The sequence below is a fragment of the Vigna angularis genome, chromosome 11 (assembly GCF_016808095.1).
Source record: "Vigna angularis cultivar LongXiaoDou No.4 chromosome 11, ASM1680809v1, whole genome shotgun sequence".
NCBI lineage: Eukaryota > Viridiplantae > Streptophyta > Magnoliopsida > Fabales > Fabaceae > Vigna > Vigna angularis.
The window spans coordinates 23,931,953-24,004,041 of record NC_068980.1 but is presented as its reverse complement, the minus strand read 5'-3'; the positions used below and the strand labels follow the sequence as shown (position 1 = coordinate 24,004,041).

Here is a 72,089-nt window from a genome sequence, read left to right as displayed (position 1 = left end):
GCAAATACTCCAAGAACTGCCACCAACAATACAATCATTCTCACCTACTCAACGGAAGTATAAAATACAGTTTAAGAATTAACCACTGATATTTGTCCTCAATCACATAAAATAAATAATCTTCCAAATTCCAACAGTATCAGAGAGCTAACCTTCTTTGATTTCTCAGCATACATCAGGAAGAGAATTATATACACAAACTGAAAGACTGCTCCAATTGAGTTAACAGTTGTAACCAACAAATTATCAGCAGATATCAGAGGTGTGCCATACCACATGCAGATCAAGCAGTTCAAGAGCGAATAAATATATGGCAACCCTGAGAACATCTCCGTCGACCCATTTCTGATAATTCTCCTAAATGTGGGTCTGCGTATTAAAAACAGCACAAGAGTTACACAATGAACAGAAATAAACAAAAAATTCTTCTGAATTCAACAGTTCTTCAAAATCCATGATGAAACTTACATGGGAGACACAAACAACCCAAAAGCAAACACATTCCCTGCAAATAAGCAAGTTAATATAGTGCAAATGTGATGATCAACAACTAAAATTGCTCTGCTTTTAATATAGCAATCATAAAAGCACCTGCAACCCCCGCTGCATCCTTGGCAACTGTACAAATGGAAAAAACAGCAAACAGAGACATTGATGGATCCTGAATCACCAACTCCAGATAGGCACAACAGAGTTAACTAAATGAAATCAAACCCTCAATTAAGCAAATTATACGATACACTTTCTATCTGTAACAAATTTTGAGGCATAGACTTGAGGTCGTCCCCTTTCTCTCACAAAGGTACCTCCTTTGTCTCTCTCTTCAAAATCAAATTTATGATTAACGCTAACCTCATATGTATCTATCTCTCTCTCTATATATATATATTTATATATTATATTTATATGTGGTTGAAGCAAATGACTTCACATATAAAATAAAATAAAATAAAATAAAATAAAGTAACTTTAAAGCCACGAAAAAGAAACCAATTTGCATTTGAGATTTGAGTTCGTCCACATGTTGTTAGAAATTTGACAGCAGCTTTTAGGCTTTAGTGAAAGTGTGCTGTGTTTGGAATAAGGATGAGCTGTTAAGGATTAGAACGGCGATGAAAATATAATAACACCAATGTTTTCTCTTTCTAGTTTTTATAATTATTTTCATTTCACTTTAGCCTTTTTTTCTATATTTAAAATTTATAAACTGATTTTCATAAATCTTAATAATAAAGCACGTGGTTTTTTATATATGTATAAATAAGATCAACCATTTTCTAGATAAAATATTTACTGGTTTTTTTGAGGGGCACGTCAGAAACACTACTAAATTAAATGATGTTACGTTGTAAACAATTAAAAAATGTTTTTAATAATTTTAATATTTATCGTGGTTGAGTAGGATTGTTATTCTTAATTCTTATGGGTATGTTCTACGAATATTCTTTGTTTATATCAATATTGTGGGGAATATACCAAACCAATAACTGTATATTGTTATTTTCGTTAATTAATTTTTAGAATTTAGTCATTGCAGGAAACTATTTTTATATTCTCAGATTAAGAAAAGTAATTAAAATATTATTATAGTTATAATAATGTGAAACTTTTTTTATAGAATGCATTAAAGTGACATTTCCCATGGTTTTAAGAATTACACATTATAACATCTCAATTTTAAATAGTATTAACATTATTATAAAATAAATCACATATCAATAAGATATAAAGAAAAAAATATATATATAAAATTTTATAATTATCTAAATATAACTATAATAGTATAATATATATAAGAAAAGAGGATATGTCTCTATCAATAAAACAAAACGTCTTATACTTGAAAGTTAAAATGTGGTTAGCAATCTAACAAAAGAAAATATATACATCTATAAACAGATATATATACAACATCATCAAACTAAGAAAACTACGATAGGTCTTCTGTTCTGTCCTCGTCTGCTAACATTTGATAAGAGACAGTTCCTCATCCGCTCACATCGTAAAGATGATCATTGCAATTGAAGAGATGAACAAACAAAAACACAAAGAAAAGGTAAGATAGTTTATAAAAAAACACACATAAGCATCATTAAATAATTTAGTTATCAATCATCAAACAATATTCACACACATATCATCATCTAACTCTAGACTGACCATCTAGATACATGTATTGATATTGAACTATACCCTACCTTTGAGGTGGAACAACAACAATAATATCCTTATATCAACAAACACCACACTCCAAGGTTAATCCTTTCAAGCATCTATGGCTAATAAATAACCAATATACTAGAGACTTCCTACTACTCTCCACCACATAACCATCCTTCGCTTCTTGAGACTGGAGATTATTGAGAACATCAGAATAACCTCTAATTACTAACTTCCTATATCAATACATAACACTTACACACGTAACTACTTAAAGGACCTCTCCGTGAAGTCCTTATAACCATCATTCACATGCCATCACACCTTTCAACCATATCATAGAATATAAGATACATCATTCTACCATTCACAAATAAACATAGCAGAGAAATCACTTAAAATTAGTAATAAGACTCAGACTTACTCGCCCAACGAGAAGTCTCCACTCGCTTAGTGAGAGCAAAACCAATGAGCTCTCACAGCCCAACGTGTTGGCTCGCTTAGCTCCTACAACCATCACCCAAACTCCTTACAAACTCACCTAGCGAATCAATTCACTCGCCTAGCGAGTGTGAAAATAGAGAACTCCCACAGACCAGCGAGGAAGCTCGCCCAACCCCTGAAACTCACTGCTAAAATCCTTATTTATTCGCTTAGCAAGTAGTTTGCTCGCTTAACCCCTCTGCATAAACCAGCAACCCTCAAAATCTACCAAGAACACCAATCCAACCTCTCATGTTTCTCCCATGCATTTCCACCAACTTTTAACACTCCTAAATGTAAATCTAAACTACAACCAACATGTCTATATGCATATAACTCAATCTAAACAAGTTTTGAATCATATTACCATGAAATTCTCACCCAAAATCAACTTAATTCTCACTTTATGGACCAAACCTCATATCTACCAATTCTTACTCTTGACCAAACAACTTAGGAGTCTGAACAAGTCCAAATGGACTCAAAAGCAAACTTCAAACTCTTCATTTTACCTAAACCTTCTACTACTAAAATTCACCACTCAAAACCTCAAAATACACTTAAGAGTCAATGAACAACACAACCTATCATCTACTATGCCAATATAGACCATCTACATGTTTAATCATCATCCAAACCAGTGCTAAATGACACTACCAAAGATTCCAAATTCACATTTTTTCCATTTTACCATTTCTTCCAAAAGTCAACTACCAACACCTCTCTTTTTGACCAAAATGATCTAAAATTTTACAATTACAATTCCATTCAACAATCCAAGCAAATATAACACCACCTTTTCACTAAAACATCAAAAATAAGGTTATTCCAAACAAACACATACTCATACAAGACATTAGGCATCATACAACCAATTTCACTAAATCAAGACAACATTTTCACCAAGTCATTCATCACAAACATAATTAGATCATATTATCATTACATAAATTCATCAAGGATACTTGAAATTAAATACTCAATCATAAAACTAGCTTCCCTTACCTTAAAAGGAGCTACCCCAACTATACACAACTCGCTGCTCTTGCTTCAAGCTCAAGAAACTCTAGAGAAACCTACAAACTACAAGAACATTATCAGAGCTTAGGACCTTTGATTGACAAAGAGATAGGTAGAAAATTGCTTGAACACATGCGAAGAGAACTCCTACGGATGAATTTGACTGAAGAATTAAAGGATAAAATAAGCATAAACTTACTTTCTCTATAGAGAAAAATGATCTAATAGAAAAGAAAGATTCTCCATTGTGATCACTCAAACACCTCCTGATCGTCAAACGAATGCTCTAGACATTAGAAATCGTAGAGAGAATGGAAAGAGAAATGAGAGAAAGGTTTCTAGAGAGATGATAAGTGTTTTTTTATAGTGAGACGAGTTTAAGAATTTCTATTGATATTATTAAATTATTTAATTTTAAAATATTCGATCTCTGTTTTAAAATACCTATCAACTTTAATACTCGATTTTCTAGATTATTATTCATATATATTTTAATTATTATATATATATATATATATATATATATATATATATATATATATATATATATATATATATATATATATATATATAACACTCGCATTCTATATTTATTAAAAGTAATATTGGATCTTCAGTTGGATTTTAATATTATACTATTTATACGTTTTTACTATTTTGTATTATTAAATTGTTAAGCATTTTAAAAAATAGTAAATGTTTCAAATAAAAAGACATTTCATAAATTTTGAATAATGATTACTTTTCACAATTTCAACTTTCTTTTGTATCAATAAATAAATAAGATAGTTTACTGAAAAAAAAATACAATATAATATCTGTTACCATATCTTCATAAATATGGTAAATACAATAACTATAATATATTCAAATCCTGAAACAACTTCCAAATTTGTTAGTTATTAATAATTTTCAACAGATAGTTGGTTTGCTTTTTTTTTTCAATCACAAGAATGAATCAAATTGATCATGGTAGAGTAGATAGAAATTTCAGAATCTATTTGATTTTATCACTTTTCAATTTAACTTTTAATATCATTCAGTTATTTTGTTGGATTGGTCGGTAAACTCCTAATGTGTATAATAAACAAGAAACTATTAGTGTTATTTTAATTTTTTATTTTGAGATGTACAGAAGAAATAAAGTAGAAAAATAAAAACACAATTCATGATAATTACGTCATGGATAGTGTAATTGTAACTTTTATAATAAAACATACAAAGGGGATAATTGATATAACATGTTAAAGAAGTGATTGAACAAGACTGACTGACACTCTTTATAGTATTATTAGGCACCGTCATGTTAGAGTCATATTATATATTAGGGTTAATATCATTATTTGTCCTAATTTTTTTTGTTCGAATTATTTTTTTTTATGTTTAATGTAATTTTAAATATCGTAATTTGTGTTTAATTTAGTTTTTTTTCAAATTTTATTTAAATTGTTAACGATTAAATGTCAGCTATGCAATCAGTGAATGATTTAACTATCGATATGGATACTTTAAGACATTGTGACGTGAATTTTTGTTTTTTGAAAGTGATTTTCTGATATTAGGGTTTTTATTGAATTGATGGCAACCCCCTCGGGTCCGAACAGGATCATCGCATGTCTCCCTAGCTGGCCAAGAGTGTCGTCGGAGACTTTGCTAACGTCGGAAGTATCGCCGCCCTTAGATGACTGCCACTCCTCGTTGTCGGCATTCACTCCTCGTCTCCCTCTGTTTCTCTGCTTTTTTATTTCATCACAGGCCATAGAAAGGCGTTGATGTATCTTTCCGAGCTTCGCCGAAGCTCAACCGCTACACCTGCCACCAAAATTGGTTTGAACTTTTGGTTAGGGTTTTAATTGTTGCGGTAAGGGATGAAGTTTTGTTGAAGATGATGGTGATGGGTGGATATGGGTTGTCGGTGTAGACAAAGAATAGAAGGATCGGAAGAGGTGAACCTATTTTGGTTTCTGTTTGCTGGAACGATGATGGATAATAGGGATTTGGGAGAATAATTTGTGCAGGAAGGGTAGAGTTGTGGTCCGTGAATGATGGGATGACCATGGTGAACCCAATCAAGCTTGCTAGTCTCATTTACTGTTGTGTATTCGAATATATGTTTTTCCATGTTATTTGTGCTAGTTAATGTCTAGTTTAGGCTAATATGATTATCACATTTCATCCATGAAATGCAAATCCAAAACCAATTGCCAGAATTGACTTCACCTTTTTCAGTAAATTGAGAGAGGAGCAATATGTTACAGCTACAAGAAAATTTCCAATTCACAATAAAATTGCTTTGCAATCCTAAAGACTAGTTATCACTACACATTGTATTCATCATTTTGTTCAGATAGCCATTTGTTCTCTTTTTTCTCTTTTTTTTACTGTGTATTTCTTTTTTCATTCAGTTCATTTTTTATTTATTGAGGACTTTAGTGACGTTTATAATTTACAAATTATATATTGACGTACTCACTCACTCTTCTATTTCATGGTAAGATTATTAATTATAATTAGTAATTAGAACCAATAGAAGATGCTTATTTTAGGCAAACAGGTTTTAGGAAGATTACAACTTTCTTTGGTCTAAATGAAAACCAGGAAACTTCTATTTATATATAGATTCTTTAGTTAAAATTCTTCTGGTTAGAAAGAATGCAAAATATACTCGCCATAGAAGCAGAAAGGTGCTTGTTGAATGTTGAGCCTGGATGACATACTAACAAGTTGATATTTTCATGTAGAAGTAAAAGGTAACTAATAATTTCTGGTTATGTGATTACTTTGATTTTTACTGGGTGTAGATTGCTTTGCAATCCTAGTCTCATTTCGCCCTTCTTGGGTATTTTTACTTCCCTAACTGGACAACCAAAACCTCGAGCTATTCGCATCATGCGGGACTCATTCATGAGCTTTGGGTTTGAGCTATCCAACTCTGTAAACATTGTAACCATTAAAAGTCAGCTTATGAAGGTACATTGTTTCAAAACATTGGATTCAATACACTGTTATAAATCTACTTTATACTAGTTTAACTTTTCTTTTTCTCTCTCTTAGAACCGTCAATAGAAAAAATTGCTCTAAAAAGGACCTTCCACTCTTGGGTTCTTGGTTTTGCTCGATCTTTCTTTCTTCTAAAAAGAACCAACTCCAGCACCAAAAACATGGTCTTGCCGCATTCCCTCATTTGAAAAATAAGAAAACACAGTTTAACATCTTTTTGGACTTTACCCACCAACCACCAAAGAACCCTAAGAGTCACACTTAACACAACACAAAGAAAGTGTCTCCGACCATGGCGCCATGATGGATGGCGGTCTCAAACTTGAAAGAGAGCGAAAGGGTTTTGCTGCTTGTGAAGGAATAAGAGAGAGTCAGCGTTGAAGATGTTGACGCAGCCACCGACAAGGACTTTAATTGGATAAAAACCCTAATATCAGAAAATCACTTCCAAAAAACAAAAATCCACATCACTGTGCCTTAAAGTGTCCACGTCAGCCATTAAAAGACATGTCATTCACTGATTGCACAGTTGGACATTTGGTCGTTAACAATTTAAACGGAGTTTGCAAAAAGGACTAAATTGAATACAGATTACAATATTTAGGACTACATTGAACATAAAAAAAATTAGGATAATTTCGAACAAAACTAATAAAAATTGGGACCAATAATGGTATTAAACCTATATATTATGTACAAATTTATTTTATAAATTAAACAACAATTTTAAAAATAAATAAAAATCTCAATAAACTAGATTTTTTTAAGTATAATTTCTACTTTGAGTTTAATAGAATTATTTTGAAGAAAGTTGAGTTGGATGGCTGCTTTAGTTTAGCTTTTGAAAGATAAATAGTTTTAAATAAAATCTTTTAAAATAAATTGAATCATAATTTGTAAAATTAGAAAATATGTTTTAAAATAACAAGATGTTTATTAAATAGTTCAAATGTATCGACGAATATCTTTCATCCATAAATCAATTTTTTTTTGTAATGTGTATGTCTCTCTCTATAGGTGAATATCTAATTTTGTTTGCAAATACTGAAGAACATAAACAAAAATGTTTAAAATACTAAAAATTAATAAAACATATCAAAGAAAAGGAAAATATCTTTTTTTAAAATAAATGTTTAGTAATTAGTTTTACAAGAACGTGAAAATTTTAAAAATATATAAATGTAAGCCCATTGAACATTTTATTCTTGTCATAGCATTATTACTAATCGCACCCCATACTAAAAAAAACAAACCAAAATTCTGCACCATAGAAAGAAGATGAGAGAAGGATCATCTCGTTGTTCCGATCGATAATCTCATTTCCGAAAACATTTCATATTTTCTGATTTTTTTTTCAGAAAATTTATCATACACGTTGGGGAAATCTTATTTAGACAAATATTGTTTTGAAAAGTTGATTCTAAAATGCATTGTGTTTCAGAAATTATGTTTTGGAAATTATATTCTAAAATTTTTGTTGGGTTAAATATGTTTTTCGTCCCTTAAGTATCACACGATTTTGGTTTTAGTCCCTACTCGAAATTTTGATAATTTTTAGTCCTCATAGTTTTGAAACTCTTAGTATTAGTCCTTAAAATTGGAAGACTTTAACTTTTAGTAGATGTGACTAACGGTCAGCCCACGTGTGATGACACCTTCCCTTACTACTTTTAATTGACGTGGCAGTAAAGATGTGGTGGTCGGCCACAATGTCTGTTGTTGGGCAAAGACCAAACGATGTTGGAAAAAGACCGAACAGTTATGGTGACGGGTGAAGTTCAATATATGAAAGACCGAACGGTGTTGGACAAAGACTGAACGATGTTGGGCAAAGACTGAACGGTTATGGTGACGGGTTGAGTGCAATATATGAAAGACCAAACGGTGTTGGGAAAAGACCAAACGGTTATGGGCAAAGACCACCATGCCGACCCCAGACCGAGTGGCCGACCACCCACCAGGCCGACCGACCACCACACATTTACTACCACGTCAATTAAAAGTAGTCAGGTGGCATGACACGTGGGCTGGTCGTTACCCACGTCAAACAAAAGTTAACGCCATCCAATTTTAAGGACTAATAGTAAGAGTTTCAAAACTATGAGGACTAAAAACCATCAAAGTTTTGAGTAGGGACTAAAACCAAAATCGTGTGATACTTAATGGAGGAAAACATATTTAATCCATTTTTGTTATATATATCTTGTTTTAGAAATCATGTTCAAGGAAATTATGAAAAAGTTTTTATGAAAGATATTCATAACAGTTAATCCCAAAGTCACTTTTATAAAATATAAAATTATCATTTTAAAAATTTTAGGAATGAAGTTAGAAATTATGAGTGTGGAGAAATTGTAATGTAGAGAGAGGTACAAAAGAAATTGTAATGTAGAGAAGCTCCGATGAGGTGAGATACACGAAAGATTGAAGGATGGGAGACAGAAAAAAAGAGGATGCCAAAAGAAAAAACAGTTGGAGCATTAAAAGCATAAGTACCATAAAAAGAAAAAACTGATGAACCATTCGCATGTTGCTTTAGAATATTTTACAAGTTAAAAGAACTACACAGTCTTTTTAAGTTTCTTCTTCTCGGAATTTTTGTTCCATTGGTTCATCTATATGCTTTTATGCTATTCTATTTTTCCCTTCTATTATTCCACTGTTAGTGTTAAGTTTTGTTTCATTTAATGGCGCTGTGAAATTACAAAACCATTCTTGCATGGTGATTAAATGTGACTTTATTATGACCATGATGATGGGAACTTCTTTATACCCATTGATTGACTTTTATTATGGATTTTACAAATGGTCCTTTCCAAAATCAAATATGTGAGTATGCAAAATGTTCTATCAACTTTTTGTGGGAAATGTTTACTAGAGTTGAGATACTCTTTATGATATTTACTTGAAATATCGTTATTCTATTTCTTCTTCGTGGCCAAATTATACCATGGTTTAAGTTGCCTTTTAACTAATTATGTGATCTTCTTTGCTTGATCCGAGATATTCTCAGTTGGGAAAAGGGGTGCCTGCCATGAACTCCAACGTTCAAGTCCGATTTGTATATACAATAATCAATACAGTAATTATTGAGTTAACAATCATACATTGTGAATAATGTTCTTTTATACTATTATTATTGACTTTTATCTAAATTGACATATGTTGTCTAAGTTAGGCCTTGGTTTATCTACACTAGTGCAAAAAAGACTTTTAATGTCACCCTTTAGACGTATGATCCTCGAATATCCAACGTAAAAAATGACCGGTGTCATTTTTCGTAAATAAAACAACTATTTTTCCGACATCTAAATACTCATATACGTCAGCTAAACGAAAAAGTTAAAAAATAATAATTTTTTATTCTATTTAGACGTCTGTTATGGGGGGAACTTTAAAAAGTCACTTTTTGACTCCATTTAGACGTCTGATCCCGCCACTCCGACTTCTAAAGCACTTTAGACATCTGTTATTGGAGAACCGACGTCTACATGTCGGCATTAAAACATCGCGAACGCGAGACAGCCGTTTCGCGCACTCATTATTCATCATCTTCGTCGTGTTTTCTCTCTACGGGTTACGCTTTTCAGGTTCGTTTTCACACTTTTGCATCGTTTTAAATTAATTTTACTCCGATTACATCACTCTTTGATGTATTATCTTTAATTTGAACCGATTAAAATGCGTTTTCATTGGGTTTTGGTGTAGTTATTCTCGTGTCCTTGGGCGGCGTTCTTCGACGGCGATTTCTTACATTTTACACTCCTCTAATTCTGATGCATCAAGGAGGATGCATAGGAGCAGATCCGTGAGTCTGGATGAAGCAATCAGCTCTGCTGCAATTGAAGAATCAATGGAATCGTGCTGGAGAATTTGTAGCAGAGAATGCTCTCTGTGTTGGCTGGATTAAGTGGAATGTGTGTAGCGGATTGAAGTGATTAGATGAAGTGAAATGGAAGTTGGCTTGAGGGAATGGTAGGCTATCTCAGGCGGCTTCCACAATGGAAGAAGATAGCAATGGAAAAGCAAGCAAGCAAAGAGGACTTTCGGATGAGAGAAATTTGCAAAGTGCATAATTCATCTTCTATATATTTCCAAAAGTACAATACATGCTTAGCCCAGGAGATTATATAGCTAAATCTCAAGTCCATGCAATGCTTATGCATGTGAGGTAAGTAGATCCATAAAATACGGATCAAATGCCACCTCACCCACATGTGCAAAGTGTGATTGATTTCTAGAAGCCATATTATTCACGTGGCTTATTACATAGGCGCATAAGGAAAATTAAAATAAGCTAATACTACCCCTTAGGCTACTATGCACACCCCCCATGTGCCAAAGTCCACTTTTACCCTTCTCCATGTTTTGGCATCTTAAAAGCATCTTCTAGATCTCCAATCTTCCATCCAAAGATAGCAAAGAGGGTTTGGCCTTTGGGAGAGTACTCATCTTGTAGCTTCTTAATCATCCCTCTTGTGATAGGCCCAATGGTGCTAGGCCTTCTTGTATCGTTTTCATTGGGTTTTGGTGTAGTTATTCTCGTGTCCTTGGGCGGCGTTCTTCGACGGCGATTTCTTACGTTTTACACTCCTCTAATTCCCTCCACTACGTTTTTAAAACCATCCAATAAAAAAAATGTACAATACATTCTCTTCAACTAAAATATAAAGTTGTAAACTCGAATCACCATGAGTCAGGAGCAACCTCAAAGACGTCTGACCTGTATGGATCGGACGTCTATATAGACGTCTGACCTATATAGGTTCGACGTCTATATAGACGTCGTCTGACCTATATAGGTCCGACGTCTATAGAGATGTCTAACCTAAAGGGTCCAACGTCTCATTAACATCACCCATATAGACGTCGGACAGAGATCAAACGTTAAAAGCCTAAAATAACAAACGTCTAAAGTCATTTCTGCACTGGTGCTAGTATATTCTGATTTATCTTTAATTCTTGATTAATTAACCTTGTTTCTATTTATTATATTAATCTTAACTGAACTGAGACGATGTCATTCTTTGAAGGAGAATAAGCAGGGACAAATATTGGTGATTGAAAAGTTTACTAATGTTTTTCTAGAAAAAATATCAAGCTTGCCTCCAAAGAGGGAAGTAAAGTTTTTTGTTGACCTAGGGTCAAGAGAAGGACTAGTGTCATTAGCTTCATATAAAATAACTAAAGAAAAATAAAATAAAATAAACAATACAAAAAAATAGAGAAAAAGAAAATATTAGTGATAAACAAAAATAAAGTTAAAATAATTAAATAAAATAAGAACCAAAATGATAAAAATTCTAACCATGTTCTCCGACAACGGTGCCAAATTTTTTCACTTTTTTCATGCAATGGTTGGATTGACTTCTTGCAGTCTTGATTATTTGTTATTCTTGAATTTATTTTTAAGGTGCCATAACACTTTACTCTATTTATTTCCACAACTCAATTAACTCAACTTAGTTGGAGCTCCACTAACACACCTCAAAATATCCAAAGAACATTTATGCAACTAAAAAGTTATTTTTAACATACTTTTGTATCTCATGATAAATAAACTCAATTATAACAAATCCTAAATAAAATATTCTATTAAAGTACAAAAACCCAATATTAAAGCTAAATGAAGACATAAATATGCACTCATCAATCTAGTAGCTCATAAGGTTGTTTTACCTCTCAAGTTATCAAATCTTCACAAAATGTTCCACGTCTCATAGCTAAGGAAGTATGTATTGGGCCATTCTCATGTGTTGGAAGTAGACGAGGTTCAAGTAAGGGAAAATCTTTCAGTAAATGCCAAACCAATAATGATAGAGTACTTTTAGACCAAGTAGAGAGGAAAGACAATCATTAGTGAGAGTTTTTGTTGGATGTTAGGACATGTGACGCAACTTGGGAGTTAGAAGAGGACTTGAGAAATCCTCACATTTTTTCTTGGTAAGTGAATTTTCGAGGCTAAAATTTTTCTTGTTTAAGAGAATGTGAGGGCCTAGAAAATGGTCTAAGAGTATTTATGCTTTTTAAAAGATGAAACTAGAATATTTTAATAATAAGGTTGAAGCTATAAATAGATTTTATATTAACTGAACTTTAATTTATAAATAATCACCATCTCTCTAAATTTCTTTCTAAACTTCTTCTCTACCTTTTCTGTAGAATTCTAACCCCATTCTACATCCTTTTGAAAATAAAAACACATAGAATCATTCCTAGTGAAGAACTCTACACATCCACCCGATCAAATTGAAAAATAAAGTAAATTCACTTATTTATGCTTTTTAAGGATGTTTGAGCTTTTTGAGTTGCATGTGAGGGGTTACTCAATATATGAGACCCAACTATGCTCAAAGTGAATATTTGTTGGTCTATGATCATGATGATCTGTTTAGATTCTAATTTGGAGTTTTAGTGTTATAGTTAGGTCATCTGTGAGAAATAGAGCTCTAAGGACTAATTGTGAGTTAAGAAGTTGTTTAACCAAGATAAGGAAAGCTAATCTTAATATTTGCACATTTGATTCATATTGTCTTAATTGATTGTTTGGTACTCTGTGAATTGATTATGAATTAAGTTGTTTAACCAAGATAAGGAAATCTAATCTTAATATTTTCACATTTGATTCATATTGTCTTAATTGATTATTTGGTCTATGTGAATTGATTATGAATTGGTATGTTGTACTTGTTGATTTGAGAAAATCAGTTTAATAAGAAATTTTTGCTTGAGTGGTTAAATTGATCTTTAAGTTATGAATTTGGAGTTATATATGTAGGGGGTGATATCTTTGACTTCTAATAAGTCATTTTAAACAAATTAACATTGTTTTTAACTTGAATAAAAGGTGAGAAAACTCATTAGAGCCAAAGGTACCCTCTGATATGCAAATTTGTGTGTTTGGTTTATGTAGACTTGTTGGGTGGGTCAAACTCCAATAAGCAAACTTTAAAAATAATATCACAGAGAGAATTAGGACCTTTCACTTGTTGGGCAAGTTAAGGCTTGTTAGGTGAGCTTGATTAAATAAGCTCTTAAGGCCTTTGTCCCTATATGAGTGAAAAAGTCATTAAGCGAGAGTTAAAGTTGAATTTGGCAAAGAGGCAGGAAATGTTTGGTCATTGTGCGAGTTTGCTCTCATTAAGCGTATTTATATACATTTTGTTCCAAATCTTGACTCGTTGGATAAGTCACTAAGCGAGTGCCTTTCCAAAGGTAGCTCGTTGAGGGAGTAAGTAAATTCATCGAGTGGGTATGTTAGGTGTGGTATTTGATATGTATTTTGATATATGAAGGATCTTGAGGAATTATTATATTATGGATTGGTTAAGGTTTTAAGACATTGAAAACAAAATAAAGTTATGAAATGATTTATATATTTAGAGTGTGTATATTGCATAAATATGATGTCCCTAAGGAGGAATATCATATTAGTCAAGATAGTGATACACATTGAGTAGGGATCCACATTATCAAGTCATCTTGACTTTACTAGACTAAACTCGTATAGAGATTGTGGTTTAGGCGGTAAGAATTAATGGAGATTCCTATAACAAGATCTAGAGTGAGGAACCCATTTTTAGGCAATGTTGTAAGTGAATGAGAATTGAGACCAAGTAAATCAAGATCTATCATATGGGTTATAACATTTTATTTCATGATTACCTATAATTCACTTTACGAATATCTGATTCAATATATAAATAATTCAAATTTGAATCTAAAATAAGTTTACTTAGTGTTTAAAATGTATTGGTTCTAATATAAATAATGAGTTAATTAAGTGTTAGTAAATGTTATATATATATATATAATTAATTAATTAATTGTGGATTTGAATATTCAAAATAATCATTAATTTTTTTGAGTTATTACAGCACATACAAAAATTAAACAATCAGTATCAAATAAAAGTTACTATTGATATTTTTTCTCTATGTCCAATATTATTTTATTTTCTAAAACAACTTCATCTTAATATATAGACCCGATTAAAAAATTTAATTAAACCAAATAAACAACTATATTATATTATTTTTATTTTAGAAAAAAAATCACGTAAAAAAAATTATTTAACGTCGTATAGTCTATCATAATTTGTTCCAAAGAAGAGAGAAGTTAATTATGGAAAACAACTATTTCATTCATTTATTTATTTTTATGAAAATGTCTCTTTTTCATTTATTTTATAAATTTTAAATTCTTCGATTTTTTTAAATTTTTGTGACAGGTGTTAGGTATACTTTTTCTTTTAACGACAATATTTTGCTGAAAAAAAAAATTAAACACTAACTTACAATATTTTTCATTACAATTTTAGTTCATAACTTAATTAACTGAATATTCTTCCCTTCCACTCATTAACGGCTTTAATCATACTAAAATGCAACTTAACTATAATTGCATCATATAGTATTATTTTTTAATAAAAGTAAAGAGTGAAAATTAAAATGGGAAGGTTATACTTGAAGCTGGGAATTGAACAAGTAGAGGCAATTTCAATCACAGGCTGCACCTAATTTGGTACAATCACAAATGAAAGGAACCCTTTAAAATTCCACCTACTATTACTCTTTTGCAGTGTGTCATAACTCTGCATTAAATCATGCACATGACTAACATGATATTTAGAGCTGCTAACTGCGAAATGCTTTTAGATTTAGGTATATACTACACATACACATACACACACATATTTATCACTTTCAATCTGGTTTCTTTATCAGCATTTTTAATTAAATTTCTATATTTTATAAAAAAAATTACTAATTTTAAAAGTTGTTGTGTCGTGTAACATCTCAAAAATACAGTATAAAACTATATCTTAGAATACTCACAATTAATAATATTCCAGTTTAGAAAAAGAAAAAGATACGTTTATGGCCGAACGGCCTTACAACCATACTAAAGAGTTTTTAAGAAAAAGGCAATGACCGACCACTTTACTCTGACCGTCCGGACTGTATGAATTCTGTGTAGCTACGACGTTTTTGCACCTGGATGATGTAATAACTGGGATATCCTCAACAGCTGCAACCCAGGGTTAGTCCGTTCCGCCCAAGTTCACCTTATGGTCTAGGACCTCCTGTCATTCCCACACATGAGTTACTCTTCTCTACGTGAGAATGAGTAATCACGGAATATCAGGATAAACACTAGCTAAGCTTTGTCCACATTGATACTTTACCATTCCAATACCATTCATGAGATATTCCTCCTTGGAATTCTCTTTCACATCCATATTACTCAATTCGTATCACTCTTCAACATCATCTTACTTATTCATCAATACAATAAAACCGAACCAATAGAAACAGATCTCATCTTAAACCAAAGTTGAACAATAACACCCACCTTAGAGACAAGACCGAACGATCTAAATACTTTTTAGATTAACACAACCGAACACTTAGTGTAAGACCGAGCGGTCTTCCACTTATACACAGAACAGGACCGAACGGTCCATGCTAGATAAGACTCATAATAAGCCGAACATTGTTGATAATATTTAGACATTTACTTATGAGTCAACAGTTACTACAGAACAGTATTTTACTAGACAAAACTCCTAAGAATGTACCGAATATTAAAGAATACATATAATTTAGACTTAACCGAAAATCATAATAACTTTTGATGGAACTTGAGAACTTAAATCGAACCCTACAAGCTTTAACCGAACACTTTGGAGTTTAACCGAACATTCTTAATACCTAATGCAGGTATATTACGGAATATTATAAGACTGAGCACTACTGAGACTGAGTACCTGATCTATGACCGAGCACTACTGAGACTGAGCACATGGTCTATGACCGAACACTGAAGAGACCAAGTACTAGTCTCAAACCTAGTACTGTAGAGACCGAACACTCTAGAAAATATATATATGTATATATATATATATATATATATATATATATATATATATATATATATATATATATATATATATATATATATATATTTATAAAGCCGACCACGGAAACAACCTAACATCTATTCATATACTGAAAACAACTATAATGTTGATTACTTAACTTATTTGAATACCCTGACTAGGCTGATAACTAAGTAGAAATAGAAAACTAAACATAAACTAAGTATTTAGTGTGCCATCCTACCAATAGGAGACCGAACAGTCATTAACTGAAAATCTCTTTAGAAGGAGAATCCAGTTAAGACCGAACACAACAAAGGAAAATCGAACGGTCACAAATGACTCTCGGTTACAGTTTACAGAATTCTGCAGATTATTGTAGAATCACGATCAGACTATATTCCTACCCATTTTATGCCTTTTCATCAATCATCAATACTTCCAAACAAACATGCAATATTTCAACATCAACCAAATCATCAAACATAACATCATTTCAGCAAGTAAACAATCATAAAACAAGAATCACAATTAAATTACAAGCTTTCCTTACCTCGAAACCTAGATAATGCTAAGCTTTCACAGTATTGACTATATCCCAAATAACTGATACGACTTCCTACAAGATCCTGATCGGTGTAGAAGAACCAACCATGGAATCAAAGATAGAAAACCGTTTCAAAGATGAGCTTGATGAACGCATGCAAGACCAAACAGTACTTTGCATGTGACAGAAAGGTATGGACCATAAAAGACAACGAGATTGAACTTACCACTTCAAAACCACAACTTGATCGGTTTAAATGAAAGTCCTTGACACCAGAAAAACTCAGACGTTGGATGAATGGTGATCGAAAGAAGAAAAAGATGAGAATTCTTAGAGAGAATGTGGAGGAATCTAGAGAGAAGGAGGAGAAAATGAGGTTCAGCAGTTTGGAGAAGAAGGATGCATGTAGAAAGTGGCACAGAGTTTCAAATTTTGCTTTAAATACTACCATCACTAAACCGATCGGCCACTCAGCACTGCATACCTGTCTATCTGTCTTCCACTGCATACCTGTATGTTGGAAAATTTAATGGTTCTGACATGTCTTGATATATATATATATATATATATATATATATATATATATATATATATATATATATATATATATATATATATTTTGGCTGAATGGACTGAGTTACAGTGCAGTGAAGTTTCTGAATATATATAAAAACCTTTTCTACACCAAGAACTAAGTCAAGGAAAAGAGCATGTGGCCAATCATGTGGGTGACATGATCCCCATTAAACAGTTTAATCTATATTACGGTGGATTTTGATTATCCTAATAGTCCATACTGCATACTAATATGGTTTTTGGCTTGTTCAGTGCATAAACGTTATGGTATGCAATGAATGTTTGCGTTACTTTTTAGATAAATATCATAATTCATGTGCATTGTTTAATTGGTATAATAAATGGTGATATTTATTAAATGTGATGCCATGTTTTTAGATTGTAAGTTAACATAGAAATAAGCATTGTAGTATTCACTGTACATGAGATAATACAATATTTTATATTGTTGTAAAAATAGACCATTCAATCTGATTTGATTTATTATGAATTCAACGTAACTTATTTATTAACGAGTCAAAACAAATTTAAATTCAACTCATTTAATACCGATTAATGTTCACTAATTTATTTAATTACAATTTCTTTTAAATAAAAAAAAATTACAATTTAATCGTCAAAATCTCGTAAGTTTTAGCAGATTTATTAAAGCAATTTAATAAAATTAATTTGCACCAGTAACAATTCGAAGTTTATTGTTTGGAAAGAATAATCAGAGGAGAGGAAAGTAATTTTATTGCTTGTATATATAATCTTTCTCATTCATCACTTTTGCTTTGGGAGAAAAGTCATTTTATAATTTACAAATCTACCAATATAGATTACTGGAAGATGTACTCACATTTACTATCCTTTTCAAACGAAATTGTCTAAATAAATTATAAAATTGCTACCAAAATTACTGGAAATCTATTTAATGAAATACTAAACATCAATTCCTGTACTAAAGTATACTTGACCCAACTAAAGCGATCAACAGTTCATCAATTCATTTATATTCAAACATTCATGTTTATCATGGAAATATTTATAATTATAATGCATCATAAAATTAGATGTTCATCCATGATCTATCATTTAAGTAAATCATCACATTTGTAAAAATTTGGAAGATCAAAATTGGACCTTATGTCTGCATTTACACATAAATTTGAGGATGATAAAGGGGTTTTCTAATTAGTTATATTTTTTAAGGGTGGGAATGATCAGCCAAGTATTCAACAAACCATGTAGAAAAAATTGAATGAATGAAATTGCAACTGTCACCAGGTACAAAGAAATGTGTGATGGAAATAAATGAGAACAAGCAATGGTGGACAGGGTTGGTAGGTAGGTTCTAATCTATTTTCACAAATTAATGTCTAGTTTTAGAATTGGCTCATTGATTAGTCACGAATTTTCTGGTTAAAAGCCTTTTATGATGTATTATTTTTAAGGTTTAATTGCTTCCTTTGTCCCCAGTTTGGTTGAATTGTGTCAAATTCATCCTCATTTTTAAAAAAGTTTCATTGTCGTCCTCACGTGGTGTAAAAGTGTCAATTGAATCCAAACATAGAAAAAATTTGTGTCAAAGTAGTCATCTCCGTTAAATACACACTAACGGTGTTAAGTGGCTGATTATTTGGATGATCCAGTGAGAAAGACATGAGACTCTCTATTCTTTCAGCTAGGAACTCCGACGAAGGATCGTCTCCCTGCGCGCATACGGCTGCCCCCACCAAACCGACCACCGCGAAGAGGCCCTCCGCCTGGTCCATGACGTCACCGGCGACCCCAAGCGCCACCAGGATCGCGGCTGGCCGCGGTGTCAAGTCCTCTCTCCTGCCCCCTTTCCGCGCGATAGAGGAGAAACTCCTTCAGTCCGACACCGGCCTCCGCTTGGGCACGTCCAGCCACCGGAGGCAGCGTTCAGGCCCTTCTCACCCTCCGATTCGGCGCGAGTTCTCTTCCTTCTCCATCGAACACCGCCAGTGCCACGAAACGCGGCCAAGGTCGCCGCCAGTTACCGAACCCCGAACACCACCTCTGAGGCAACGAGCGAAACCCTACCGTCGACGAAGCTAGTCACCATCGTTCTCGCCGAAGTTCGTTTCGTCATCGACGCCACCGATGGCGCCTCTCCCTCTCTTTTCTATCCTTTTTATTTACTGGTTGGTTTGGGATTTGGTTCTTGGAATGGTTGATGGATGATCCAGTGAGAAAAATGGGGATGAATTTGACGAATTCTAGAACGGAAAGGGTGGAAATCCGAGAGGGGCTAATCACGGGTGTTGGAGATGAAGGCCCCTGTTGGAGATGAAGGCCCATGAGGTAAGGAAGAAGATGAGGGTGATGAGCAGAGGGGTCAGTGCCACGAAGGGGTGAAGATTGATGATGGTCATTGACACCGTTAGTGTGTATTTAACGGAGATGACTACTTTGACACAAATTTTTTCTATGTTTGGATTCAATTGACACTTTTACACCACGTGAGGACGACAATGAAACTTTTTTAAAAATGAGGATGAATTTGACACAATTCAACCAAACTGGGGACAAAGGAAGCAATTAAACCTATTTTTAATTATGGAAAATAAGGGGTGAGCTTTGTATTAGTATACATTGACTATTTTATGTGTTTCTGGTTGACTTGTTATTATTATGTTGTTTACTTAATTATTGTTTTGAGAATGTTTGACAAATATTGAGTTTATTGGATGATAGTGTGAGTATGATGATGCTTATTTGTGGAATTGGGTTTATGTTTGTGGTACCGGGTGAAGTTCTTGGAAGAGTGGTGGGAGTATCACTAATACTTGCTCGATGAAGCTCTCTAGGAATAGAGTGATGGAGAGTGATTACTGGCTCGATGAAGCTCTCTGAGGATAAAGTGGTGGGGGTTGTATACTTGTCCGGTGAAGCTCCAAAAGGGTGGTGGAAAGTGTATACTTGCCCGGTAAAGCTCTAAGAGAGTGGTGAAAAGTGATATACTTGTCCGGTGAAGCTCTAAGAGAGTGGTGGGAAGTGATGTACTTGCCGGTGAAGCCTTCTACAGAGTCGTGGGAAATGCCGTGGTGTAATGGTGTGGAAAAATGTATCGACCCAGTGAAGCTCTTTAAGAGAGTGGTGAGAGGTGACACTCAACCTTATAGTTGTATGTGAGTAACTCGATGGTGATCCAATATATAGTGAATGATTTCAAACAAATTAGGGTATGAGTTTGTGAATGACCGATGGAGTTTGGGAATGACCGATGGAGTTTGGGTGTGAACTGGTTACTTTGACAAAATAATTGTGTGGTTATATGTTGGTGATTTTGAATTCTAATAGTGAGGTTGTTAATGATTTGATGATTTATGATGTATGTGATGTCATGTGAAGATCTATGTAGGTGTATGAAGATATGTACTATTCGAAAATATTATTCTAAGTAGATGTTTAATACTTATGTATGTTATTATGACTTGTTTCTGTTAGCTCAACCTTGCATGTTGTGGTTGTGGTTTTCACCTACAATGATCATACTTGTATGGGAGTAAATGTTGTTACAGATGTAGCTAAAACGAAGTTGAGCGACGAGATATATGGGAGAACTATGAGATTTTAATTTCAATGCTAATAGTTTTGTAATGAGATTTTATGAACATTTTATAGTATGATACCTATGGGTACATGTAGTATGATACTCACACTCGATCTATTTTTAAGCAGACATTAAATTATTCGTTACCCATTACTTATGGTACCCATTTAAAATATCCATTTACTATCTGCAACATATTTTATCCCAAGATACTAGTAAACATGAGTATTTTTCAATTCCTAGTTAAAACTAGCTTGAGACCCCTAAACCACCTTTGTCCACGCTTGTTGGTTCCTTGTTGACTACAATGGTTATAACACTCCTCAAGTTGGATCTACAACTTCTCAGGTTCCTCTTCTTTGATGGATCTGTAGATATGGTACCTTCAGTTCCACTTGTAATTATTTTCTTATTTCTCTTTGTATTACCATGTTAATGATGTACTATAATTAGGTTCAAAGATGTATAGATAACAAAAATATAACAACTTCTAAGATATTATTTTACCTTTGTGGTTTTCTTCCCTTTTAGTCCCATCAGTAACATTAGCTTCCTCCTTATCCTCAATACCATCAATACCATCCTCATCATCATTTACACCCTTCACTTCCTCTTCTTCACTAACTTCTTCCTTTAACTCTTCATCATTTACCTCTTCTTCCCTAAGATATTTTTCTCCTAATTGTTCTTCCTTTAACTCTTCTTCATTAACACATTCTAGTTCTAATTGTGCTCCCCTTACTTATTCCTCTGTTACCTCTTCTTCTCTTGCCTCTTTACTTTGATTAACAACGAAGTGAGTTACTCAGCTTTACTAGGAATATGCTCATCATATATTTCAACTTCTTGTTGACTAGTCTCTGCATAGTTAATTAGTTGTATTGCATCATTATCCACACTCAATAATTTTAAATTCTTATCCAAGCTTCCTTTTTTTTATTTCTACCAAAGTATAACATCTATGATATATTTGAAGTCTTTTACTATACCAATGCTTCAAAATATGACCATACATAAGGATCAACTCCTCTAATCACATGTTTTTCCCCACCTAGGTAATGTAATCCCCTCTTCTTTACAAACTTTCCCATATGATGAAAATCTACACATAAATCCATTTTAAACCCTACAATTTAAATCAATACACTAGTATAAAAATCGCGTATAACGTCAAATATTTTAGGCTTTTAACGGCGAATTCGTAAATGACGTCATATCAGGAGACGTTAAATTTACGTCGAATTTAAAAAATTCGACGTTAAACTTAACATTGAATTTTGTCAATATTTGACGTTAATCAATTTTTTTAGTTTTTTTGTAATTAATTGTGATCCTTTTTTACAACTATACAATACTTGAAAAGCAAAAAAAAAACAACAAATTTCAATTTTTGGTATTTTATAAAGCATGAATTATGAACGTGTAGTGTAGTATCAAGAATAAATAATAATAACCAACAACAAACAAGTTCAATCAAACAACAACAACAAACAAGTTCAACTAAACAACAACAACAAACAAGTTCAACAAAAAAAAAATAACAAACAAGTTCAACAAATAAGTTCTTCAAAACGAAAATGAAAACGAAAACTAACCTTCAAAAAGTGAGTTCGTCGGAATAAAGTTTCATCACAGTGAAAGAGAAAGTAGAATACGCCTATGAAGGACAAGAGCACAAAAATAATCAGTTAAAACAAACAAAAATCATACCTAAAGTAATTAATTAATATGCATTTGTATCAAATAAAAAAAATATTACATGTGATACTCGTCAAACTTTGTTCGAGAAAAGTTTGAGAAGAGATAAAGTTCAACTTTGCTGGTCAAACTTTCCCTTCTTTATTCAACTATCCTTCAAGGTTCCATTTCTATGCAATTGAAGTTGAATTCCAAAACATATATTTTTTAACATAGGATTTCCAATAAAAATCAATAGAATGAAAATTTCAATTCCTTAAATGGTGAAGTTCTCTTTTATTCTTCAATTCACACGTGTAAACGGAACATGTAACAACAAAAGGGTGATGTGACACACTTTTTGTCCCGTAAGAAAAAGTTAACATCGTTAGACATTAAAAATTGAATTCAAATATGTTTGTAATAATATCAAATTTTGAAAGAACAATTAAAATTAAAATTGTGTTATAGTTTAGAATCCAAAAATATTGTTAATCCTTTTTAAATATTAGTATTTTGATGGAATATGTTTTAGTATCTAATTATAATGTTTTCCTTTATATATATTTTTAAGTCAAAAATTATTTCAAGCTTACATTTATAGACACAAATTAGGGAAGAATATTTAGAAGATAATAAAAATATATAATTTTTATTTTATTTTAATATATAAATATTTGTATATGTATAGATTTTGTATTGTAATATTTATTAATATAAGCTTTGTACAAACACTTTCATATTAATATGGTTAATAGTTTAAGTGTTAGAGTGTTACGTGTACTTTTATATAGCTGTTAGTGTTGCTATATTAGAAGTTATGAATAATTTTAATGTATAATCACGTGTTATTATTCAGATGAAGCAAGCAATTATATACCTAGCATATATAAAATTCCAGCGAACATGTTACAAAAACTATGCATATATAATATTTCTTAGATATAAAAATATTGTATAAAGTATGACATATTGAATATTAGTATACTATGATAAGAATATTGTTGTAGAAGTTATTATTATAAAATTATTACCTAAAAATATAAGTTTATATATATATATATATATATATATATATATATATATTGAAAACCATATATTTTATTTTCTTTTATTTCAATACATATATCAGATGTTAGTCAAAGGGAAAACAGTCATTTCTAAAGATTAACCAGAATTTGAAAAATAAAAGACTCATTATATAATATAGGCAAATCAAAATCAGTTCTGACGGAAGGAATTCTCCAAGTTATCTTTCGTATGACTAATTTTTCCATGTATGTGAATTGCGTAATTAGATTTAAAATTAAAGCTACAATTTGATTAGAATCTCATCCAATTAGGAAATTAATAGTTAATTAATTACCAACACGTATATAACAAACCACAAATGTATTGAGGTGTAAATTATTAAGTTTCTCATAAATACTGATGTTTCTTATTTTATGTTTTGTTATTTTAAAAACATTAAAATCATCCCAACTAAAAGTAATTGAGACTTCATACATATAAAATAAACAATAGAAGTAAATGGAGTGATTTAAGTAATGAATGAAATGGACATTTCCACACGTTTAAAATTTGTTATTTCGACAATTAGTAATAATTTCAATGTATTATATTTTTACAAATAAATATTCATTAATATGATATTATAAGTTGATTATAATATATTAATTAAGGATAAAACATGTTTTCACATTTACGTATATAAGGAGAAAACGGAAGGAGCATACTATATTATGTGTACATTTTTTAAAAGAAAGATTTACGATAAATCTAAAGTCTAATAGTGCGTATATATAATTTAATATAATAAATCGTTGAAATTTATGAGAAACTAATATTCTAATTAAACATAAAAGAAATTTTTTATATATAAATACTCAATTATAATTTTAAACCGTGTCTGTTGGTGGTCTCTACATGTCTACCGGTCACACCTCTTCAATCTACATCAAATTAAAAATTACTAATGTTATAATTTAATAATAATAATAATTTTAAACATATTATAAAAATTATTAAATGAACTTTATGACATCTTCAAAAGTATATGTTCAATTTACTGGTGCGGTGATTTAAAAATAATTATTTTCACAATTAAATTGAAAGAGAATAAAATATTAGACGAGGAATGGATCTTTCAAATATATATATATATATATATATATATATATATATATATATATATATATATATATATATTGAAAATCTTAATTTCTTAGATGATATAATAGGTGGTAAATGTAAAACCTTCGTAAACAATCAATATAATTTTCTTCTTAATTATTTAGTGGAAACAATTTTTTTTAGTAAAACTAACATATACTATTAGATTTGGAATATATTTAAAAATTAAAATTATAATACATTATTTAATTTGTACAAGGTGTTATATACATATAATCTAAAATTTTATATTCCATTAATTAGATAATTAAAAAGGAATGAGATAATTGTGAAAGATTCTTTTAATAATTATAAATTTTTGTGAAATATACTTAATTTTAGAGATTATTGAGAGAGTATGGACAACCAGAATGTGATATCACATTGGTGAAATTTCTTTTAAAAGAAAGAAATGATGAGAAAACAAAAGACAAATGTCATAAATTATATATATCATATATATGAGATGCAATCAATCTACAAACAGCAAGGCTTCATAAGACAAATGTCATAAATCAAATGGAATTTAGTTTAATTCATGCAATTAAAAATAAAATGGGAGATGGGGCCCGCGTAAATAAACCAATCAGAGAGGGCATTTTGGTCATTCTATATGATCCTCTGGCTCCCCTTAACTATCTCAAACTCGTTGTTGATCATATTTTCATACAGAGTGTGTGTATATATACATTCAAAGTGTGTAGAGTCCAAATCTAAATCTGGGAACTACCATTTTCCATCCTTCTCTTTCTGAAGAATTTTTTCTTGCCTTCGTCTTTTCTCCTTTTTCGCTTCACGGTCTACAATTCGTAAGTTGTTCTTCTCATTACTCTGTTTTCCCCTGTTTCTCTCTCTATTTCTGTATCATCTGGGTGCCGCTGGCTCCATTTGGTGTTTCTGAATTTTGCTGCCTAAAGATTTGATATTTGGGCTAATGCATGATTTTTTGTGTTCTGGGTGATGCTCTTTTTGTTGGATCTGTGATAATTATGAGGGTATTTTTGTTTGGTGATTCTCTTCAGTCTTGATCCACGTGATCGTTTCGGTTTAATGTTGTGAAATAGTCAGATCTGTGCTGGATTTGTTTTTCTGAGCAATGGTAATTGGTTTTGTGAAGATTTCATTGCAGTTCGTACTGTTTGAGCGGAATCTGAGTCATATTTTGTTTATTAATCTCTGTTTTTCTTTTTTACATTGTTTATTTGTTTATTCATTTATTAACTATTTCATTGTTCGTTTTTTCCTGAAAGTTGGTAGCAGAATTATTATTATATAATAACGATAACAATTTCCTTGTCTGTTTTGTTTTTGTACTTTTCATCTGATAGAAACCGGATCAAGAATATATGTTCACATAATCCCTTGGCTGTTTTGTTTTACTCTTTCCATTGGATTTGTGTGAGCTTTGCTGCTATACCCGCTAGATCATTTCATTTACCATCAAATGGACGCTATCCTCATGGTATATTTAACCCTGCACACAGGGCAGGGAGGTTTCAAACTATCACCTCCTGCAATGCTGAAAATGACCATAACAGCTGTTGTAGTTTGTTGATTTCCTCGTGTTAGAGCTTATGCTAAAGTGGCTTACCTTTAATGTGGCTGTCTAACATAACCTTATGCAAAATTGGGGTTCTGATTGCAAATCCGATATGGAGTTTCACCTTAATAGAATGAAATCACCTTTAATGGGACTCTTTATCATACATATTTACACAGGGAAACCCCAATTCTGATGGGATAATACTAGAAAGAAAGAGAACCTATGGTACTGTGTGTAGGTTTTTACCCATTTTGTACTTGGGATAAGTTAGGCAACCCTTTACTTAATGTGTGATTTAATACAAAATGGATATTTTGTTCTTTTTTTGTTTATTATTTGGTGATTGTGATTCTGATACGTTTTTTGTGATTTTACCTTATTTTTATTGTAGAAGTTGGTTGACATGGCTACGCATACACCAAAAAATATCCTCATTACTGGAGCTGCTGGGTTCATTGCATCTCATGTTGCCAACCGGCTTATCAGGAGTTATCCTCAGTACAAAATTGTTGTTCTTGACAAGCTTGATTACTGTTCAAATCTGAAGAACCTCACTCCTTCAAAATCATCTCCCAACTTCAAGTTTGTGAAGGGAGATATTGGAAGTGCTGATCTTGTCAACTACCTACTGATTACCGAGTCCATTGACACAATAATGCACTTTGCTGCTCAAACCCATGTTGACAACTCGTTTGGCAACAGCTTTGAGTTCACCAAGAACAACATATATGGCACTCATGTCCTTTTAGAAGCCTGCAAGGTAACTGGCCAGATAAAGAGGTTCATCCATGTGAGCACTGATGAGGTCTATGGAGAGACAGATGAGGATGCTGTTGTTGGAAACCACGAGGCTTCTCAATTACTTCCCACAAATCCTTACTCTGCAACAAAAGCTGGGGCGGAAATGCTTGTCATGGCATATGGCAGGTCATATGGGTTACCTGTTATCACAACACGTGGGAACAATGTTTATGGGCCAAATCAGTTTCCTGAGAAGTTAATTCCAAAGTTCATTCTCCTGGCCATGCAAGGCAAGCCTCTTCCAATCCATGGGGATGGTTCTAATGTAAGGAGTTATTTATATTGTGAAGATGTTGCAGAGGCTTTTGAACTTATCCTTCACAAGGGAGAGGTTGGGCATGTTTACAATATTGGTACTAAGAAGGAGAGGAGAGTTATTGATGTTGCAAAAGATATATGCAGGCTTTTTAAGATGGACTCAGAGACTAGTATAAAATTTGTGGAGAACAGACCATTTAATGACCAGAGATACTTTCTTGATGATGAAAAGCTGAAGGTCTTGGGTTGGTCTGAGAGGACAACTTGGGAAGAGGGCTTGAAGAAAACCATGGATTGGTATATCAACAATCCTGATTGGTGGGGTGATGTCAGTGGTGCATTGCTTCCTCATCCAAGGATGCTGATGATGCCTGGTGGATTGGAGAGACACTTTGATGGATCTGATGAAGAGAAACCTGCATCATATGTCTCAACTAATACTCGAATGGTGGTTCCAACATCCAAGAATGTTAGCTCTTCTCAGAAGCCTCCTCTGAAGTTCTTGATCTATGGAAGAACAGGTTGGATTGGGGGTTTGCTGGGGAAATTGTGTGAAAAACAAGGGATTTCCTATGAATATGGAAGAGGGCGCCTAGAGGATCGTCAATCACTTGTGGCTGATATTCAGAATCTGAAGCCTACTCACATTTTTAATGCTGCAGGAGTGACTGGCAGACCCAATGTTGATTGGTGTGAATCCCATAAAACAGAAACCATCCGCACCAACGTTGCTGGGACTTTAACGTTGGCTGATGTCAGCAAAGAGCATGGAATCTTGATGATAAATTATGCTACTGGATGCATATTTGAGTACGATGAAGCTCATCCAGAGGGTTCTGGCATTGGCTTTAAGGAGGAAGACAAACCCAATTTCATTGGTTCTTTCTATTCCAAAACCAAGGCTATGGTAAGCTCACTTATGTTATTGTCTCCTCATTCCCTTTCGGTTATTCTTACGATTATGTGTTATAATTTGGATGTGAATATTTCTCAGGTTGAAGAGCTCTTGAAGGAATATGACAATGTGTGCACCCTCAGGGTTCGCATGCCAATTTCATCCGACTTGAGTAATCCACGTAACTTCATCACCAAGATTTCTCGTTATAACAAAGTCGTCAACATTCCAAACAGCATGACCGTTTTGGATGAACTTCTGCCCATTTCGATTGAGATGGCGAAGCGAAACTTGAGGGGCATCTGGAACTTCACAAATCCTGGGGCAGTGAGCCACAACGAGATTCTTGAGATGTACAGGGATTACATTGATCCAAGCTTCAAGTGGGTCAACTTCAACCTTGAAGAGCAAGCCAAGGTGATCGTAGCTCCACGGAGCAACAATGAGATGGATGGAACCAAATTGAAGAAAGAGTTCCCTGAGCTTCTTTCCATCAAGGAATCGCTGATCAAGTATGTCTTTGTGCCAAACAAGAAAACTGCTTAAAAACATTAAGCAGTTTCACGATATAGACATTACAGGTTATGCATTTTTGTAGCGGGCTACATAGATCACTCATTATTTCATTGTTATGTCATTGGGTTTTGATAAAAACCATACCGCAAAACTAGCCGATGTAGTTTTTGTTGTTTAGCTATAAGTGGTTCCAGTTTCAGCATATAGTTGCATCACGTTATTTCGTTTAGAAGGTGGCAAGTATTATAATTGTGCCAGATGTGGTTTCTAAGTTTTATTCTAGTTTGTAGGGTCTCTGTTAAGAGCAGCTTTAGATAATATAGGGGTTTTGGTACCTAAAAGCTTATTCGTGCAACTTTTGCATCTGGAAAACATGTATTCTTTTATTGCTCATATATTATATCGTTCTTCTGGGGTTTTATGCTTGTATGTCATTTGCATTGGACATTTTGCAGTGAAATGGATGTTTCTGAGAGTAAAAACATTGTGTCGTATAACTATTAAAGACATGGAAAATACCAAATAGGTACAGAAAATGTTTGGAATGGGAATGAACCTGAGTAAATGTTACATGGTTATGGGAAATGGTCTAATTGAGTTAGACTTATTTTTTAAAAAAATAAGTTGTGAGAAAATAATAATAATAAAAAAAATAGAAAGATCATCTTCTAAAGTCAATGCTCTACAAGGGTTTTATTTTCATTCTATTTTGGTTATCAGATACTTAGTTTGACTTGTATTTCTTAACTAAGTATAGAGATTAAATTTTGACTTTGACTTGTTTATCTTAGTGAAGTTTAGAAATTAAATTTTGACGATAGTGAAGATCTTCGATGCGTTAGTTTTTACTTTCAATGATGGTTAATTTTTTATGTAAATTAATTTTAACGGTAATCAAATTAACTGTAATACAAATTATTAAAGTAAACGGTAGGTGAAAATTGTCACCAGAGCTTCATTCTAGTTTATTAGGCTGGTGTCACGTTGATTTGAACTTAGTTTGTTCCTATTGATAAAAAAATACGAAGCAAATTAACAAAATCATTTGTGTGTGAATACTATTATAAGAGATAACTATAATAATTAATTTAATGATAGTAATTGAAGTATGATACAAATTAATTATGATATTGTTTAAAAAGTATTATTTGTATAATAATTGATTTGATTACTACTATAAAAAGCAACTATAATAATTAATGTTCACAAGAATCTAAAGTGTAACTTTTATTATAATTCATACGATAATTATAAAAAAGCAGTTTATGTCATAATCGATTCAATTTCTATTAGAAAATTAATTTGTTTCATAATTTGGATCACAATTAATTTAATTTCAATTAGAAAGATATCATATATCTATCGTGAAAAATGAGTTATTAACATAAACAATTTGATTATCAACTAAACATTGCTATACAAAATTCATTTTAACATAAAATATTTTTTGGTAATAATGTTTGATTGATAAAAAAAGTAATAACTACTATAAAATATTAAATAAAATTAAAAGAAAAGGAAGAACTTTCAGTGTTAGAAAAAGGAATAATAAGTTGAAGAAATACATTCTAAGACAAATAATTTTATAAATAATTACTGTCAGAATGTTTTCACATATCTAAATATTTTATAAATGTATTCATAATGTATCATATAATTGTTTGATTAGCCACAGATCAATTTTAGTCTAGGTGGTTAATCGACGAGTGTCAGATCCCATTAAAACACACTCAAAATCCCAAGTAGTGGAATCCATGTGTCAAGGAGAGAGTGAGTGTTTCAGTCAGTGGAAAACAGGTGGCTGCAGGAGAGTGGTCGTTCGGTTTTGGGTGACGGCAGTATTTAATGCCAAATTTCAAGTGTCGTGTCACTTCTCTGCATGCCTTCCTTCTTCTCCAAACTGCTGAAACCATTTTCTCCTCCTTCTCTCTAAAATCTCCACCTTCTCTCTAAGAAAATCTCACTTTTTCTTCTTCCGGTCACTTCTCAGGCATTGTTTGAACACTCCCGTCGTCAAGAGCTTTTGTTTAAACCGTTCGGTTTGTGGTTCTAAGCCGATAAGTTCCCTTCTCTTTAGCACGTTCGTTTATTCTCGCGTGCAAACTTCTATTTCTGGTCGCCTGAGTGAATCGTATAATTCTGAGTGTTTCTGGTTTCTGTTTGGTTCAGTATTCCTAAAAACGTAACTGTCGAACGTTAAGTCTTTGGTAGTGGGGAGCTCTATTCTGCATCGTTGAGCGTTCGGTTACGTATAGAGGTAAGGAAAGCTTATATAATTTGATTAAATTCTTGTTTTGAACGTTGGTATGTTTGCATGATACGTTGTTTGATTATTTGATGAGTATGAAATATGCGTGTACTGCTTGTTTGGATGTGTGGATGGATGACTGATATACGTTGTGAACTGAGTTGAGATAGGGCTTGATATTCAAACTGTAGTACTCTGAGTAAAGGTGATAGTATGGTCGAGCGTCATTAGTGAGCGTTCGGTTCTTCTTGGTAGTGCTTGGTCTTAACTGATTTCTCATGCTCTAGGGATGATGTCTAAGAGTCTTTCTGTAATAATATATAGGATTAGGTAAACTGTGACCGAGAGTTCGTATTAACCGTTCAGTTTTCCTTTGAGCGTCCGTCTATATTAAGTTCTGCTTCTAGAAAGGAATTCGTTAAATGAAGATCGTTTTATAATATTAGCTATATGTAAATGAGTGTTCGACATAAGTGTAGTCCTTCTTTAGGTTTCCTAAACAGTTGAGTTAACATATTTTATACTACTTAAAGTCGTAGACGTTATCGTTATTTTTCATTAAAAATAGGTGTGGCGCAATTTATATATATATATATATATATATATATATATATATATATATATATATATATATATATATATATATATATATATATATATATATATATTCATTCGTTTTACGTAAGTTTGTTAGTGCTCGGTCTTGGACCAAGCGTTCGATCTCAGTAGCGCTCGTTCCTGATAAGTACTTGGTCTGGGACCAACGCTCGTCCAATAGCGTTCGGTTTCTACAGGGCTCGGTCTTAAACCAAATGTTGGGTCTCGTTTCTAGTAATCTATTATTACCATTTTAGAATAAGAGTTTTCAGCCAAAATCGATAGTGTTCATTATTTCAAAATTTCTTATCAGTATTAATATTGGGTGTCAAACAATGTTGGTCTTTAAAAGGTGTTCGGCCTAGAGTCTTAATACTAGGCCTAGGCTTCGTGGCGTCCAGTTTGAACTCTTAGGGGTCTATTGATGGAAGTGGATAGGGAATGCTCAGTCATGTTAATTTTTAAGAAGTGTTATTTCCAGTCTGACTTATGCTATGATGAGAAAGTGTGATCTTATTTCAGTTGAATGTATTAATGATGAAGTATAAGAGAATTTGAAATGTGATGTGAATGAAATAGTTTGATTATGAACGAGTATTCCAGGTAGGAATATTTCAGAAAGTGGTTATTGATTTGTAAAGTATGAATGTGGACAAAGCTTAGTGGGCGTTTATCCTGATATTCCATGATTACTCATTCTCACGTAGAGAGGAGTAAGTCATGTGTGGGAATGAAAGGAGGTCCTAGTCCATAAGGTTAACTTGGACGGAACGGATCAACCTCGGGTGACAGCTGTTGAGGGTATCCTAGTTACTACATCACCTGGGTGCACGAACGTCGTAGCTACACAGGATTCATACAGTCCGGACAGTCAGAGTCAAGTGGTCGTTCTTTGCATGCCATGGTGTATGAATTAGGATGTGATTATTGTTGATTGAATCATGAACGTTGTATATTGTTATTGCATTAATTAAATTACGTAAGCTTACCCTGTTTATCATTTTTGTTTGTGTTGTGCGTCCTGTTGTTGTCCTGTTGCAATGATCATCTGTGTGGATGTGAGCAGAAGGAGAAGAGCTGCTGGAAGAAGTATTGGAAGACGCAGCGGAAGTGAAGGCCGAACCTTAGGGACGTTCGGTCTGTTGTTAGCTTTATCTTTTGTAAGACCGTTCGGTATAAGTTATTTTGTACACCGCTCGGTCTAGTGGTAGCTAGCTTACGGTTTTAAATTCGCTACTGTTATGTAAGGTCGTTCGACCGTAATCGTATCTAGCTAAGTGTTGAACTGATCTGTAGTATTGTTAACATGTGATTATTCTCGTATATGGTTCTACACTGTATTTTTGGGATGTTACAATGAGTCTAGACAGTCATCATACAGACCGATTAGTCATGAACTAATTTAGACCGACTGATCCCCAAACAGACCAGTCGATTGTGTATCAGTCAAGAGTGTAAGACACTAAGCCCAAAGATTAGAATATTCACTACAGTATTTGATGAAATTTCCTCTCTAAAGAACAGTCGTTTAGTATAGGAAGCTCTTATATTTAAAACAAAAAAGCAACTACAGGTTTTTATAAGAGAAACGTCAAGAGAGAATAAAACAGTAATGTACAAATATTTTTATATTGATTCACTCTAACTGAACTACGTCCAGTCTCCTTTAACCTTAAAGGGTTTCACTACAATCTTCAACAAGATTACAATTGAGTATTTTCAGAACTTATGGTATCCCCTGATACGTTGCTTAATTGAGTTTCACTCACTCCAGATTGTACAGTATTCTTCATCACTCATGGTATCCCTAGTTAGCAAATAACTCCTGTTACTCTAGACTAGTTGAGTGTCACCCACTCCTGATTTCCACTAGACGAGCTTGTCTTGTCCTAACACCAACCTCTCAACATTCCAAACCGATGAAGCCTTCTTCCAAATCTCCTGACCATCATCGTCATCTCGTCCGATCACCGGAACAAGATGAATATGATAATCCAACATACCTTCTTACTTATGTAATCAGAACTTACCTGCCTTACGCACAAGGTTCTTCCACCTAACCTATATCCTTCACAGTTGAACCCTTCCTTACCTCAACACCACTACCTCTCTTTCATCCTTCCTTCTTTGGCTCCATTTGAATTTTCCTCTTCTTTTTTCAACCGCTCTATCCATCTCCTTTCCCTTATGTGTGATGGAGTACTCCCTTTTGAGCCTTCTGCTTCACCTTATTCATGCCTTTCCTTCCATCCCCATGTCGTCCTATCCCTTCATGACCCTCTTCATCTCCCTTCACTTCCACCATCATCGGTCTATGATGTCCTTTCTCTCATTCCCTTTTGATGTTTATCAAATAAAGGGGAGAATAGAGAAAGAAAATAGACGCGTCAACATCTAGGAGTATGTACTCATGGAGAGTACACTAGAAGTTTGGATAACACAAAACGAGGGAAGTCTCCAGATTCTTAGAAGTCTATATTTACATTCATGTAATATGTTTTTATGTTTAAATGTGAAAGTTGTTGCTTTTTGTTTATTGTATTTGCTCTATTGTTTAATTCATGTCTTAGTCTATACTTTTTGTCACTCGTTATATTAAATATTGTCTTATACATCTCGATTGTGTCCACTTACCCGCATGCAAAAGATAAAAACAATAAAAGAAGTAAAACACAACGAATCAAAACACATAAAACACAAGTCTCTGCATAGAACTAGGAAAGATTATATATCATTTAGATGTCTATTTGTGAAACATAAAAAAGGAGGAGATTGTTAAGAAAAAATTGTCTATGTGCTTAAACGCTCTCATGTTTTGAAGTTTAACCAAATAACATTAAACGAAATAATAATATGAAAATAACATAGGAAGAAAACATATGACCTGGGACCAAAATCCCTAACACAAAAAACCTTAGGAAAACACTTAGGCTTTTAGGAAAATGAAAAACAACTAAGTCAAAACACACAGACGCAATGCTAAACGACTATTAAGTCAAAAGCGTGTAAGAGAGTTGAAGCTAAACGTGTAAAGCCTATCACACCCAAAGGGTATTCAGTTTAACTCTTGGAAAAATGAAACAATGTCAAGACAACGTTGTTGATAAAAACATTCTAAAAGACTAAAAATTAAAACACAAAGAAAATCATAACATGTTAAAAGCTATTGCTATAAAAAGACAAAATAACAAAAAGCTTTTATATCAGTCTAAATGATACCATGAGCTAAACTATTACTTCATTCAAACGATGAAGAATTTACTCAACGCTTGGTATCTTTAGAAGAAAAGCTTAATTATTAAACACTACCTCAATGGTAGGAAATCAGAAAGCACTTTGTTGTTCTAAGCAAACATTAAATGACATTAAATGCTCAACGTTGAAAAACAACAAAAGTGTTAAGAGAAACGACATATTTGTCGCATGCATAATCTACTCTATTGTTTGTAGATGAGCTACTCTACACGCATCCACAAGCTTCAAAATAAAATATCAGAATTGGACGTTAGAGACAAAACTGATATGCACAAAATGTTCTTCACTTGAAACAGTGTCTAAAAGAAAGTACAACCTACTTCAAGCAAAGTACTGAAAAATCATGGCTTCTGTGACAAGTTGACTTTAACTAATGGCTACTTTACATAAAGAAAGAGTGGACACTAGAATCAAGACCAAGAGCTCAGTCTAACGGAAACTTATCCAAAAAGCCTTTAAATAGAAGATCTTTCTATGTAAAAAAAGAAAAAGAAAAGGATAACATACAACGAAACATTCATTCTTTGAGAAGCATTCAAAAGAAAAACACATAAAGAGCTCATGAAAAAGAAAATATCTGAGCAGAAAAAGAGAAGAAGAGAAAAGAAGAAAGGAAATACTCTCGAGCTTCATTGTAATATTGTTTATTGATTGTAAGAAAGAGAGAAAACGAAAAGAGAGAAACATTTGCAAGTGTTTAGACTGTATTGTATTGTAATCACATCCGCTCTGTGAGAGTAATTGTCTAAACGACTTGTAAGCAATCTTTGATGGCAATTTTGAAGAGAATTAAAACACTTGTTGAAATCAGTTGAGTTAAGAAAATCTAGGCATGATTGCTTAGTACCAGAAGTGGTGCGAATACTCATCAAGTCTAGGGTAACAAGAGGTTATTCGTTGACTGAGGAGACCAAGAGTGATGAGAATAGTCATCCAGTCTAGGATAATAGGAGGTTATTCGCTAACTGAGAAGACAAAGAGTGATGCGAATACTCAGTTGTAATCTTGGTGAAGATTATAGTGGAACCCTTTGCGGATGAGACTGAACGTAGCTTAGTTAGAGTGAACTAATATAAAAATATATGTGCAATTATCTCTTCTCTTGTCTAAACGTTTCTTTTATAAAACCTGCAGTTATGTTTTATTTCTAAATACAAGAACGTTCCAAGCTAAACGATTATTCTTTAACATAAGAATTTTTACAAACTCTGTAGTGTACATTCTGAATAACATGTCAAACATAATTATATATTATACTCATTCATTAGGTCGAACATCTTAGCATTTATAAGAAAAAATTAAAACTCGACAACATGCTATATCAAAAGGGTTACGAAAATAAATTTTTTTCATTAACACTATTCAACCCCCCCTTCTAGTGTATTTCAAGTACTTCAAATGAAGTGAAAAAATTAGGGACTGAGACCTACTAGGTCTTCCTAGAATTCTCATAATAAGTTTTCAATATAATTCCAATTTTGTCATAACATCCATCATATTATGATAGGTGATTTATTAACAATCATAGTAAAGAACTACTATCATAAGTCTTTCTATACTTGTCATAATAGGTTTTAAACATAATTTTAATTTTGGAATAGTATCTAGTTATTACAAAAATATCACTGTTCAACCTATTATGACAGGTGAATTTCACCTCTCATAATAAGTCATTATAAAAATCATTTTTTTCTACTAGTGATGACTTATTCGGTTGAGATAAGATAACCTTTTTCTAAATTGTAGTAAAGTATAGGACTTAACAAGGTTCACTCTTTTGTAGGACTGTGATTCTGCTTCTTAAAAAAAGTAGTTTGCATGGAGACTTTTTAAGAGATATTTGATGTTGAAACTTCAATTAGAGAACCACTTGTAAGAAACAAAGTTGCCAACATTCTTGCAAAACATAGGATAAACATTTATAAGTATTAAATGTATATCATGCTTTAGATTTTGTGTACTTATCGTTTGTCCAAGAAAAAGCTTATCACATGAAAGTATATAAGTAAAAAAGGTGTGTGTTTATTTGGTTAGATGAATCACTTACATTTGTTGATATCTGATGCTTATAAAATTGTTTTACGTAACACCAAAATCATCAAATCGTTTGAGATTAATTGTACCAAAAGCTATTTCTTAAAACGTTTACTTTAAAGTTTTATAAGAGACACCATAGTGTAAAAATACCTTTACATTCACTCAACCTTTATGTGCTTTAGTTAGCTTTGTGTTTTTACTCTGAAAAATCCTTTACTTACTATTCAAATTCATCTATGGCTTCTTCCTATACTCCATCCAAATCTTTCACTACTATTTACATTGAGACTCATTATTTCTAATGAGCTTTGATGTCAATGGTCATGAATATGTTCTAGAATTAGGTTCGGACAAAGAGTTTAAAAAGATAGCCTCAAGTCCCACTCAACAATTGTTGAATTGAAAATCAAACTAGTGACCTTGACACTAATATCAATTGTTGTATTGAATGTTTACAGTTGGATCAAAAGCTATGAATTATAATTAAGGCACAACTCTTTCTAGTTAAGAATGAAACAACTTAAAGACTACAATTTGATTGTGACTTGGTATAAATGTTTAAACCCTTTAAAAAGAGAAATGAAAAATACTCAAATAAAAGGGAAGGGATAGAAAGTTGACTAGATACATTACAAGACAAATAATTCTATAGATATCATTTTGTTGGAAACTTTTTTTAGAAAAGAATGTTTTACAAATATATTCCAGGTTTCCAAAATGTTGCTTACACATGCTGTTTACGATGTAAAAGATGAAAGTTAACATTTCATGCCTAAAAATTTAGAATTCATGAATGTTTATTATCATAAATCCCTGAGAAACGTTATCTTTTGAATTACATCCTCTCAGTGACTGCTTCCTCAATATTTACATTTAATTCATCAAAATGATTTTACTCAAGAAAATTAGATATTCTTTGAGTATACTTTGAAGTAAGCTTAAATTCGTCTAAAATTAATTTTCCTCCAGTAGTAGGATATTTTCGAATATACATTTTGAGGTAGTTATCCTCGATTCATATGTCCCAATTTTACTATTTTCTTGAGATGCCTAGTGTCTTTTACACCTCAATTTCATGATTTATACTTTATACTTTACTGAAAGTTCAACTGAATTTGTCTCACTCTATCAAAATCATAATTAATTTAATTACCATTCAAAGGTAATTTTTTAAAGTATTTTTTATATAAATAAAAAGCATATTTAGATTGTTTTAAATGTTTACTTAACTTTCTGTTTGAATGTGAATCCACAACTTTTAACGCCGCGGAAATATATTTCTGGGTACTTCTTTTCTAGAAAATCTAGAAAATTTGGAGTGTAAATTTAACAAATTATGAGGGGAAGTGTATAGTGTAAAAAGATTGGGAGGCAAAGTTAGCATATTATTAGGAGGGGTGAAAATGAAAAGGAAATTCGACTAAATGAAGCCCGATCAATGATGAACAAGAAATATTGAGACTAAATGGCCAACTTTCTCTAACTTGAAATATTAGCAATTGAAGGAAGTAGGATTGGTATGGGAAGAATCCTAGGGAGCAAAAGCATGTAATTCTTAACTCTCAGACATAAGAGTATGGAGATGAGTTGACTAGTTCCTTCAGAAATGCAACAACTTCATCCGGTGATCCAAGCGTATACCGAGCATTCGTTTGTGTTCTTCCAACAGCACAAGAAAAGTAATTCTCTTTCTTCAGGTCAAGGACATTCCAAGAGATCTTTTCAGGAGCTGGACGACGTGGCGCACGGCACACATGATTATTTGTTTTCTTCTCAGAATTTGGCACAACACGTTGTCCCTTATTTTGGGATGATTTTGCTGCTCCACTTTTACTTGCTGGAATCTTCAACGACGATATCCTCTCCGCAGGAAACTTAACTCCTTCTGTTACCTTACTTCGTGGAAGACCCACACCAATAGAAGGTAACTCTGGCTCAAAAAACGCATATATATCTTCATCCTGCTGCATCCGATAATGTTAGATTCAGTAGCCTCAATGCTATCAACCAAACAAATTGGAGCAACAGAGATTAAAAAAACATTTTAGATCGAGAATACTCCGGGTAAACCATCAGTACATTTTAATAGATTTAACAGGAATTCCATCTGGAAGAATAAGCTAAGAGGGGACGATACCAAACACGTGCACTTGCAATCTCTAATAGAAAAAAAATATATAATTTTGACTTTACCACTCTGCTTTACATGTTAATAAAGCCCAACCAACAAGAATTTTACAGTGGTTTAACGTAGGCAGCTCAGAAAACAATTGATAATGGAGTTCAAAACTCCTCAATGGAGTTGTCAATATAATTTACATAAAGTTCATGGTGATGCCATGAAAAGGAGCATTAGAAGGAGTATCTTCCTGTGAAGGAGAAATCCCACGTCTAGCAAAACAATGAAGGGACCTTCTCCTGTTAAAAAAGGGGGGCTAAAGCTCCTTCTTTGGGCATCCCAAAATTCTCTTTTTTATCTAGTGTTATTATTTGAGAGAAAAATCCAAGAGAGAATATTAGTTTTGTTTAAAGGTTTTCTTGGCATTTGGTTTTTTTCTTTGGGTGAGAGAGAAAGATATGTAATTTGTTTTATTAGTAAACTTTCATTGTTTGGTATAGTGGTATTTTTTTCTCATTTTTATTTACTCATTTTTTCTCATATGATGGCCAGACTTACACGGTATGGAAACAAACAACTAAAAATTGTCACGTATGAAAGCACATATGAAAGCGCTCAACAGGACATTAAAACAAACACAATTTCTCCCTACGCAGATAAACAAACATAATAAAAGTAATTCACAACATATCAGAGATCAAATTAAAATTTAACTCACCTTTGTTAGAAAATGTCCTATACACAAAACATAATCAATTGGTGTTGTCATGGATTTACTGTGGACTATCTCCCCTAGAATACGGTCAATGGCTGCTCCCTGATTAAATGAAAAATAAGTGCATACATATTAATTCTAAACATTTTCTGATGAAAAAGAATTGAGAAACATAAATTATTAAGACATTACCTTAGTAACATTAGCAGCTCGCACCTCAACAGACCGGCTCCCTTGAACAACTTCAACTGAAGCATTAGAAATTGGCCCTGTCCAGAGATGCTGCAGCATGTCCCTTGCTTGCAGTCTTCCAAACTCAACATCTATATCACAGTGATGGGATCAGTAATTTGAAATATAGCGGGAAAAATACAAAATAGGTTTACCAAAACAGAATTCAACCACCTGAATGTCTGTAACTCCATACAAGTGAAGCATCCCTTTCTTCAATATGTGATCGAGGTGTTCTATCTGTGAAGTAGTCAAAAACATGCTGCAAGCAAAGGACCATCAATGTAAGTCAATATTGTGAAGAAGAAAGACAATCAAAATGATTGAAACTTCAAATAAGCACCTTCACACTGTCAACCCATTCCATATTTAGTTGCTCTGGCATTGTTGTCATCCATTCTCCCTTAGAAGGGTTTAAAAACATTCCATTCTCTGCTGCTAGCCAGATGTCATACTCTTTGAAGTTCTGTATTATCGATAAGTTAAAATTGGATCAAGTATTTCATAAAGAAGAAAGTAATGTACCAAGAATTACTTGATCTAGAACTGGTCTACCACTTCCACTAAGCACAACAACTGTGGTCTTTGGGTCACTGCAAAGTTCTGCCAAGGGTTGTTTCAGTTCTGGATGCACTGTAAGTTCCGTTTCTTGATACTGATCACCTTTTCTCTCAACTGGTACAGTTAGAGTTCCATTGAAACCCTACAGTTCGTATTACCAAAACGAAGGGAAAGTGTTAAAAATTATGACAAAGTATTCATGGTTTAATATTAGTGAAGCACAAAAAGATATGGGATTATTTGAATGGATAAGTTTTATTCAGGGGTTTCACACAATAAAGGAAACACAACTTTGGAATTAGATTCATTACCGAAAGTATCTACATAAACACACACATAGTTCCCTGGGTTAACCAGGCCTTCGTAAATACAGTTAAAACGACATCAGCGCTTGACTTCTCTTGATTGATTCCTTGACTACTTTACAGCCAATAATGATGTATTTGTTCACAAATTATTTAATTGAAATACTACAACGACTATCTTCCCTAATTAAGGTTTAGGAATTTTGTTCATCTTTTCACAAACAACCACATCGTGCCAAGTCTATTATGATCTTTCAGATAATAGCAACGTGCCATAAATTCTGCCAGGTTCTAGAAAATTTCCCCGTTAGACTTTCCAAAAGTGATAAAACTGTTGGATGTCTAATAAATTTTGTTATCTTCAAGCTAAATACGTCCACATTTTACAATGGAGTTATTTTTAATATTTGCTCATCTTATCCCAGATTGAGTTTGCTTTGGTTCAAAAGACTGAAAAAGAACATACAGTTTGTTAATGTCGTGAGAAAAATAGTAATTACTTGTAATTTTTCCCCATTCCAACAGATGACTCATTCCAGTAAACACTTTAGATCTGGCGTCCATTACAGTCTTCCTTGTTTTCCTCTATGAACTAAGTCTGTTTCATTTTCACCAAATCTGAACCATCATCTAAAAAACTACCAAGTGTTTTGTTTTTCCAAAGTAGCTAAAACGGAACATTATAATATTTGGACATAACATAAAGGTTTGTAAGGGACCATAAAGATCAGTATTCAAAGAAGTCATAAGATTCATGATAAGACAGCGTACCAAAATAATCAACCGATTATTTGACTGCAAATAACGCTCAACTGCAGTCTCCGTTGGGAGCCTTGGTGGAACTTGTTTGGTCCTTAATTGTGCCTCATCAATAGTATCATTTAGTTCACTGCAAAATTCAAAATGTCAGGATTACTGCGGTATTGGGAATCTAGTTCTAAACAATTAGGTATCTTTACATCTTTCTCCTACTCCTAAAATTACAGCATCAATAGTAAATAACCTAGAAGTATAATTAATTAGGAAAATCAAGAAAATAAAATCAATGTTTTATTTATTTCTTTAAGAAAAGCAGTACAGGATGTTTAGAAGATAGAAGAGCAGACTAAAGAAAAAGCGGCAGAGCACAATCAACCAAAATAAAGGAAGATTATTAAATCCATTTGTTTGTACAGCGTTCCTTATCCTTTGTATGATTATACTAATTGACAATCTTTCTTTATTTTGGTTGATTGTGCTCTCTACCACCCTCATTGGAAATCACAAAGTTCTGATTTATAAGACCAGATATCGTGAATACTCTATCTACATTTATACCTCACAAAAGTTTCTGCCCATTCCTGAGCAGTGTGGGTTGTTACATGTTTAAAGTTATGCTTATGTCTCTTCTCTCGTTCTTCTGATTTCATATTCAGAGCCTTGGCAATTGCAGCAGCAACTTCCGTGATGTTCCAAGGGTTGACCAGAATTGCCCCAGCGCCAAGTGACTGTGCAGCACCAGCAAACTACACAGAGAATACCAAATGTTAGATCAAGAGAATACTTTAACATCCAGCTTAACATAGATATCAAGTTAAAAGAAACAAATATACGCAAAAGCTACGTTTAAAAACAATAAATGAGAGGCATTGAGAGCCCTCTATAAATAGAGACCTATAATCTTTACAGGAATAAGAGATGAAACTTTGTATCTAATTTGTCCAAACTATAAATTGTAAAAGTTTAAGAGCAGAGAGCACTAGTACGAATTTAAGACCAGATTTTTAAAATACTAATAGGTTTATAAGGGAGGGGATTTGTTCAATTGCTATGGATTTAACTTACTTCGACTCATTTTCTAACAGGTACAATTACCTAAAGACGTAGACTGTACGAGAAAGTTCCAACTACTAATTTTTTAATCAATTCTTTATTAATTATTCAACATTAACATAGAGTACGCATTGATAAATTTAAAGAAATGACAAATACACGATAAAGTTCTAGTAGTTACTTCGCTGAGAATGAGAACCCCTTTCTTTTTATCTTGGCAAGCCACAAATTCGTAACTTACAAGATTCATTCCATCCCTTAAAGAGGTGACAAGTGCTACATCTGGGTAAGAGACAGGCAGTATAAACACAATATTAGCAGAAAATTTAAATAAAAAAAGTGAATATCATCAGCAAATAACCCTTGGTCCTTCAATGACAACTAAGAATTTAGGTAAATATATAATAAGTAGGCCAGTGCTCTAGACATATTTGGTGGCGTACTTTCATCTTTTCCCAATATATGTAGTCCCAAAATGTAATATTGATAGGACTTGGAAGGTTTATGAAAGGAGGAAAGGAGTTAAAAATAAGACATAATCGTTGGGGGGTTTGTTAGGAGCCGTTAGAAGGCAGGTTGGGTGTCTATTTCGGTAGGGGTTAGCTTTAAAAGGGGAAGGGGATGTCTGGGGGCAGACATGTTTTTGTTGTAGCTTAGTGATAGGACCATTGTATTCCTGAGTGAAGGGAGAGGGCTCCCTTGGAAGTGTTTGTGTTTGTATTCCTTTGTCTTCAAGAATAATATCACAAGACTGTTTCAGTGTTCTCTGTGTGTGTTTGGTGTTTTCTGGTGTGAGTCCTAGATTTCTTGTTCCAAGAAATCTATCAAATATTTTAAGCCAAACTTCATTTCACGCTATTGGGAAGTCAGATGTTCAAAAGGGGAAAACCTTTACAATAACAAGAAGTCTACAGCTCTCCTATCTTTCTACCCCTATTTATATATAACCAACTAAATAACGCATTAATTTTCTAAAAATCATGATAAATTTCTCCTATTCCTTATATCCTAACACATTCTTAAGCAGTTTCTAACGCTTTATACATTTAAATAACATTTGCAATGAAGAGCTTTAGAAGAAAGGTGATATCCAATACATGACAATAATTATCATGTCCAAACTGAAACTATCACTTTCTATTTCAGATAAACTAGTATGAAATTACAAAAGTATGAAAAGCTATCGTAGTAACACATGCTGACAATTGATTAAAGGCTTGAGATCAGAAGCTAATCCATGGAATTTGGCAAATACGAAAATAAATCTTAAAGCAGATAAAGTGTACCCGTAACAGCGTACAAAGCACATAGTTTATGAAAATCAAGAGAGCAATCCTGCAAGCATAGCAAATTCATTAAGCTGTAGCATTTTAATGTGAAAATAATTAATATGAGATGTATTGATCATCAGAATAAGAGTAAAAAAGGTCAAATTTTATTTACATCTTATGTCATGACTTATCTAACAATAAAGGTACATAGCTGTGAATGTGGGTGTAAATTAATTGACTTTCCAGGACTTATGAGTTTGACTTGTTAAATGATAAATCAAACTTGTTTGTTTAACAAAGTAAAATGTAAATTCAAGCTTACCATTAAAAGTTTTCTCCCTGTCTACATATTAAACTTCAAAAACTGTAATTTTAGATAAGTTATATATTGTGTACTTGGTAAATTATATTTCTATTTAGTGAATTATAATCTTATTTATTAATATCTACTACTTTTCTAAATCTAAATATTCACTGAGTCTTTTGCTCTCTTATCTTATAGACTGGCATAAAATTGTCTGCTAAATATATAACTAATAAACTTAAAAAATAATCAAAAAGCAAAAACAAACCAAACGAAGTGAAACTCAAACTTCATACTCGAACAAGTCATGCCTAAGCTTAAAATTTGGATCTTTTAAATACAAGAACAAGCTTGAGCAAGTTTACAACCTTTACTGTGAACTAAACCTCTATCCTTGGTCCTTGTTAGGTTCACACATCAACTGTGTAAAGTCCAACAAAATTTTTAATTTAATTGAAGTCAAATTTTTATTCAATAGAGAGAAAAGGACAACTTTGCAATCAGTCCTGTTGTCTATAGCTGATTATCAACCCACTTGGACTAATTTCCCATGTTATACCCTTGAAAATTAAGCACCACATTTGTTTTCAGTACATATATACCATATCCAAATCTGAAAAGATACCATTCTTCTTGTGTGCAAAGAAATGGTGGCAAGCGTAGTAACCAAGATAATACAATGATACATAATTCCTATTTGTGACTAATTTAGGATCAAAGTATATTTACATACACAAAAACTAGTGTAAAAATACATTAATATGTTTTCATTATAATAAGAACAAATGAAGGAAAGTTAAATACTTTAACTAAAACATGTTTGCCCCCGTTACCGTGATTGTTCAAAATAATATTAAAAGGAGCACCTATGCAACGTGTCTAGTACAAAACTACAGATACACGTACAAGACAGATAGAATAAAGGTAAAATTGATAAATTGAATTATGTTTTTGGCTGTTGTTGGATAAAAGTTCCCAAAGTAGAATTTTGACATTTGCACTTTTCACTCAGTTGAATTAATACAGTTGCACTAATCAACAGAGGATTTGACATATACCTAAGATCTTCAGACCAACATGAAATTCATTTTTACTCATTTTCAGTTTTCCTATTTATGTGAATTCAATAAAGGTTTGTTTGTCACAGTTTATATGTTCAAATAGAAAATCTAACAAGATATATTCACAGAAGAAATGAATCTTTCATTGTGTTGGTCATTGTATCAGCATATTTTTAACGAATCATCATATGAACGTTGTATTAAAAACGCACCAGGTGATGTATGGGAACGGTAGCAAGTGTTCCAAATCTGCCATTGATGCGACCAACAATTTCATGAACCTGGCTAGTAAGCTTTTGATCTGTACATATGCAAGAATATAAAAAACATTATGGTCAAATGATGGTTGTTGAAGATATAAAACTTTCTCAGTCTTCCACCTAAACTGCTTAATATTTTTGTAAAGTTGCATTCACCAGCTAAGCATATTCCTAGAGCAAAACTATCCCAAACTATATGGAATACAAAACCAGTTTAAAGCTCTACCTAATAGCTTAAGCTTTTAGGCGCCTTAATCTTTAGCATGGTAAATGACCTTTATGACCAAGTGGTCAAGAGTTTGATCCTTTCCACCACCAAACATAGCTTAAGACTTTAAGAGAGCAAGTGTTGAACACATGCTATCAAAACAAGGGTAGAAAACTGTACAACTAAACACCCCAAATGTTGGATGGGAATTGATAACACAAATTGTTGTATTTTTTACTAGAATCATCAGTTTATAGACGATGTTGAAAGAACAATAATTCAACCCCACAGGTGTCCCCGTAACAATAACTTTTCTCCTTCAAAACTCTTGAAGCAACAAAGTGATTCTTTAACTTCCTGCAGGTTTGCACACCTCATAAAACTATCCCATCTTAAAGTATACCTACCTAATAAACAATTAACACCAACATTACAGCCTAACAGAACTTGGGCAATCACACAACTAAAAATCACAAAATATATAGAATGTAGAGTAAATGAAATGGCATAATTATTGTTGTCAGCACATAAATATTATGTGTGTCCAATTTTCATTTCAACAATTTCTCATTGATAAAAATATTTAAAAATGAATGTGAAAATACAATATGTAAGTCACGAAGCATATATACTATTGTACAATACAAGAAAATTCAAACGATTTGTTTCTTTTTAGTTTCTTTTTCTTTTTTCCATTTGTGTAGAAGAAATTGTTTCCTCCAATAAATATCAGATCATAATATAAACTACGAAGGAACAACAAACACTAGATTGTCCTTTTGATCATCCAATTCTTCAAACATATATATATATATATATATATATATATATATATATATATATATATAAATGAAATAATTTAAGTGTCATACACTCAGGAACATCTGTCCTTGTTGGCACGGCAATTTGAAGCAGAACAACTTTATCACGCCAATCAGGACTCTCTTCCAAAAATTTTTCAAATGCCAGAATTTTTTGAGGGATTCCTTTGATCATATCAAGACGATCAACACCTAACATTACCTGTCAAGCCATGAAATGGTTTAGTAGTAGTCAAATGATAAGGAACCAAGTTAAAGTAGCACTTGGCACTAATATATAACCCCCTAGGTGTATTTTTCTGTTTTTTTTTTATCTAATTTATTTCGAAGGAAAAAAATTTACTACTGTGCAAAGCATCACGGAACTCCATATCTATAATTTCATAGTATTTAGTCCTAAACTTTGATTACTCTATATAATCTGTAATTTATAATAGAAAAAGAAATTACAAATCAGAGTCATCGTCAATTAATAGGATCAACATGTATAATACAATATCACTAAGAAAGGCAGTTACTAAAAAGTGAGAGATGCACCTTTCTCCCTTTAAATCTCTCTTGTAATTCTTTTATGTGACCCTTCACTTGAGGAAGGTCAAGTGCACGTTTGAATCGTTCTGAGTCTATACCTATTGGAAACTGACAAACAGGGCAAAAGAAAAAAAATAGATCAAATTTTCAAGTTTAGTATGCAATTGGTTAAAGCTAATGAAGAATAGTTTCAATCAAAATGTTTTATGAAAGTTTGTAGTGTAAATTTTATTACACAATTTTAAATGTACATATGAAGCATAGGCATTAAGGAAGAATTCTGTGAAAACATACTGCTGCTACTCGAGTCAGCTTCCCTTGATTCTCAACCCCTTCAGGCGTTCCCTCAAGTCCAAGTATGCGGGTACATGCACTGACAAAATGTCGTGCATAGTCGTAGGTGTGAAAACTAGTCAATAAAAATTAAACTTATCCAAGTCAAAAGAAGTTGCAACATAATAAAATGAAAATGAATAAACTTAAAAAGAACCACAAAGTTTAATGCATGAAGAAAGAATGTCAAACTAAAGTGGAAATATTAGAACCTGTCAAACTAAACACACACACACACATTATTATTATTTTGACTGCAATTATTATTTAGTCCGGTTGATTACTCAAAGGAAACTAATAATGAAACAATGCTGAATGTATCACCATGGCTATTGGAAGCTCCTGTTTCAATTTTATAGAAACTGACTGGAGACAAGGTCAGATCTTAGAAGGATTGTAATGATTGAATAAGCATAAACTGTTTTAAAATGTTAGCTTAAATGAAATTCTGTTTTACTGTAAGTATTTTATAAATTATTCGTAATAATTTTATGAAGCATAATTACGGGTTTGAATTTTTTTCATGTTCCCAAAATGTAACATGGTCCTAACCTAAGCATGTTCAAAGAAACTTGATTTTCTATCAATTGAAGTTGGTCCCCAAAATAAATTCTCAAGTCGGATGGTTGACAGCTAGCCCATATGCATAACGAGTAATTTATCTTGTCCTAACCGTGAATTCAGTACAGGTAAACATTTCATACTTATTGACAAATACATTCTTAACTATTATGAAGAGTAAATTGCAATTTACCCAACCAAATCAGCTGCAAGAACAGCATGCAGAAGCTCTGAACGAGAAGGCAATGTCCTGTGAATCTCAGAAGATGGAAATGGGGTATGAAGAAACCAGCCAACTTTCATTTTGGGGTTATAATTCTTTAAGCATTGTGGAAGAAACATAAGATGGTAATCATGGCACCAAACAACATCACCCTCTTCATAGTGCTTGTTTACAACATCGGCAAACATTTGATTTGCCTTCTGGTATGCTTCAAATTGAGATTGGAAACTACGTGTGGTAGCAAGGCGGTCTTCTTGTGGAAGTCCAAGGTAATGAAAAAGGGGCCAGAGAATATTGTTACAATAGCCATTATAATATTGATGTACAATCTCTTCATCAAGAAATACTGGGATACACCTCTGCACCACAGGTAACAAGAGAAAGATTAAATTTAAAATATTAGAATTTATTGATGAAAAGCACAAATGTAAATGCCAAAATGGTTCCAAACAGCGTAATGGAGAAACTATTGTACCTTTTCAGCCAAAGCTTTAGTAAGTGCCTTTTGTCCAATCTCATCTGGCACATTGACTCCAGCCCAACCTATCCACCTTGCCTCCAAAGCCTTCACACCTTTGTAAAGAACTTGTGGTGTTAGACTATTCCTTGTAAATTAGTGGACCAAGTTCATCGCCAAAATATAAGAATTGCATACTTTGTAACCCACTTTCTAAATCCAACTACAGTTTAAATCATATGAAAATTTTCAGAACAGACACAGTAGACCTTGAAATATGATAAACTAAAAGGGTAAAGAAAAGGAACAACCACTCCACATACCTAACAGAGCGCTCACCAGGCCACCAGCACTTATCTCCAAGGACCACGAATCCTCGCCTTTCCTAATTGCCGAGACTGGCAGCCTATTGGCCACTACCAAAAGCCTTTGTTTGAAAGGTTTCCCATCCTCCCTCTCGCCCCGCACTGCCGCTGCCACTCCTTCCAGTAATCGTTCATAGGAAGCAGCAGAGTTATTATCTTCCCTTAAGCGCGGGTCATGCTCAAAATATTCAGTAATCACATTATTATTATTATTATTACTATCAGGAGCCTCATTCAAAAGAGATGCCTTGCTGCTTTTAAAAAGCTCTCTTCGTCTCATAAGACGTTCAACACGATCCGGAATAATATTAGAATTACCATTGTACTTGTTCCCGGGCTTATGGTCACTCTGGAATCCAACCATTGACGTTGAATATCAATTTATTATGTAGTAAACCTTCCTACCTGCATTTCGTTTGCAAACAAAAATTACGAAACATCCCCAATTCAGCCTCTATCAAAATAGATTATAACAGAAGTGAAAGAAATTAAACATTTAAATACAGCAGTTGTTCCAGTGCCAAATAAAAATGTTCTAATAATGAAAACTAAAATGAAATATAGGCCATAAGGAGAAAACAGTATTCACGAAATTACAGAAGGCAGCAAAAAGGTGTGAACAGGGTGGTCATATAAGTTGGAAATTTCACATTGGTTAGCTTATTTATGCAAATGGAATACCCGCATCTCTGGGCTTGATACATTCATGGAAATGGAATACACACAAGGCTGAGCAATGGAAACAGAGGAGGCAGTCGAAATACCGGGTAGTTTTTTTATATAAAAAAAAACAAATATATTGCACGGATGGTATATTGGAAATACTCAAGAAGTAAGAGCTGTCCATCTGATGAGAGAACTTAGCAAGTAATAGAATAGTGAAAATTACAGAAACGAGTTCAAACGGCCAGCTCAGGAAACGCCTCGGAAATCAGCGGACGCTGAAAGCAAACAAAGACGTCTGGCTTAATGAGTCAATTTTCCAGCTGGGTTAGGGGAAAGGGTTAAAGTCAGATAATGTGGGTACGTAGGGAGTGGGCAATCTGCAGAATCAAATGGTAAAGAATTATCAGTGAGAAAAGAAAACAACAAAAAAAGAAAAAAAAAAGAGAGAGAGAAAGCCGTAGAATCCTCGTGTTAGCTTTATAAGGCACATATAACCTTACTGCCATGCAGGTGACACCCAAGATTGTGTTGAAAACAGAAAGAAAATATTTTACTCCTTAAAATAGATAAATTAACCCATATACCGTATATCTCAATATTACGTATATAATTTTACAGTATATAAATAACATATAAATTAATTTTGAAAATTTGAGTTTTTATGTGATATTACAACTATACAAAATTTATCTTAATAAAATTTAGGGTTAAATATGTTTTCGTCATTTAAGTATTACACGATTTTGGTTTTAGTCCCTACTAAAAATTTTGATGGTTTTTAGTTTTCGTAGTTTTGAAACTCTTAGTATTAGTCTTTAAAAATGGATGGTGTTAAGTTTTAGTAGATGTGGCAATCGACGAGGCCAGGTTTGATGCCAGCTGCGCTCTGCACTCTCTGCCACGTTAGTTTTCTTTTTATTGATGAGATTAAGTGGCACGAGTTGTTGATTGAAATTAGATTAATAAGCACTTCTCCACCAAGCACATAATCTTTTTATTCCCACATTGAATTCGACCCGAATTTCCTTTCATTAAACCCCATTCTCACACCATGCACATAATCCACTCCAGAAGGAGCCATCTTAGCATTCGCATTCACATTCCCATTCAAATTCCCATTCCCATTCGCACCACCTCTTCCATTGTTAGTCAACTCATCCACCTCCAAACTAACACTTTTCCTAACCGAATTAGACCTATCAAGACTCTTCCTCCTCCTAGAACTCGAATCAGAGTAGTACTCTTTAGTCTGTGCATTCCCACCAGGAACGCCCTCATCGTCATTCACCGGCTCCTCCTCCACAGGAATCTGCGTATCAGTCCTCATCACATGCTGCACCGGCGCGTCTTCCACCACCGACATCATCGTCGGCATCCTCGGAAAATTGCTCCGTCCGAGCAAATACCGAGGGTCGTCGAACGACATCCTCCCGACGTCAAGTGAGAACTGCCCCGCGTCTAGGGAGAACCGCCCTGCGTCCAGCGAGAACCTTGGATCGGTGTCGCAAGATTGCCGCCCGAAGCCGTAGTCGGCGATCTTCGACTGCGTGTCCTGGAACTGCCGCCCGATCAGCTTCTCCACCGGAAGAGCACCGTTCCTCCGCTTCTTTGCTTTCTGCTTCTGCCGCCACTTCTGCAATTTCTTGCTGAAAACCGAAGCCGCGGCGAAGAAGCTTCCCGCGAGGTCCTTGAAGTCACGCGTTTTTTGCTGCTTCGCTTGTGATGAGTCAAGGTCAATGTGGTCCTTCATTGTCTTCAGCTCCTCCTCTTCTTCAACGATGGCAACAAGCTCTTCTTCCTTAATTAAGAACCCAATTAACAACCCTAATTCTTAATCTGATTTGAATCAAAAATTCGTGCCACTTAATCTCATCAATAAAAAGAAAACTAATGTGGCAGAGAGTGCAGAGCGCAGCTGGTATCAAACCTGGCATCGCCATTTGCCACATCTACTAAAATTTAACGTCGTCCATTTTTAAGGACTAATACTAATAGTTTCAAAACTACGAGGACTAAAAACCATCAAAGTTTCGAGTAGAGACTAAAACCAAAATCGTGTGATACTTAAGGGACGAAAAATATATTTAACCCTAAAATTTATTATTTATGTAATTATCATAAAAAATAAATTTTATGAAATGAGTTTGGAAGCAAATGAAAATATTTACATAGAAAAATTGGATAAGCTAATCTGAAAATCATTCCAGAACCAACCCATGCCCCCCAACTCTCAAAGTCACAGGAGCGTTCACCATAAAAAATATTTTAAAATTAAAATAATTATTTTATCAATTTTAACTATTTATTTAAATTTAATCTTTTTATTTGATTTTAAACTTTTTTTAAAACTTAACTATTTTAAAATAAAATTATTTACTTTAATTTTATAATAATAATAATAATAATAATAATTTTATTATTTTTATCATCATAAAAAAATTGAGCACTCCTACGTGTTATACGTGTTGTAGATATGTTTGCACTCATTTTAGATAAAGCAAACTAAAGTAGTCATTCTATATAAAATAATTTATCTAGTTAGTATAATTGTTTTTCTATATATTTAGTTAGTTAAAATGTGTGATAAGAATAATAAATTATCTATTCACTAATACTCTCTGGTAATGTAACTTAAAGTATGCTTTAGTCACTAGTTTTATTTAAGGAGGTAATCACTTTTAGGTCATAACTTTCATTAATTTTGCAATTAATAATTATTATATTTTAGTTTTTTAAATAGACTCTTTATTTTATAAGAATAAACTTATTTCTATATATGTTAAAAAATAGAACCATTTATTTAGAATGATGAACATATATCAATGAAGGTTTCTTTTTAAGTTAAATATTTATTAAAATCTATGTTTTAAAATATGCATCAATTTTGTACCTCAATTTTTTAAAAGAATGCAAAAGGTTTTCAACAACTAATGATATTGGATAATGATATTAGAATATCTTCCATTTTAAAACTCTCTCCTCATTTCAACTATTTTTCATTATTGCAACTCTTTCTTGTGGTTAGAAACCAAGAAGTCAGTTTGAGATGATGAGTTTGGTAGTAGCGGTTATGGGGAACTTCCTCCTAGAACTATGTTTGTGAGGGTTTTTAAAGTCGTTTCAAGCATCCTCAACCACACCCTAAAGATGTGTTTATTGGGATCACAGTCGTCCGTCACGAACTATTCTTACAATTTTGGTCCATGTTTAAGGATGGGGATTTAAGGTTTAATAATAAACTATTTGGCGTATGGAGTCGATTTCTAAGAGAACTAGTTTTTGGGGAAGTAGTTGGAAAGTTAAAGAAATAAAAATAAAAATTGGTCTACAGGGTCATCCCACCCCGGCCCCTTACGGCATCTTCTTAACCTTCACCAGCCTCCATAAGTACTAAGAGAACCGTTCTCGCCACCATAAAAAAGAGAATTAATAAAGAGAGATAGAAAGTTATAAGAAAAAAAAAACAGAGAGAATCTAAAATCATTTGTTTTCGAAGATATATTACATTTTTTATAAAATTAAAGAAAAAAATTAATACATATTTTAAATTAAGGACAAAATACAATAGTAAGTAACTTGAGAAAAAAAAAACATATTAAACATCTTTTATACAATAAATACGTAAAGAAAATCAATAACCTAACAAACTTAATCTAGAGAAGTATGTGAAGTTAGCAAGCATTATTAGGAAAAACTTTTTTACATTATTAATAGTCACAAATTTTGAAAATGGTTATTATATAGTTAATAAACTTACTGTATATAAAATATTAATTTGATAAAGTATTACTGTTTCTTTAGAAATTTACACTTTAAAAAAATTATAAAAAATGCAAAATATATGTTTCCAATGAGGATATTTTTATATATTAAACAGAAAAAATACTGCAAATCCTTTTCTCACTATGCCCAAATCTTTTGGAGTAAAGAAACCAGCAAAAACAAGTGTATTAATTTTGTTATTTTAACAAAATAATATTATAAATTAAAAATGTTACGCCATTAATAATAAAACCAAAATAATAATAAAATTCACCACTGGTACCTAACATCCGTCAATGTAGATTTTTATCTCCAACTAATATTCCAAATATGATGGTTGATATTGAATTAGCTTCAACTGAATTTGGTCTGGTTATAACATAGAGTTTTAATTTGATATTTGTAAATATTCGTAGGATTTTGTATTTGTTTTATCTTTAATATAAAAATCTTATAATACTTTCTTTAAATTACTTTTAACATAAAAATAATTTAAATTTTATTTAAAATTAAGAGTCTTAAATTTAGTAAGTGATTCTCTATATATTTAAAAAAATATATCATTTGACATTTATTTCTTTTCAATTATTATTTTTAACTAATAAAAATATATAAAATCATTTTAAAATAAAATAATAATATTTATTAGAGGTATTAAAATGGAATTATATAAATATAATAGTGTTAAAATATCTCCATTTCTATAACCAAGTCAAGCATCGCAAACACCACAAAAAGTGTCCGCAGAAGGGTATGACTACATTTTATTTCAGCTTCCATTGGACATAGGGATCCATGCAATGGTTGAAGTACAATTGGCAACCATAATTAGAGAAAAAGTGGTTGGCAGGTTTGGTTTCCCCGCAGATTTTGCAGAAGAAAGGGAAGGTATGGGAGGAATCTCCCTTGGACTTTTTTGTGTTAGTCCAAGGAGGTATTTACATGAGTGAAGCTGAGGATGGGAAAGTCGCCTTCTTGTTCAGTGCCCAACAGATTGATGATATGAACCGGGTTGGAACATCATCATATTGCTCCCCCGAGATGGCGTTTCACTTAGACGCGCCTTTGAAGGATACCAGCTGAAAGGAGAAAGTGGAATCATCCGCGTCAACTAAGGGTTTTTCGAGATACGACAGGCGAGACTCGGTATAAATGAGTTATGAAATTAATGAGAAATAAGGACATCATTTTTATCTTAAAATCTTAAGATAAATAATATGTTTATATATCTTTTACTTATATATAATATATATTAATTGTTTCATTTATTTTTATTCAATATAAAACTTTCAGTTTATTTTGAATTTGTAATAATTTTTTTTATGTTTTAGTTTCTCTACACTACAATACCATTCTCTAAAACAAGAGAATTCTGATGATAATCAACTTCTAAATTTTAGAATTCATTACCTATTGTATATTATTTTCATCCGAGTCTTCTTTAGGATGAACTATTCTTATTTTTTTTAAAAGAGAAAGCACTTTTCGATACTAATTATGATTCATAAACGAATCAAACATTACAACATTACTTTCAACCTAAAATAGTAAGATGTTTATGTTCTCTCTCTCTATATATATATATATATATGTGTGTGTGTGTATATATATATATATATGTATATGTATATTAACCATTTTTAGTTAATGTTCTAACATCAACCACTTCCACGAACTGAGTGACGAGAAACAGAACACACCGTCCGCTGTTTTTCTTGTGCAACCTGTCGCTGGAGTCATCACTGATGGTAGCAAAGCGGAGATTCTGGAACCGTTTGGAAGGGTTAGGAGGTTGATGATTGGTTCACAAGATTGAGTAGGGTCACGGGTTTAAGGGTGGTGGGGTATGGAGAGGGAAAGGATGAAGAGGGAAGAGGGAAGAGGGAAGAGGTTCTTTTTTATTATTTGTTAATTTGGTTAGGTAATCTAGTGATATTCAGTGAAATTTAAATTACTAAGATGATTGTACGTAAATATGTGTAAGTAGATTAGAATACTCAAATATTCTATTGTAAATATAAATATTATTTTTTACATTCTATTATAAATGCATGCCCGTCTAGTTTCTAATATTGAATGCAGCCTTGTCTTACACTTACCCTAGTCCTAAAATACTAGAACTGTACAGTAAACAAAAAGAAATAAAGTTAGAAATTTAAAAAGATAAGGAATATGAAAAATGTATAATAAACCAATTGCATGCTGGTCCAAGGAAAAACGACAAAAGTAGTAATTATTAACAGAAGATTTGCAGCCTATAATTTTCTCTGCCAAGTGAAGGCAAAGGGAGTTCGCATTATTAAATTGTTGCAGGCAGATACGAGAGATCCAACTCTTAAAAGGAATGGCCACCCGTAAAAGCAATACACGATGACAAGAGAATTCCAATAAACCATAGATTTGTCGAACATACAGAGCAGGAGGTAGGTACCACAAATTTTATGGCTCCGTACAGAAGACATCGACAGTATGGCCTGAGATATCATACCTAGTGTGATCGTAATCTGACTAATCCAATATGGGGCTAATGTTAACGGGTGATGTTATTTTAACATCCACCAAATATGAAAAATTTGATGTTCAGATGGATATTGACTTTGGGATGATGAATCAAATATACTTTCTTTTCTAAAGAGAAAAATCCCGTCCGAATAAAAAAAATTCAGATGCTCAAATCTTACCGTTAATTTTTTTTTTTTAAATTTCTATTTCGTAAAATGAAATAAATTTATTTAAAGAAGAAAACATGTTTTAATCTTCTGTTCAAATCAGGTCAAGGATATTGAAGTTTGTTTAGACTCGTAAAGCTTAGATCAGATGTGCAGTGTCAACGAGTTCCCCAACAAGCTTCTTCCTTTAGTTGTGTTTTTGTAAAAATTTGAACATCCGATCAAAGGATATTAACATTCCCTTTTCAAGATAGTAAATTTTACATGCTCCTTGTTGTATAGGAATCTCAAATCCATTCTTAACTAGCTCACCAATGCTAATAAGTTGTTTCTTAATTTTGGAATATAGAATATATTTGTAAGGATTAGTGTGGTACCGTTTACTTCATTCAAACAATGCCCTTTTTCATTACAGTCATGCTTAAATTGTCGCCCAAAGTCACATTTTCGGAAGCTTTCATCAAGATCACTCTTGATTGCAACATGTGATTGATGCATCCAGAGTCTCAAAACTACAATTCTTTCCTTGCTAACTACTTCATCCTTCACATGCCATCAAGAATAATTCTTCATCACCACGACATAACTTGCTGAATTTAATTCGTTTATTGGGCATTCATATTAAAAGTGTCCAAGCTTATGATAATGATAACACTCAATGGTTGATTTATCAAAACTTCTTTAAGATACCATGATAATGATAACACTCATAGGTAGAATTTTAGTATATTTTCTAATCATGCTCACAATAATGACACCATGATTTTCTATGACAATTGTTTAGCTATTAAGCTCTTAGAGAATCTTGTTCTTCATGTTTGTAATAAACATATAAATGTCATTTTATTTTCGTTTGAAGCTCACAAGGGACGGAAGAAAATTGATCCAATTTCATACCCACGAACAAGTTGCACATAAAATAACCAAGTCATTAAAACTTGATTTGTGAAGCTTATGGTCTATTAAGAGCTTGTTTTGATTCAAATGTAAATTGAGTTCATGGTTTTCACTTTAAGAGAGGATGTTGAGGTTTGTTTGAGTCTAGTTATACAGATTAGATTTCAGGTATGTTATTTGTGATCCAATAATCATCCCTATCTTTTAAGATTTAGATAATGCTATCGTAGTTATTTTCTGTTAGTTGTAACTCTCATTACTCAATCCAAACAAAGACTTGTCTACTTATCTTTCTTCTTCTTATTATATATATACATACACATATATATATACATATATATATATATACATACATACATATATATATATATACATACATATATATATATATCTTAGAGTTTTTCTATATTTTTCCTGTTTACACACTTTTCCCTCAACTTCAAATCACAACTAGATTTTTCCAATGTTCGACTTGGAATGTGTAAAACATAGAATCTTGAATAGATTTCTGACCGGTTTATATGCACGAATAAAATATCAATATCCTTGAATGAATCCCCTCTTGCAATTGTAGCATGTCTCACTTTCAAACAAAATAACAAAAACATATCTACTAAGATGTCTATATGTATCCCAATTATAGAAGGGATGTGACAAGACCCAAACTATAGGGGATATCTTTCTTCAACAATGAAACGAACGAGCCGTTTCAGCATTTCCAGTTTTGGTAAGAGCCGTATAAAGCACTTCAACTAGCTTAACAGAAGTGCACTTTTATCGTGGAAAGGACATTTCAGAATGAAAAAGCCGTTCTATTCCCATTAATATTTTGGATAATAACCCAGCCATGCTTTTTTACTGCTGATTTCTAAAGAGAATTTCAGTAATTAAGATAAAATGAGAAAGAATGAGCTGACGAAAAGGGACGCAATAGCATCCTAAGGAAAAGTTGGCTTGACTTCCTTAAGAAATACTGAGAATAATTAGTCGTAACATCTGAGGTAAAATGACAGTTTTAAGCACAATAGAGGAACGCAGAAAGTTGCACTATATGATGACCAAGAAAAAGAAAGTTCTTCCTTTCTATTGTTTGAAAAGAAAAATATTCCCTGGCTAGTAGACACCTCAAGAAAAAGAGAGAAGTGGAATATAGATTCCACAGATAGTATATGGTGCGATAAGAAAAAAAAAAGTAACAAGAGATTAGGAATGTTTTAGGCAATTACTTCCTTTATCGATAACCTACTGAGATAGATGTATATTGTATTTTGAGGTGGATTGAGATGAAAAAAGAGAGGACCGTGGCGCAGAAAAAAAAGAGCATATTAGAGAAGTCAGAAGGATAAGTAATGTAGTAGAGAGAGAAAAGGGATATAGCAAAACAAAACGAAAGGTATATATATATATATATATATATATATATATGATGAGGGAGCAAACTGATCTATGTTAATTTATCAAATTCATTAGTCAAATAAATAAGGAAAATAATTGAGTCCCTCCTCATTTTGAGGTGATGGGGATGGAGAGAGAATAAAAATTATAATAAATAAGTAATAGAAAAAAAGCACAGATTAAGAAACAAATTAATGAAAACGAGATAAAAAAAAAAGATTGAATACAAGATAACACTCATCAATTAACAATTTAACTCACATTAAATCCATCAAGTTACTTTTCATATGATCCTTCATTACCCTTCTATTTTATCATGATATAGACTAACATTGAATATATCCGAATATTGATGAGTATGCGATCCTCAAATAGTTCAATATGCTTACGATAACAAATCAGAAATTCACACATTTTTTAAAAACCAATATTATTATTATTATTAATGAAAACACTAACGCTGTATGTATCATGCATTTTTATCATTCTATTTTAGTTTATCAAATTAAACTTTAACTATTGTTAAAAAAAATTGTTATTTTTATATTAATATATTTTCAATACATATTTATTTAATTCATGTTTTTAGTTAAATTTAAGATATCGTTTAAGTTATTTATAGATTTAATATCAAAAGAATTTGAAACAAACCATTAGAGAAAGAGGAAATTAAGTTAGAAAAAAATAAGTTGAAAGTTTTAAAAAATAGAACCCAGAAAATAAATTAATAATAATAATAATTATTATTATTATAAAATTAAATATAAATATATTTTATAATTTTATTGTAAGTATTTTTTTTATTTTGTAAGTAATTTTTTAATTAAGAAATAACTATGTTTTAAAAAAAATTAAATTAAAAAACTATTAAATTTAAACAAACAATCACATAAAAAAAATATTGATAAAATAATTATTTTAATTTAAAAACTTATTTAAAGAGTATAATTAAAAAATATATATAAATATTAAAAATAAAAATTCTCAATAATAAATTATTATTATCATTATTAATATGCCAATTTAAATATGGTGCTGACAATGAAAGTTGAAATATACTTTTCTTATTTGCTAAAAAAGAAAAAATTGTAGAATTTTTCCTTTTTTATCTTCTTTTATGTCAAAAGAAAATATACTTAATATAAAACGAAGAACAACCTATAAATGAGAAAAATTGTTATTATAAAATGTTAAAAATAAACGAATAATTAACAAAAAATTTAGACAAAAAATTAAGTGAATGTGGGACCCAATTACTGTAAAGCCTACTTAGGACAAGAGTCTACCTCATACTCCAGTTCGATTCCAGCAGCGAAAAATGTTTAGCCCTATTGGAGCATACTAGATAAAAAGATTATGTATTTATTTCCAAAACAATGATCATTTAATGTTGTTATACACTTATTAATAAAATTTGAAAAAGTCAACAAATCTTTTTTTTTCAATCTAAATAGGTTTTATATTAATTGTTTTTAGTTATATGTAAAAATATTGTTGAAAAATAGTTTAGAAAAATTACAAGGACGACTACTTTGACAAAAAAAAAAACTAAAAAATATTGTTCTGGTGTTTAGAGTGATTAAATATAACTACCCACATACATGATAAAGTAATATTTTTTTTTTCTTCCTAGCTAGTTGTAGAATATCCTCATTTGTTGTCCCCCAAATTTTTCTATTTAACAAAATTTCATACTTTATTTTTAATAAATTTGATGTTTTTACTATTTTAATTATGTAATTTTACGTTGGTTAATTATGTCCTAAGACATACATGCTTTTTTATTAAAAAGGATAAAGATATTACTACAGTTAATTTAATTGTATTAAATTTTGTATATATACTGTTAATCGTTACACCCAGCTCATGTCCTTTTCATGAGTCGACAGGCAATACCTCACACCGCAGCTCCTGTACCAAGAGATACTATATTAATTCATCAGTTTATACTTTTTTTTCTGAGGCAGTGGCAGTCAACTTGCTTGTGCCTCTGCTCTCAGTACTGGTCTAAAAGATCCATCGGATAATTGACTCTCAAGATTTTTATTCTCTCCAATAGTGTGGTTCACCATAATGCCCTATTAAAGTGTGTGTATGAAATGAAACGGGACAGCCTTTTTGGTACGGGGGTAAGGAAAAGAAAGAAAAGTACGAAACTGAGACCGGTGAAAGGCAAAAGAAAAAACGGAAAGTTAGTCTCTACGTAGTACAGTCTGAAGGGGAGGAACTAAAATCTATAGACCTTGAGGAATTAAAACACCTTCTAGTAGCAATCACATAGGTCATTTGCAATTGAATAAAGATGTCTAGCATATCTTTCCCTCGAACGATAGCTTTCTCTCCTAAGATGCGAAGCCGCTGGCATGACATAACCTTCCCGATTGGGTGTTTTGTGCATGACTAGTCTCATACTAGCCGTAATCACCCAAGTTGAATTCTCATTCTAGTTAAGTGAAGCTGAAGTTACTAAGTGGAGTTAAACCCAGGTAAGAAAGTAAATAAAGTTTTACTGCCAACCAACAATTTTTTCCATCTTTTATCTTGTAATCCAAGAAACATCTATTGAAATTCTCTAAAACATGTTCAGAACTTTTACCGAAACACGGACAAGCTACTAATAATAAGTATTTTCTATATATAAAAAAAAAAACAGCAGTTCCATTACCACGAATAATAGATGTGCAGATTATGCATAGTGCACATATATAATTTGACCAGGAAGGCGGGTGTTGTACCTTGGGAGAAAAGTATTTCTAGCTAATCTATCTTAGTAGAAAACGGAAGAAACCTGAACTTTTGCAGGGTCCATCATTCCTGGCATCCACAAACGCTACCACATGGGTACCTGAGTGAGTCACATGTGCTGCTTGATCTACAGAGAAACAAGAGTCATCTTTAACTTAAAGACCTAGAAGCCATGGCCCCGATTCATTTCTACCGCTTCTTTTCCGCATTATGATATCATAATACGATGTTTCCTTTCTCTTTTAAAGTTCCCATTCCATCCTCTACCTTTAAACACAAAGGAAATCCAAAACACTCTAGAAAGAAACTTCACATCGTAAACTACAAGGTCGCAAAGGGCATTTCAAGAACCAAGTGGACGATTTTTCTCGGAGACGCTCCGAGTCCAAAGAAACAAACTAACAAACACCCTAGGGGGCCACAAACCCGCTAACACGATGTCACCTCTGGTACTCTTGTTCCAATATCTTCCAAAATATCCACCGGGAGAAGCTCCTATAAACAATTCCACGCAATTTGACCATAACTAGTTCTGGATTGTTCACCCTTCACTTCGCAAAGGCTTATATAACGCGTCAACGATGCCTCAAACCGAGGAGTTTACTTTTGCATTGGAATATATCTGCTAACTATGAAGTGATTCTAATGTACGGGAGAATTAAATTCGTAAAAAATGAAAAATAATTACCTAAACAACAAACTTAAAATTTCTCGCATAAAATTCGGCACGCATGAAAATTGCATTTCTTTCCACTAATAAAATCAAACTAAAAAACGCATGCAAAAAACAGAGATACCGCAAACAAAATGAGGTGGTTTTAGTTTTCGTTTTCGTTTTCTCATTTTTGTTTTCAAGTTTTTCTCGTTAGCGAAACAGAAACAAACTTCTCGTTCTGAATTCGTTAAAGTCACAGAGAATACCAGAGCAAGATCGTCATAAATAAATTACAACGTGAAAATTAAGAAACGCAACAGTCTCAGGCGCCTAATCGGATCAACTATCCGATTCAAACACCTGGCAATCATATAACAGAGCAAGATTCATGTTAAAAGAGAGAGAGATGAATCTGACCTGAATGACGCGAAGTTCTACTACGAATGCTTGTTCTTCTTCTTCGTTGAAGAGGTTAAGCAATTTGCGGAGAGAGAAAGCGAAGAGAGAATTGAGGTTTCTTCTGAAAAGGGAAGAGGTAAACGGAAGGGTTTTATATAAAAAAGGAGAAGGAGAGAGAGAGAGTGCGCATTTTGCAGACATAGAATCGTCATTCGTCACAAATGCATTCCTTTTGGCGGGTCAGAGAGGTGTGGGGGGCGGAGTAGAGTAGAGTAACCCTGCTTTCACCTACCCAATCAATTGGAGGGAATTTTGTTCTTCTTTTATTATTATTTTAAAAGTTTAAATTTCCTTTTTCTTAATCAAGTTTATATTTAACACAAATTCATTGTTACAGCGAGTTCAAAAATTAAACAGTAAAGTAATCAAGAAAGATGAAGAAAATGATGATAAAAAGTGTAGGTGTGATAAATAATATAATGATTTTTCTGTTTTTAATGCACGTATAATATAATAACGTGTTATAAACTGTTTACATTTAACCGTGACGTGAATTTTCTAAAGCCATTACATGTTAGTTTCTTTTACGGTGATATTTTGACGTGGAAATGAAAGAATGGGCACACTTACAGCATTTTTTCAAACACGCGTTAAGCTTTCACAAAATACATACAGAAACTATACAGATGAACTTCTAGTTATGGGAAAATAACAATATATTAAGATTAGTTTTTCCATAAAAACTTGTAAATGAGAAAATAGAAAGAAAATTTGAAATTTAAGTTATACATAAATTAATTTGTAAAAGTTTCTTTTAATTTTTATTTTAAGTTGTTAATTAGTTAATTTTTAGAATCTCTTTCTTATATTTCTTTCTTTAAGTGTTTATTTAAACATTGGTTGACAAGACTATAATACGATTTTTCAATATCAAAACTTAAGTGTATTTAATTCGGTGGGGAAAAACTGGATCATCAATATCAAAACTTAAAATTGAATAAAATATCCTTTATTTCGGCAAATGTGAAAATTGAAAGTGAGTTTATCTTTATTTGACGAGAAATAATGTGATAAAAAATGGTGAAAGTTGTATTTGGCGAAAATGATTAATCTCTTAAAACTAAGTTAATCTACTTTTAGATATGTAATGAAAATAAATTTATGATTTATATATATATTTTTAGTCTTTAATTTTTTTTTAAATTAGAATTCGTCTCTCTCACAAATTCTTTTATATTAGATCTTTAAACTAAAAATTAATAAATATAATATTTTAATTCAATAATGTTAAATTTCGATACATTTTGGTAATATAATCATTCACTACAAAAAAAAAATCATAATTTATCCACTAATTATTACATACATATATAAATTTGTAAATAAATCAAAATTACATACATATATAACTTACGGATAGTAATCCGTGGGTAAATTAAAAATTACATTCCAATATTACCTACCTATTATAATTTGTTTATAAATTGTAAATTGCATACGAATATTATCTATAAATTATAATTCATAGGTAAATTAAACAACTTTTATAAAATACTGTTATATTGTAAGAAAGAGAGAAAAAGAAAGGAGAGAAACTCATGCAAGTGTTTAGACTGCATTATATTGTAATTACATCCTATCTACGAGAGTAATAGTCTGAACGACTTGTAAATAATCTTTGATTGTAATTCTAAAGAGAATTAAAACATTTGTTGAAATCAATTGTGTTAAGGAAATCTAGGCCAGATTGCTTAGAACCAGGAATGACACGAATACTCATCTAATCTAGGGTAATAGGTGGTTATTCGGTGACTCTAGACCAAGAGTGGTAATGCATCCAGTCTAGGGTAACAGGTTGTTATTTGCTGACTGAGAAAACCAGGAATGATGTGAATACTCGTTTGACATCTTGTTGAAGATTATAGTGGAACCCATTACAGAGGAGACTCAACGTAGCTTAGTTGGAGTGAACCACTATAAAATATTTGTACATTTATCTCTTCTCTTGATTAAACGCTTCTCTTACGAAACCTACAGTTGTGTTTTTATCTCTAAATACAAGAACCTTCTAAGGTAAACGATTACTCTTCAACAAAGAAAGTTTTTACAAACTCTGCAGTGTATATTCTGAATAGCAAGATAAACGTAATTCTTGGTATAATCTCTTTTTAGTTCGAGCATCTAAGCATTTAAAAGAAAATCACAAAGCTTGACAACGTGGTATATCAAAAAGGTTGCGAAAAGAATTTTTTCATTAACACTATTCAACCTCCCTTTTAGTGTTTTTGAGGTACTTCAATTGGTATCAAAGCTAACCTCACGAGGATAGTTCTTAGCAAGACTCAAGGAAACGATCCTAAAGAATGGAAAACAAAGGATACGCCGTTAACTATCCTCCCTTATTCAAGTGTGAAAAGTTCGACTACTAGAAGTTAAGAATGATTTCATTCTATGAATCATGTCACATTGACATTTAGGACATGGTGGAGCACAACAACTACATTCTTGTAGGTGAAGACGGAGAGTCACTCTCAAAAAGCAAGTGGATTGATGAGCATAAGCAATGTTACTTGTTAAATTCCAAAGCTCGTAACTCTGATGTGTGCTTTCTTTGAAGAAGAGTACATGAAGGTTCACGCTAACTAAGGAGCTAAAGAGATGTAGGACACCTTGGTCGTCACTTTGAAGGATTGAGTGAAGTCAAAAGAAGTAAACTGAGTGTACTAACCTGATAACTTTTTGGAAAAGTATACCAAATCGTTCCAAGTAATATAGAGTAAGTTCAAATTATCGTTCTCCTAAGGGACTTGTGCAACACATGACAATTCTTCCTTTTATAACTCAATTAGACATCAAAGTGTACAAAAAACACAAGAAACTCTTTTTGGTATTTTTATCAAACAGTTGGTGCGCAAGGAATTATATTTAAAAGAAACTTTGTTGGAATTGGGTTTCATGAATCATATGAAGATAAAACTTTGTACAATATATCATTATTTCATTCAAACATTCACATCAAGACATACTAGTCCTAATCCCTTATCAACTAGTTCTAAATTTATATATCAAAATGCTAATACCTTAGTCCATTTAACATACAATTTGCATTAAGTCCGATGCTACAAATGACCAAGTTATTGAGTCTATCCCTAGATCCCAAATCACTTAGGTGCTTTATCTATGTTCATGTTCAAAATTACTTTTCGGTAATCAGAGACATTCAAATAACATTATATTTTCATACAATGATAGTAAATTCAAGAAAGAGCATATGAATGAACAACGATATATTGAACATGAAAATTACATCACAGTGAGTTCATTACATCCAATTCCAACAAAAGAAAAACTACTCCTAGTCATCTAAACGTACACATTTGAAGCAATCCCTTGCAAAAATGGTGTCTTGATGCCTTGAAGTAGTCTCCGGAAGTTCCTGAGATGTTTTCGTTTCTTTCTTTTGTCCGGAACTTCTGTCAGAATCATGTTTCTGTCTTTCTGTCACGTCTTTTAAAGCCACTTAACTTCATTAATTCGCTCAGCGCACATGTACTGGTGCGTTATGCAAATTTTCTTAATTGCTGCACTTTAACTGATGTTATTCGCTCAGCACACAAGTACTGGTGCGCTATGCGAATCTCCTTCTTCTGGCAGTGCGAATTTAGCTTTCGCTTTGCGAAAATTGGCTGACAGAGTCTAAATAATACACCATTTCCTGTACAATATTTTACATAACAATCTACTACCTATTACAACTTTTCAATGAGGAACAACATGAATAATTACAAGATTGAGCTCATTTATAAGTATAAAAATAACTCTTTTTCACACTTATCATAACCAGACAGTATGAGCTATTTTTCGATGGTTGAAAATGAAAACATTTAGAGCATATTTAACAAATTCCAAACAATCCTCAACAAGCTGAAACCCCTAGAAAAGTCATATGATAACTTCGATCATATTGATAAGATCTTACAAAGTCTTCCCAAATAATGGAGACCTTAGGTCACAACTCTATGAACATAAAAAAATCTAGACAAAATGAGTTAGTAGGGATATTAAAGGTTCTTAAGCTCAAACTTCTTCAAGATGGGTCTATGAAGAAGGAGAAAAGTATCATGCTCATAACTATTAAGAAGACACCCACCAAGGCTCTCAAAATAAATGAATCCTCCAAGGATTCATACGATAAACAATACTCCGTGAACAAGAACGATGAAGATGAGCTCTCATTTATTTCAAGAAAGCTCTAATTCATGTGGAGGAAAAGGAGAGGCACAATGTTCAAAAGCAGATGCTTCAGATCTGGATCTAGTGTGTGACGTGATATTGGTGAGAGAAGTAGAATGGTATGTAGTTTTAGGAAGAATGGAAAAGTGAATGAGAAAGAGAATGGTGATGAAGTGTGTACGTAAAAGAAGAGAGAAAATGAGATTGAAGTGGGAAAATGGTGGGGTCCACCATGGATGCGAGAGAAAAACTAATTTAATGGTATTGGGACCCACCTGGAAAAATTGTTGGAAAAGTAAAGGAGTCTATTTAAGAAAAAAAAAGGGTACATTAGAAAGGTGTCCTTTTCTTTGATGTTGTGAATTTAGTAATTTCAAGGGAATGCGTTAGTAAAAACTATTTTTAATTAATTATTGAGAATATGTATGAGATGGTGGAGTGTACATAGACCATATTATTTCCTTATAATTTTGCCGGTGTGTGTGAGTTGTCGGATTGCGATACGATAGAGAGTTTGGGTCTTGTGTGGAGATTGAGATTTGAGTGTCACCCTTCCTCCTGCGCTAGGAATGAGAGGGTTGGATGTCTCACCCAATGGCTTTCTCTCATGCTTAGTATAATTCACTGATGCACGTACTATCGGTGTTTTTACTCGTTAGTTCTTGAGAAGTCGGGGAGATAGGTCTGAAGTTGCGATGGAAGACGACTCAAATCGTCCTGTTTTGTGATATAGGTTTGGTACGACAAAGTTCAAGGAAACGACATAGGTTTATGTATACGATAGGAGTTATGTGTTGAGTATTGAGATGTAATGTGATATGAAGTTATGAGTTGAGTATTGAGATATAATGTGATGTAATGATTGATATAGTCTGTGTTTTGATGATATTATATTGAATTGTATGCTATATTATTTTTCCTAGTTACTCACCCTTGCCTATTGTGGTTGTGGTTCCACTTGCAATGATCATACTTGTACGGGAGTAGATGATGTTGCAGATAAAGCATGACTGAAGTAGTGCGACAAGAGAAATGGGGAATAGTTATTGATGGGATTTTCTTTATATTTAAGTTGTTTTATTTTTTGAATAATTGTTTTTAAGACTTAAAGTTTGAATTATTATTATGTAAGATGGTTGAAATGATGATTGAGGTTTTTGGCTTCCGCAATGTTATATAAAAAAAAATATACAAAATTTTGTACTTAGTTATTTATCACGTGACATCCTATTAGGGGTGTTATAACCAACCTCACGATTCTTTCTAAATTTAGATTGACAAGGTATTTGAAAGTTATATTATTCTAGCTTCTCCATTTCAAAGTTAGAATGTTAATGTGAACAAAAATTCATGAAGCAAGATATAAACACAAGCCAAGAAAGGATGTTATCATACATAAATCTTAGAATTTGAACACAATTTGCATATTAAAAGTTTCAAGGAGTTCATACAATTCAAGCAAAGGTTAGTTCCCCTACTTCTATTCCAACAAATTTTTGAAATTTTTAAGTGTTCTAAGGTCCATAACTACTCTCCTTTCTCGTTCACTCAAGAAGCTCAACTCAACCTCACGATGTCTCTCGTTTTTCTTAATTTTTTATTTTGTTTTTCATTAAGGGAAAGACAAGTTTATATGCTTGTCCTCAATGGCCTAATGTTGGATGGTTTCAAAAGAAGAGACCTATCGATGGAACTTCTTCATAGCCTTGAAGAAATTTTGATATGAAGCCAAAACATATATTTGATTCTACGGTGAAAAGGAGGAGACATAGTATGTGGGGGAAGGAGAAATTGTTTTGTTTTGTTTCGATAATGAAGAGATGATAAGTTTGGACGTCTATGTTTTACATAAAAAATGGTAGTGTTGTCAATTTTGTTTTACGGATTAAAATTTGGTTTCCATACCTATCTTCTTCTGCTCAAAACTAGCTGCTCCTTGAACTTGTGCAATCTGGATGCACAAATGTTGATATCCAATGTCCTAATTTGCAAGCTCTTTTTTATCTTGCTATCCAACCATATCATTACAGTAAACACTTTCTAATTTAGCTGCAAGTGTAATGTAGTGAGTTCTTGATTCACATTGCTTCAATTTGACCTTCTTCAAGAATTTCAAAGTTCTATTAATTTCATAATCAAATATGTGTAATGGACTTGACTTTGACCTTGTCATACGGTCTCAATGTTGCACAAGACTGCTAGCATAGATCAAAATACACTTCCAGGTAGTTACAACTTTAGAATATGAAATGATAAATGCTCTATACTAAAATGCCTAAATTTTCAAACACTATTAATTAAGATTTTCACACAATCACTTAAAATTCCCCATTTCCCCCGATAACGGTGCCAATTTGTTAATCTCTTAGTCGCATAGTGATAACGGGGAAAATACAAAAATAAAACTTCAAACTATCCAAAATGATTCCTACAATCCAATGAAATGATGTATGATCTCTATTTAAAGTAACAACTAAAACTAGGCAAAATGCATATTTTTATAACTATGAAATCTATGGTTTTTAATATCTAAAACGACTTATAATGCATGAAAAAGATATATGAAAGCATGAGAGGCATTAACAAATAATATTAAACCTATTCTAAACATTAAAACGGGCTAAAATGACGTGGAGATCTAAAAGCAAAAAGTGTTTGATGAAATTCTTAAGAGAAAACCTACTGTACAATATGTGTTTGACTAAATGTCACCCTGAACTAAAACAATGAATTATGCAGGACTAAGGCTTGGAACGAGTTTGTATACCTAAGACCAAGATATTGGCAGTAAATGCATGTTTAGAAGATTTTTTATAGCAATTGATTTTTGGTCTGATATGCAAAACTATTCTATATACAATGCAGGTGCATGGAACCTATTACATATTCACTAAAATTATGCAAGATAAATATGCAAAAACAATTAAACAACGCAAAAGTCATAGTTCATTATTAGAACCAAGGCAGGCAGCAAAGCCATGAAGTATCAGCGTATCATGTTTTTCAGCAAACTTGAATTAGCAATTTTTCTATTAAGAAATAATTAAATGGATTAAATGAAAATGAAAGTAGTATTAAAACAATGCTAATTAAACAAACGAGTTGAGAATCACTAGAGAACCAAAACCCCTAAATTTGGAAATCTGGAAAACCTAACTATTAAAACTGAAAATAAACTGAACTAAACAGTAAAATCTGGACTTAAATGCACAAATTATGTACCAAACAAGATTCTAATACTAAAATAAAGAAAAAAAGTGAATCAACATATTAAAAAAATTGCAAAATTGAGAAATTTCATTAAAGAACAAAAGTTAACGAGAAAAACTGTCAAACTGAATTAACGCATTTTTAATTTTGTGAAATGTGATTTTAAATGTGTTTAGGAATGGAATGATGAAAGGTGTGAGAAGAATGATATAACACAGTGATTTACCACTTTAACTTGAGTCGTATAGCCAACATAATTATATATTTCATTCATTTCTTAACAACATATGAAGAACATAAATTTTGAAGGAAACAATTTTTTCATTGATAGGGCAAATAAAAAAGGAAGAAAACATATTTAAAGAGAAGCTACAACAATCTATTAGATGATGATGAAGTATTCAGATTTTGCAGGAACACTATGATATTGACTTGTTCTGCAATAACTGCAATCATTTCTTTCATCCATTCTTGCTTCATTTCCTTCATCGGGTTAGATAGAGCATCAGCTACTAGGGTTTTAACATCCTCTTGAAGAGAAAGAATTTGAGCTTCAGAAACTTACTCTTATGCAGGATGGGAGTCAATTTGAAGCACTTGTTGCTCTTCCTTCGTGGGTATTATCTCTTCAGGCTCTTGTTCTTGTGGAACTTGTTGCTGCATAGTTTTTTATTTGATCCACATCAATACTATGCATAAAACTTTCCTTTTCTTCTTGAGTTCAATTTGTTCCAAGCTGGGTGAAAGAATTACTTGGGATAAAAACAGTGGAGTGCCATTCTTCCATGACATTTTCTTATAACTGTCTCCAGCGACTCTATAAAACACTCTAGCTCCTTTTAGTAAGGTTTCGAAATATATGTTGGTATTGAACTTCTGATCTTTTAGGAACATAAATTGTCACAACATCGGGTGAGATGCATAGGGGTAAGAATAGAGATGGAAGCCTTGGTGCAGTGATCTGGAGTTTCTCTGCTATTTGATGAGGAGGCTTAACCATTGTGTCTCCACAATGCATCGTAAGCATCTTTCTGAGTTAGTTTCCTCAAAAAATTATTTTCAAGACTAAATACATAGGACCAGTTCCTTTATTAAGGACGAGCTGCCTTTGTCCTGTATTGAAAGAAAGGTGGTGGCATTTTTGCCTTATTCTTAAATTTAATGCCCTTATTCTTCAACAGATAAGGTCTGGTGCAATTCTGATAGTAGGAGTTTGACCAACCATGCAGACATTTATTTAAGTGGTTTCCTAAGATCCTTTTATCATCAAGAGATATGGGATACTCAAGTTCATTGAGGTTGTAGGTGGGATACCTTTTGTACATAGGCCATAGTTTTAATGCATTGTTTTGGCTGTGTATCAATACTTATGATTGGAAATATAGGGCAACCAAAAGAAATAAGAAAAATCATTCTTTTTATCATTTTGAAAAAAGATATTTGTGAATAATATAAATAACGACCTAAAAGAAAATGTCAAAGATAGGTATAAAAGAAAAACACAAACAATATTAAAAAATAATATAAGAAAAAATTGGAAATGCGTAAATCAAAAGAAAATAAATGTCAGTGACAGACCTTCCAAACTTTTTCAAATCTTGCTCTTTTGTTCCCTACATTACAACTATCTTTTCTTTTCTTTTAGAAAGAGAGAAGAGTGTTAAAGAAAAAATCATCTATACATCTAAATGCTTTCATATTTTGAAGTTTAACCAAATAACAATAAAAAAAAAAATAAAAAATACCATAGGTGGATACATAAGCATTTGGTTCGAAATCCCCAACAATAGAAAAGTCTTAGGAACATACTTAGGATTGTAGAAAAAAAAAATCAAAACACCCAGACACAATGTTAAACGATTAGTAAGTCAAAAATGTCTAAGAGAGTTACGCCAAACACGAAAACTAGACTATACCCAAGGGTATTCAATTGGACTCTCAGAAAATAGAAAAAATGACAAGACTATGTCTTTGATAAAACACCTTAAAAAGCTTAAACCAAAAACATAAAAGAAAATGTGACCTATTAAACATTCTTGCTCTTAAAGGCAATATCACAAAAAACATTTACATCAGTCCAAACGATACCTTGA

The 72,089-nt window shown here is 32.4% G+C and overlaps 4 protein-coding genes across 13 annotated transcripts in view; 1 reads left to right on the top strand and 3 right to left on the bottom strand.

The window, feature by feature from the left end:
- The window catches only part of LOC108334444 (bidirectional sugar transporter SWEET2), a 2,885-nt gene extending 2,014 nt beyond the window's left edge, over positions 1-871 (bottom strand). The window contains exons 1-4 of the mRNA XM_017570293.2: positions 592-871; positions 469-505; positions 153-369; positions 1-44 (exon numbers count right to left, since the gene is read on the bottom strand). The exon at positions 1-44 is cut by the window's left edge and continues 115 nt beyond it. Coding sequence (XP_017425782.1) covers positions 1-44; positions 153-369; positions 469-505; positions 592-652 — 359 coding nt within the window. The 5' untranslated portion in view covers positions 653-871. The remainder of the gene's footprint in view (positions 45-152; positions 370-468; positions 506-591) is intronic.
- Positions 872-25,739: 24,868 nt separating this feature from the next.
- On the top strand, positions 25,740-29,519 carry LOC108334115 (trifunctional UDP-glucose 4,6-dehydratase/UDP-4-keto-6-deoxy-D-glucose 3,5-epimerase/UDP-4-keto-L-rhamnose-reductase RHM1). 2 transcript variants are annotated; one of them, XM_017569764.2, is made up of 3 exons: positions 25,740-25,886; positions 27,015-28,586; positions 28,674-29,519. In XM_017569764.2, the coding sequence occupies exons 2-3, from the start codon at positions 27,024-27,026 to the stop codon at positions 29,118-29,120; spliced, it is 2,010 nt and encodes a 669-aa protein (XP_017425253.1). In that variant the 5' UTR covers positions 25,740-25,886; positions 27,015-27,023; the 3' UTR covers positions 29,121-29,519. The 2 variants fall into 2 exon arrangements, with proteins under 2 accessions (XP_017425253.1, XP_017425252.1); XM_017569763.2 differs by having other exon boundaries at positions 25,749-25,886; positions 27,012-28,586.
- A 9,072-nt stretch (positions 29,520-38,591) lies between these two features.
- LOC108332608 (alpha,alpha-trehalose-phosphate synthase [UDP-forming] 1) lies at positions 38,592-62,782 on the bottom strand. Of its 9 annotated transcripts, none has more exons than XM_052870791.1 (19): positions 62,572-62,782; positions 50,255-50,408; positions 49,324-49,770; positions 49,019-49,116; positions 48,514-48,902; positions 47,721-47,835; positions 47,433-47,534; positions 46,947-47,097; positions 45,819-45,907; positions 44,257-44,305; positions 43,152-43,252; positions 42,476-42,663; positions 41,930-42,047; positions 40,828-40,995; positions 40,636-40,758; positions 40,467-40,554; positions 40,254-40,384; positions 40,065-40,163; positions 38,592-39,191 (listed from the first exon to the last, which is right to left on the bottom strand). In XM_052870791.1, the coding sequence occupies exons 3-19, from the start codon at positions 49,727-49,729 to the stop codon at positions 38,790-38,792; spliced, it is 2,817 nt and encodes a 938-aa protein (XP_052726751.1). In that variant the 5' UTR covers positions 49,730-49,770; positions 50,255-50,408; positions 62,572-62,782; the 3' UTR covers positions 38,592-38,789. The 9 variants fall into 9 exon arrangements, with proteins under 9 accessions (XP_052726751.1, XP_052726757.1, XP_052726756.1 ...); XM_052870797.1 differs by lacking the exon at positions 50,255-50,408 and having other exon boundaries at positions 49,324-49,482; positions 49,684-49,770; positions 62,572-62,781; XM_052870796.1 differs by lacking the exon at positions 62,572-62,782 and having other exon boundaries at positions 49,324-49,482; positions 49,684-49,770; positions 50,255-50,490.
- Positions 51,017-51,971, bottom strand: LOC108332609 (protein OCTOPUS). The gene is made up of 2 exons (XM_017567929.2): positions 51,959-51,971; positions 51,017-51,855 (listed from the first exon to the last, which is right to left on the bottom strand). The coding sequence occupies exons 1-2, from the start codon at positions 51,969-51,971 to the stop codon at positions 51,026-51,028; spliced, it is 843 nt and encodes a 280-aa protein (XP_017423418.2). The 3' UTR covers positions 51,017-51,025.
- Positions 62,783-72,089: the final 9,307 nt, after the last annotated feature.

What these genes read in the sequence shown, in the direction of transcription:
- LOC108334115 (XM_017569764.2), top strand. Translation starts at nt 27,024, where the DNA reads ATGGCTACGCATACACCAAAAAATATCCTCATTACTGGAGCTGCTGGG. An exon ending in ATTCCAAAACCAAGGCTATG is followed by an intron (nt 28,587 to 28,673) that starts GTAAGCTCACTT and finishes AATATTTCTCAG; the next exon opens with GTTGAAGAGCTCTTGAAGGA.
- LOC108332608 (XM_052870791.1), bottom strand. Translation starts at nt 49,729, where the DNA reads ATGGTTGGATTCCAGAGTGACCATAAGCCCGGGAACAAGTACAATGGT. An exon ending in AAGGACAGATGTTCCTGAGT is followed by an intron (nt 45,908 to 46,946) that starts GTATGACACTTA and finishes GCATATGTACAG; the next exon opens with ATCAAAAGCTTACTAGCCAG. An exon ending in GGGTTCTCATTCTCAGCGAA is followed by an intron (nt 42,664 to 43,151) that starts GTAACTACTAGA and finishes TTCTCTGTGTAG; the next exon opens with TTTGCTGGTGCTGCACAGTC.